This window comes from Lampetra planeri, chromosome 23 (assembly GCF_965212315.1).
Source record: "Lampetra planeri chromosome 23, kcLamPlan1.2.h2, whole genome shotgun sequence".
Lineage (NCBI taxonomy): Eukaryota > Metazoa > Chordata > Hyperoartia > Petromyzontiformes > Petromyzontidae > Lampetra > Lampetra planeri.
Window position 1 is genome coordinate 103693 of NC_136129.1, and position 72089 is coordinate 175781.

General features: G+C 47.6%; 1 long non-coding RNA gene across 1 annotated transcript; it reads right to left on the reverse strand.

Moving 5' to 3' along the window:
* Positions 1-30328: 30328 nt before the first annotated feature.
* Positions 30329-39583, reverse strand: LOC144726194 (uncharacterized). Its single transcript, XR_013587243.1, has 3 exons — positions 39136-39583; positions 37259-37349; positions 30329-32394 (listed from the first exon to the last, which is right to left on the reverse strand). It is a non-coding gene; the product is annotated as an uncharacterized LOC144726194 (long non-coding RNA).
* Between the last annotated feature and the right edge of the window lie 32506 nt (positions 39584-72089).

The window sequence follows — 72089 nt, forward strand, 5'->3', positions numbered from 1 at the left end:
ATCATGGAGATGACCATCCAGATGATCATGGAGATGACCATCAAGATGATCATGGAAATGACCATCGACATGATCATGGAGATGACTATCGAGATGACCATCGAAATGATCATGGAGATGACTATCGAGATGACCATCGAGATGGCCATCGAGCTGATCATGGAGATGATCATGGAGATGACCATCGAGATGATTATGGAGATTATTATGGACATGACCATCAAGATGACCAATAAGATGCCCATCAAGATGACCATAGAGATAATCATGGAAATGACCATGGAGATGACCATGGAGATGACCATCGAGATGACCATGAAGATCACTATCGAGATGACCATCGAGATGATTATGTAGATGACCATGGAGATGATCATTGATATGACCATCAAGATGACCATGGAGATGATCATCGATATCGTCATCGAGATGTTCATGGAGATGAGCATGGAGGTGACCATCGAGATGACCATCGATATGATCATGGAGATCATCATGGAGATAACCATCGAGATGATCATGGAGATGATCATGAAGATGACCTTCAAGATGATCATGGAGATGACCATCGAGATGATTATGGAGATGACCATCGAGATGACCATCGAGATGTTCATGGAGATGAGCATGGAGATGACCATCGAGGTGACCATCTAAATGATCATGGAGATGACCATCGAGATGACCATCGAGATGATTATGGAGATGACCATTGAGATGACCATCGAGATGACCATCGAGATGATCATGGAGATGACCATCGAGATGATTATGGAGATGACCATCGAGATGACCATCGAGATGATTATGGAGATGACCATCGAGATGATCATGGAGATGACTATCGAGATGACCATCGAGATGGCCATCGAGCTGATCATGGAGATGATCATGGAGATGACCATCGAGATGATTATGGAGATTATTATGTACATGACCATCAAGATGACCAATGAGATGCCCATCAAGATGACCATAGAGATAATCATGGAAATGACCATGGAGATGACCATGGAGATGACCATCGAGATGACCATGAAGATGACTATCGAGATGACCATCGAGATGATTATGTAGATGACCATGGAGATGATCATTGATATGACCATCAAGATAACCATGGAGATGATCATCGATATCATCATCGAGATGTTCATGGAGATGAGCATGGAGATGACCATCGAGATGACCATCGATATGATCATGGAGATGATCATGGAGATAACCATCGAAATGATCATGGAAATGATCATGAAGATGACCTTCAAGATGATCATGGAGATGACCATCGAGATGATTATGGAGATGACCATCGAGATGACCATCGAAATGTTCATGGAGATGAGCATGGAGATGACCATTGAGGTGACCATCGAAATGATCATGGAGATGACCATCGAGATGACCATCGAGATGATTATGGAGATGACCATCGAGATGACCATCGAGATGACCATCGAGATGATCATGGAGATGACCATCGAGATGATTATGGAGATGACCATCGAGATGACCATCGAGATGATCATGGAGATGACTATTGAGATGATCATCGAAATGATCATGGAGATGACCATCGAGATGATCATGGAAATGACCATCGACATGATCATGGAGATGACTATCGAGATGACCATCGAAATGATCATGGAGATGACTATCGAGATGACCATCGAGATGGCCATCGAGCTGATCATGGAGATGATCATGGAGATGACCATCGAGATGATTCTGGAGATTATTATGGAGATGACCATCAAGATGACCAATGAGATGCCCATCAAGATGACCAAAGATATAATCATGGAAATGACCATGGAGATGACCATGGAGATGACCATCGAGATGACCATGAAGATGACTATCGAGATGACCATCGAGATGATTATGTAGATGACCTTGGAGATGATCATTGATATGACCATCAAGATAACCATGGAGATGATCATCGATATCATCATCACGATGTTCATGGAGATGAGCATAGAGATGACCATCGAGATGACCATCAATATGATCATGGAGATGATCATGGAGATAACCATCGAGATGATCATGGAAATGATCATGAAGATGACCTTCAAGATGATCATGGAGATGACCATCGAGATGATTATGGAGATGACCATCGAGATGACCATCGAGATGTTCATGGAGATGACCATGAAGATGACCTTCAAGATGATCATGGAGATGACCATCGAGATGATTATGGAGATGACCATCGAGATGACCATCGAGATGACCATCGAGATGATCATGGAGATGACCATCAAGATGATTATGGAGATGACTATCAAGATGACCATCGAGATGATTATGGAGATGATCATGGAGATGACCATCGAGATGACCATGGAGATGACCATCGAGATGATCATAGAGATGACAATGGAAATTACCATCGAGATGACCATCGAGATGATCATGGAGGTGACCAACGAGATGATTATGGAGATGACCATCGAGATGACCATCGAAATGACCATCGAGATGATCATGGAGATGACCTTCGAGATGATTATGGAGATGACTATCGAGATGACCATCGAGATGATTATGGAGATGATCATGGAGATGACCATCGAGATGACCATGGAGATGACCATCGAGATGATCATAGAGATGACAATGGAAATTACCATCGAGATGACCATCGAGATAATCATGGAAATGACCATGGAGATGACCATGGAGATGACCATCGAGATGACCATGAAGATGACTATCGAGATGACCATCGAGATGATTATGTAGATGACCATGGAGATGATCAATGATATGACCATCAAGCTGGCCATGGAGATGATCATCGATATCATCATCGAGATGTTCATGGAGATGAGCATGGAGATGACCATCGAGATGACCATCGATATGATCATGGAGATGATCATGGAGATAACCATCGAGATGATCATGGAGATGATCATGAAGATGACCTTCAAGATGATCATGGAGATGACCATCGAGATGATTATGGAGATGACCATCGAGATGACCATCGAGATGTTCATGGAGATGAGCATGGAGATGACCATCGAGGTGACCATCGAAATGATCATGGAGATGACCATCAAGATGACCATCGAGATGATTATGGAGATGACCATCGAGATGATTATGGAGATGACCATCGAGATGATCATGGAGATGACCATCGAGATGATCATGGAAATGACCATCGACATGATCATGGAGATGACTATCGAGATGACCATCGAAATGATCATGGAGATGACTATCGAGATGACCATCGAGATGGCCATCGAGCTGATCATGGAGATGATCATGGAGATGACCATCGAGATGATTCTGGAGATTATTATGGAGATGACCATCAAGATGACCAATGAGATGCCCATCAAGATGACCAAAGATATAATCATGGAAATGACCATGGAGATGACCATGGTGATGACCATCGAGATGACCATGAAGATGACTATCGAGATGAACATCGAGATGATTATGTAGATGACCATGGAGATGATCATTGATATGACCATCAAGATGACCATGGAGATGATCATCGATATCATCATCGAGATGTTCATGGAGATGTGCATGGAGATGACCATCGAGATGACCATCGATATGATCATGGAGATGATCATGGAGATAACCATCGAGATGCTCATGGAGATGATCATGAAGATGACCTTCAAGATGATCATGGAGATAACCATCGAGATGACCATCGAGATGTTCATGGAGATGAGCATAGAGATGACCATCGAGGTGACCATCGAAATGATCATGGAGATGACTATCGAGATGACCATCGAGATGATCATGAAGATGATCATGAAGATGACCTTCAAGATGATCATAGAGATGACCATCGAGATGATTATGGAGATGAACATCGAGATGACCATCGAGATGACCATCGAGATGATCATGGAGATGACCATCGAGATGATTATGGAGATGATCATGGAGATGACCATCGAGATGACCATGGAGATGACCATCGAGATGACCATCGAGATGACCATCGAGATGATCATGGAGATGACCATCGAGATGATTATGGAGATGACTATCGAGATGACCATCGAGATGATTATGGAGATGACCATCGAGATGACCATCGAGATGACCATCAAGATGATCATGGAGATGACCATCGAGATGATTATGGAGATGACTATCGAGATGACCATCGAGATGATTATGGAGATGATCATGGAGATGACCATCGAGATGACCATGGAGATGACCATCGAGATGATCATAGAGATGACAATGGAAATTACCATCGAGATGACCATCGAGATGATCATGGAGGTGACCATCGAGATGATTATGGAGATGACCATCGAGATGACCATCGAAATGACCATCGAGATGATCATGGAGATGAGCTTCGAGATGATTATGGAGATGACTATCGAGATGACCATCGAGATGATTATGGAGATGATCATGGAGATGACCATCGAGATGACCATGGAGATGACCATCGAGATGATCATAGAGATGACAATGGAAATTACCATCGAGATGACCATCGAGATAATCATGGAAATGACCATGGAGATGACCATGGAGATGACCATCGAGATGACCATGAAGATGACTATCGAGATGACCATCGAGATGATTATGTAGATGACCATGGAGATGATCATTGATATGACCATCAAGCTGGCCATGGAGATGATCATCGATATCATCATCGATATGATCATGGAGATGATCATGGAGATAACCATCGAGATGATCATGGAGATGATCATGAAGATGACCTTCAAGATGATCATGGAGATGACCATCGAGATGATTATGGAGATGACCATCGAGATGACCATCGAGATGTTCATGGAGATGAGCATGGAGATGACCATCGAGGTGACCATCGAAATGATCATGGAGATGACCATCAAGATGACCATCGAGATGATTATGGAGAAGACCATCGAGATGATTATGGAGATGACCATCGAGATGATCATGGAGATGACCATCGAGATGATCATGGAAATGACCATCGACATGATCATGGAGATGACTATCGAGATAACCATCGAAATGATCATGGAGATGACTATCGAGATGACCATCGAGATGGCCATCGAGCTGATCATGGAGATGATCATGGAGATGACCATCGAGATGATTATGGAGATTATTATGGACATGACCATCAAGATGACCAATGAGATGCCCATCAAGATGACCATAGAGATAATCATGGAAATGACCATGGAGATGACCATGGAGATGACCATCGAGATGACCATGAAGATGACTATCGAGATGACCATCGAGATGATTATGTAGATGACCATGGAGATGATCATTGATATGACCATCAAGATGACCATGGAGATGATCATCGATATCATCATCGAGATGTTCATGGAGATGAGCATGCAGATGACCATGGAGATGACCATCGAGATGATTATGGAGATGAACATCGAGATGACCATCGAGATGTTCATGGAGATGAGCATGGAGATGACCATCGAGGTGACCATCGAAATGATCATGGAGATGACTATCGAGATGACCATCGAGATGATCATGAAGATGATCATGAAAATGACCTTCAAGATGATCATGGAGATGACCATCGAGATGATTATGGAGATGACCATCGAGATGACCATCGAGATGACCATCGAGATGATCATGGAGATGACCATCGAGATGATTATGGAGATGACTATCGAGATGACCATCGAGATGATTATGGAGATGATCATGGAGATGACCATCGAGATGACCATGGAGATGACCATCGAGATGATCATAGAGATGACAATGGAAATTACCATCGAGATGGCCATCGAGATGATCATGGAGATGACCATCGAGATGATCATGGAGATGACTATCGAGATGACCATCGAGATGACCATCGAGCTGACCATCGAGCTGATCATAGAGATGATCATGGAGATGACCATCGAGATGATTATGGAGATTATTATGGAGATGACCATCAAGATGACCAATGAGATGCCCATCAAGATGACCATAGAGATAATCATGGAAATGACCATGGAGATGACCATGGAGATGACGATGGAGATGATCATCGATATCATCATGGAGATGACCATGGAAATGACGATCGTGACCATCGAGATGATCATGGAGATGATAATGGAGATGATCATGGAGATAACTATCGAGATGTTCATGAAGATGAGCATGGAGATGACCATCGAGATGACCATCGATATGATCATGGAAATGATCATGGAGATGATCATGAAGATGACCTTCAAGATGACCAGGGAGATGATCATCGATATCATCATCGAGATGTTCATGGAGATGAGCATGGAGATGACCATCGAGATGACCAAAGATATAATCATGGAAATGACCATGGAGATGACCATGGAGATGACCATCGAGATGACCATGAAGATGACTATCGAGATGACCATCGAGATGATTATGTAGATGACCATGGAGATGATCATTGATATGACCATCAAGATAACCATGGAGATGATCATCGATATCATCATCGCGATGTTCATGGAGATGAGCATGGAGATGACCATCGAGATGACCATCAATATGATCATGGAGATGATCATGGAGATAACCATCGAGATGATCATGGAAATGATCATGAAGATGACCTTCAAGATGATCATGGAGATGACCATCGAGATGATTATGGAGATGACCATCGAGATGACCATCGAGATGTTCATGGAGATGAGCATGGAGATGACCATTGAGGTGACCATCGAAATGATCATGGAGATGACCATCGAGATGACCATCGAGATGATTATGGAGATGACCATCGAGATGACCATCGAGATGACCATCGAGATGATCATGGAGATGACCATCGAGATGATTATGGAGATGACCATCGAGATGACCATCGAGATGATTATGGAGATGACCATCGAGATGATCATGGAGATGACTATTGAGATGATCATCGAAATGATCATGGAGATGACCATCGAGATGATCATGGAAATGACCATCGACATGATCATGGAGATGACTATCAAGATGACCATCGAAATGATCATGGAGATGACTATCGAGATGACCATCGAGATGGCCATCGAGCTGATCATGGAGATGATCATGGAGATGACCATCGAGATGATTCTGGAGATGACCATGGAGATGACCATCGAGATGACCATGAAGATGACTATCGAGATGACCATCGAGATGATTATGTAGATGACCATGGAGATGATCATTGATATGACCATCAAGATGACCATGGAGATGATCATCGATATCATCATCGAGATGTTCATGGAGATGAGCATGGAGATGACCATCGAGATGACCATCGATATGATCATGGAGATGATCATGGAGATAACCATCGAGATGATCATGGAGATGATCATGAAGATGACCTTCAAGATGATCATGGAGATAACCATCGAGATGACCATCGAGATGTTCATGGAGATGAGCATGGAGATGACCATCGAGGTGACCATCGAAATGATCATGGAGATGACTATCGAGATGACCATCGAGATGATCATGAAGATGATCATGAAGATGACCTTCAAGATGATCATGGAGATGACCATCGAGATGATTATGGAGATGACCATCGAGATGACCATCGAGATGACCATCGAGATGATCATGGAGATGACCATCAAGATGATTATGGAGATGACTATCAAGATGACCATCGAGATGATTATGGAGATGATCATGGAGATGACCATCGAGATGACCATGGAGATGACCATCGAGATGATCATAGAGATGACAATGGAAATTACCATCGAGATGACCATCGAGATGATCATGGAGGTGACCAACGAGATGATTATGGAGATGACCATCGAGATGACCATCGAAATGACCATCGAGATGATCATGGAGATGACCTTCGAGATGATTATGGAGATGACTATCGAGATGACCATCGAGATGATTATGGAGATGATCATGGAGATGACCATCGAGATGACCATGGAGATGACCATCGAGATGATCATAGAGATGACAATGGAAATTACCATCGAGATGACCATCGAGATAATCATGGAAATGACCATGGAGATGACCATGGAGATGACCATCGAGATGACCATGAAGATGACTATCGAGATGACCATCGAGATGATTATGTAGATGACCATGGAGATGATCAATGATATGACCATCAAGCTGGCCATGGAGATGATCATCGATATCATCATCGAGATGTTCATGGAGATGAGCATGGAGATGACCATCGAGATGACCATCGATATGATCATGGAGATGATCATGGAGATAACCATCGAGATGATCATGGAGATGATCATGAAGATGACCTTCAAGATGATCATGGAGATGACCATCGAGATGATTATGGAGATGACCATCGAGATGACCATCGAGATGTTCATGGAGATGAGCATGGAGATGACCATCGAGGTGACCATCGAAATGATCATGGAGATGACCATCAAGATGACCATCGAGATGATTATGGAGATGACCATCGAGATGATTATGGAGATGACCATCGAGATGATCATGGAGATGACCATCGAGATGATCATGGAAATGACCATCGACATGATCATGGAGATGACTATCGAGATGACCATCGAAATGATCATGGAGATGACTATCGAGATGACCATCGAGATGGCCATCGAGCTGATCATGGAGATGATCATGGAGATGACCATCGAGATGATTCTGGAGATTATTATGGAGATGACCATCAAGATGACCAATGAGATGCCCATCAAGATGACCAAAGATATAATCATGGAAATGACCATGGAGATGACCATGGAGATGACCATCGAGATGACCATGAAGATGACTATCGAGATGACCATCGAGATGATTATGTAGATGACCATGGAGATGATCATTGATATGACCATCAAGATGACCATGGAGATGATCATCGATATCATCATCGAGATGTTCATGGAGATGAGCATGGAGATGACCATCGAGATGACCATCGATATGATCATGGAAATGATCATGGAGATAACCATCGAGATGATCATGGAGATGATCATGAAGATGACCTTCAAGATGATCATGGAGATAACCATCGAGATGACCATCGAGATGTTCATGGAGATGAGCATGGAGATGACCATAGAGGTGACCATCGAAATGATCATGGAGATGACTATCGAGATGACCATCGAGATGATCATGAAGATGATCATGAAGATGACCTTCAAGATGATCATGGAGATGACCATCGAGATGATTATGGAGATGAACATCGAGATGACCATCGAGATGACCATCGAGATGATCATGGAGATGACCATCGAGATGATTATGGAGATGACTATCGAGATGACCATCGAGATGATTATGGAGATGATCATGGAGATGACCATCGAGATGACCATGGAGATGACCATCGAGATGACCATCGAGATGACCATCGAGATGATCATGGAGATGACCATCGAGATGATTATGGAGATGACTATCGAGATGACCATCGAGATGATTATGGAGATGACCATCGAGATGACCATCGAGATGACCATCGAGATGATCATGGAGATGACCATCGAGATGATTATGGAGATGACTATCGAGATGACATTCGAGATGATTATGGAGATGATCATGGAGATGACCATCGAGATGACCATGGAGATGACCATCGAGATGATCATAGAGATGACAATGGAAATTACCATCGAGATGACCATCGAGATGATCATGGAGGTGACCATCGAGATGATTATGGAGATGACCATCGAGATGACCATCGAAATGACCATCGAGATGATCATGGAGATGAGCTTCGAGATGATTATGGAGATGACTATCGAGATGACCATCGAGATGATTATGGAGATGATCATGGAGATGACCATCGAGATGACCATGGAGATGACCATCGAGATGATCATAGAGATGACAATGGAAATTACCATCGAGATGACCATCGAGATAATCATGGAAATGACCATGGAGATGACCATGGAGATGACCATCGAGATGACCATGAAGATGACTATCGAGATGACCATCGAGATGATTATGTAGATGACCATGGAGATGATCATTGATATGACCATCAAGCTGGCCATGGAGATGATCATCGATATCATCATCGATATGATCATGGAGATGATCATGGAGATAACCATCGAGATGATCATGGAGATGATCATGAAGATGACCTTCAAGATGATCATGGAGATGACCATCGAGATGATTATGGAGATGACCATCGAGATGACCATCGAGATGTTCATGGAGATGAGCATGGAGATGACCATCGAGGTGACCATCGAAATGATCATGGAGATGACCATCAAGATGACCATCGAGATGATTATGGAGAAGACCATCGAGATGATTATGGAGATGACCATCGAGATGATCATGGAGATGACCATCGAGATGATCATGGAAATGACCATCGACATGATCATGGAGATGACTATCGAGATAACCATCGAAATGATCATGGAGATGACTATCGAGATGACCATCGAGATGGCCATCGAGCTGATCATGGAGATGATCATGGAGATGACCATCGAGATGATTATGGAGATTATTATGGACATGACCATCAAGATGACCAATGAGATGCCCATCAAGATGACCATAGAGATAATCATGGAAATGACCATGGAGATGACCATGGAGATGACCATCGAGATGACCATGAAGATGACTATCGAGATGACCATCAAGATGATTATGTAGATGACCATGGAGATGATCATTGATATGACCATCAAGATGACCATGGAGATGATCATCGATATCATCATCGAGATGTTCATGGAGATGAGCATGCAGATGACCATGGAGATGACCATCGAGATGATTATGGATATGAACATCGAGATGACCATCGAGATGTTCATGGAGATGAGCATGGAGATGACCATCGAGGTGACCATCGAAATGATCATGGAGATGACTATCGAGATGACCATCGAGATGATCATGAAGATGATCATGAAGATGACCTTCAAGATGATCATGGAGATGACCATCGAGATGATTATGGAGATGACCATCGAGATGACCATCGAGATGACCATCGAGATGATCATGGAGATGACCATCGAGATGATTATGGAGATGACTATCGAGATGACCATCGAGATGATTATGGAGATGATCATGGAGATGACCATCGAGATGACCATGGAGATGACCATCGAGATGATCATAGAGATGACAATGGAAATTACCATCGAGATGGCCATCGAGATGATCATGGAGATGACCATCAAGATGATCATGGAGATGACTATCGAGATGACCATCGAGATGACCATCGAGCTGACCATCGAGCTGATCATAGAGATGATCATGGAGATGACCATCGAGATGATTATGGAGATTATTATGGAGATGACCATCAAGATGACCAATGAGATGCCCATCAAGATGACCATAGAGATAATCATGGAAATGACCATGGAGATGACCATGGAGATGACCATGGAGATGATCATCGATATCATCATGGAGATGACCATGGAAATGACGATCGTGACCATCGAGATGATCATGGAGATGATAATGGAGATGATCATGGAGATAACTATCGAGATGTTCATGAAGATGAGCATGGAGATGACCATCGAGATGACCATCGATATGATCATGGAAATGATCATGGAGATGATCATGAAGATGACCTTCAAGATGACCAGGGAGATGATCATCGATATCATCATCGAGATGTTCATGGAGATGAGCATGGAGATGACCATCGAGATGACCATCGATATGATCATGGAGATGATCATGGAGATGACCATCGAGATGATTATGGAGATGACCATCGAGATGACCATCGAGATGTTCATGGAGATGAGCATGGAGATGACAATCGAGGTGACCATCGAAATGATCATGGAGATGACCATCGAGATGCCATCGAGATGATCATGGAGATGACCTTCAAGATGATCATGGAGATGACCATCGAGATGATTATGGAGATGACCATCGAGATGACTATCGAGATGACCATCGAGATGATCATGGAGATGACCATCGAGATGACCATGGAGATGACCATCGAGATGATCATAGAGATGACAATGGAAATGACCATCGAGATCACCATTGAGATCATCATGGAGATGACCATCGAGATGATCATGGAGATGACTATCGAGATGACCATCGAGATAACCATCGAGCTGATCATAAAGATGATCATGGAGATGACCATCGAGATGATTATGGAGATTATTATGGAGATGACCATCAAGATGACCAATGAGATGCCCATCAAGATGACCATAGAGATAATCATGGAAATGACCATGGAGATGAATATGGAGATGACCATGGAGATGATCATCGATATCATCATGGAGATGACCATGGAAATGACGATCGTGACCATCGAGATGATCATGGAGATAACCATCGAGATGTTCATGGAGATGAGCATGGAGATGACCATCGAGATGACCATCGATATGATTATGGTAATGATCATGGAGATGATTATGAAGATGACCTTCAAGATGATCATGGAGATGACCATCGATATGATTATGGAGATGACCATCGAGATGACCATCGAGATGATCATGGAGATGATCATGAAGATGACCTTCAAGATGATCATGGAGATGACCATCGATATGATTATGGAGATGACCATCGAGATGACCATCGAGATGATTATGGAGATGATCATGGAGATCACCATCGAGATGACCATGGAGATGACCATCGAGATGATCATAGAGATAACAATGGAAATGACCTTCGAGATGACCATCGAGATGATCATGAAGATGACCATCGAGATGATAATTGAGATGACCATCGAGATGATCATGGAGATGATCATCGAGATGATCATGGAAATGACCTTTGAGATGACCATCGAGATGATCATGGAGATGACCATCGAGATGATCATGGAGGTGACTATCGAGATGACCATCGAAATAATCATGGAGATGACTATCGAGATGACCATCGAGATGGCCATCGAGCTGATCATGCAGATGATCATGGAGATGACCATCGAGATTACCATGGAGATGACCATCGAGATGATCATAGAGATGACAATGGAAATGACCATCGAGATGACCATCGAGATGATCATGAAGATGACCATCGAGATGATCATGGAGATGACTATCGAGATGACCATCGAGATGACCATCGAGCTGATCATAGAGATGATCATGGTGATGACCATCGAGATGATCAATGAGATGCCTATCAAAATGACCATAGAGATAATCATGGAAATGACCATGGAGATGACCATGGAGATGACCATGGAGATGACCATCGAGATGACCATTGAGATGACCATCGAGCTGGTCATGGAGATAATCATGGAGATGACCATCGAGATGGCCATGGAGATGATCATCGATATCATCATGGAGATGACCATGGAAATAACGATCGTGACCATCGAGATCATCATGGAGATGATATTGGAGATCATCATGGAGATAACCATCGAGATGTTCATGGAGATGAGCATGGAGATGACCATCGAGATGACCATCGATATGATCATGGAGATGACCATCGAGATGACCATCGAGATAATCATGCAGATGATCATCGATATGATTATGGAGATGACCATCGAGATGACCATCGAGATGATTATGGAGATGATCATAGAGATCACCATCGAGATGACCATGGAGATGACCATCGAGATGATCATGGAGATGACCATTCAGATGATCATGGAGATGGCTATCGAGATGACCATCGAGATGATCATGGAGATGACCATCGAGATGATCACGGAGATGACTATCGAGATGACCATCGAGATGGCCATCGAGCTGATCATGGAGATGTTCATGGAGATGACCATCGAGATGATTATGGTGATTATTATGGAGATGACCATCAAGATGACCAATGAGATGCCCATCAAGATGTCCATAGAGATAATCATGGAAATGACCATGGAGATGACCATCGAGATGAACATCGAGATGACCATGGAGATGACTATCGAGATGACCATCGAGATGATTATGTAGATGATCATGGAGATGACCATCGGGATGACCATGGAGATGATCATGGATGTGACCATCGAGATGACCATGGATATGATCATCGATATCATCATGGAGATGACCATTTAGATGACGATCGAGATCACCATCGAGATGATCATGGAGATGATCATGGAGATAATCATGGAGATGACCATCGAGATGTTCATGGAGATGAGCATGGAGATGACCATCTAGATGACCATCGATATGATCAATCATGGATATAACCATCGAGATGTTCATGGAGATGAGCTTGGAGATGACCATCGAGGTGACCATCCATATGATCATGGAGATGACCATCGAGATGACCATCAAGATGATCATGGAGATGATCATGAAGATGACCTTCAAGATGATCATGGAGATGACCATCGAGATGATTATGGAGATGACCATCGAGATGACCATCGAGATGATTATGGAGATGATCATGGAGATGACCATCGAGATGACCATCGAGATGATCTCAGAGATGACAATTGAAATAACCTTCGAGATGACCATCGAGATGATCATGGAGATGACTATCGAGATGACCATCGAGATGACCATCGAGCTGATTATGGAGATTATTATGGAGATGACCATCAAGATGACCAATGAGATTCCCATCAAGATGACCATAGAGATAATCATGGAAATGACCATGGAGATGACCACGGAGATGACCATCGAGATGAACATCGAGATGACCATGGAGATGACTATCGAGATGACCATCGAGATGATTATGTAGATGATCAGGGAGATGTCCATAGAGATGACCATGGAGATGATCTTGGATATGACCATCGAGATGTCCATAGAGATGATCATCGATATCATCATGGAGATGACCATGGAGATGACGATCGAGATCACCATCGAGATGACCATGGAGATGATCATGGAGATGATCATGGAGATGACCATCGAGATATTCATGTAGATGAGCATGGAAATGACCATCAAGATGACCATCGATATGATCATGGAGATGATCATGAAGATGACCATCAAGATGAGCATGGAGATGACCATCAAGATGATCATGGAGATGACCATGGAGATGACCATCGAGATGATCATGAAAATGACCATGGAGATGCCCGTCGAGATGACCATCGAGATGATCATCGAAATGAAAATGGAAATGACCATGGAGATGATGGAGATATGATAATGGAGATAATCATAATTGAGATGATCATCGACATGATAATGGAGATGATCATAGATATGATAATGGAGATGATCATCGAGATGATCATGGAAATTACCATCGGGATATTCATGGATTTGACAATCATGGAGATGGCCCTCGAGATGACCGTGAAGATAATGGAGATGATCATAGACATGATCATCAAGATGGCTATCGAAATTATGACTGTGGAGGTGACCACAGATGATCAGAGCTGGCCTTCAATGAGATGACTATCGAGGTGATGACCACGGAGGTTTAGGCTCTCGGTTTCGCCCCTCCACCACCTCCGCCCCACCCCTCCTCCACACGTGGCCACGCGTGGCCGTGTATGTGCACGGGCGCGTGTGGCTGTGTGGCTCTGTACACGTGTGTTCGTGGCGGCATCGTCGTCCGTCATCTCAGCGCCGTGACCGTCGCCGCAGCCCGTCGCCGCTCTCGTGTCGTCTCGTGTTGTCCGTCCGTGCGTGCGTCTCTCGCGTTCTCCAAGCGCCTCTTTTTTTACACCACGATCACTCTCGCCTTCAATAATTACGAAACGCACGGGGCAGGGAGGTGGGTTTTATAGCGTCGATGCAAAACGTTTAGAGGGCGCGGTATCGTTTAGCTGTAGGAGCTTGTATGGGATGGGGGGTTGGTTTTTTAAATCGATTATGATGATGACGACGATGGTAACGATGATGGGTTTGTTACACGAAGGCTGCGTGCGCTCAGCACCAGAAATGGGGTTGGAGGGGGGTGTATAGTTATTTTTTTACAGACGGCACTTCCAAAAATAAGTGTGTTCTCTCGTCTGTGTTTTGTACATATTCTGTTTAGAATAAAAAGTACACACGCGTCCCGCAGAGTCTGTCGTCGTGGTGGTGGCTGACACGGTCGCATCGCAAGGCTCCTGTTGCTCACTCCTCCTTGATGGTCATTCCCAGGCGTGGCAGCATGCTGCTGTTTGGCCGTCACGAGTCGTGGAACCAATTCTGAATTCACGGGCAATTTATTTTTAATCCGCGAGAGAATGCCGCGTTCCTCACGTACCAGGGGTCAGCAACCAAAATAACATGACGGGCCATTGTTTTTGTCTAATTTGGTAAATTATATTTTTAAAAATCTATCTAAATTTCAAGAGCCAGCATGCCACGTGAATACAAGACGGTGGGTCCTTAATAAATAACGGCACGAAGCGGTCGCTTAAAGAGCTGCAAGTGGCTCCAGAGCCGCAGGTTTGCCCGATCCCTGACGTAGACGAATATGATCTCACAACTCCCTTGCATGGAATAAAACGAGAAATGCACGTTCCAAAAAAGGCTTTCAAGAAGGGGACACACGAATGTTGACGGCTAATCCCCCATTACAGGGGGGCAACATCGGAGACTTCTGCACGGTGTAGCCAACGCTCCCCTCACCAACATGCGGAGACAGGGAAGGGTTCCAGTCAATTGTTTCCACCTTCACCGTCACACACAGCTCCCTCCTTCACACACAACTCTCTCCTCTTCATCCACAGCTCTCTTCTTCATCCACAGCTCTATGCTGCCGATGTGCCCTCGTAATCGCCATGGCCTCCTCTCCCATTCCCTCCCTTTAAACGCACTGCTGTGACATTGGCATTTATCGCATGTTTCGGTGAAATGTATCCAAATGAAGTAAAAATCCTGATTCTAATATTTCATGGGTACAGTCAACCTCCTCGTGGCATCTCGAGCGGTGTGCCGCCGCAAAGTTGTGCTAATTAGCAGGATCGACTCTTTGGTTCGGTGCGCCGTGAAGATCGAGCAAGCTCGAAAGTCTCCCGTTGGAACGAAACGGGTTGAGAAATCGCTGCTATCGAGTACGTGGATGAACCTCGGATCGATCGGGGCTGTGGCTCTCGCACAGATCTGTAAGATCGCCGGCGAACGGAGGAACAGCACAGACGTGCGGAATGAACGCCTCGTTCGAGACCCAAGCATCAACCACCGCACACCACCTGGCATGGACAATCCTCTGCAAATACACCGCTGTCACCATGAACCGCACCAGAACATCAACGGAACGATTCTCACGTTTTAACGAATGGAACATTAGAGACGAGACACAACACGCAGCAGCAGTAGTGCGAATGTGGACATGCAACTCAAGCTGCGGACCGTAGAGCAAACCCACACACACGTTGTGATACATGGAGACTCGTAGAGACCCATACGAGACTCGCAGAGAGAGAGGTACATTAAAGACCAGCCACAGCGCAACTCAAGCTGTGGACCGTACAGTCAACCACCGTCGTCTCTTGCTCGAGGGAAAATGTGCTGACGTGACTGCAAGGCCACCTCGTGAGTCCTGTGTCTGTAGACAGACCACTGCCAGTGCAGTCGCATGCAGCTCAATACGAAGCAGTGCTGCTTGAGATTCTAAACTAAAATAAATATATATTTTTTACCAGGTAAGGCCCCACTGAGCTATGTAGATCTTTTTTTTCATCACCGACCTGGCTATCACAAATGATAGCTCAACGAAGTGGCTTATCACGGAGACATTTATGGCAGACACAAATACTCTAGACGCGTGTTTGTTAAATGTAGAGGGAAAACTCGGAGGACCTGGAGACAAATCCACGCGACCACGGGGAGAGAGACACCGTAAGCTCCAAATATACAACAGCAGGCGTCAGCATCGGAACCGAACCCACGACCTCCTGTATACCAGGCGAGGAAGTTAACATCTCGCCACCGTGGCACCCCACACAAGTGAACGCCTCGCCTGCCTCACAGTGGTAGGAGTTTATCGAATAGAAACAGATCAAGTGGCGTAGTGTCTTTCCTATCTGTCTCTCCGCATACACTACATACATCATGAGCTACACATCCACGGGACCAGTTGTGTTGCCGGTATCGACATGGCGATGTAGGCAGAAGAGAGGCGTTTTACCCGGCAATAACGCAGGAGGTGTCAAGACGCCCAAACACCAAATGGACTCACCGATTGCAAGGCGTCGAGTCTGCATTAGCCGCACATTCACGGATTGGTGTTTGCGTCGCCTCTGTGCTGCCGTTCGCCTCCTCATGTCGTTGTTCTCTGGCCTGACAACTGGTGGGTGGGTCAAGGCAATGAAGGAGGACGTCTCTGCTGGAGACCATTGTCGTGTCAGGGACAAGGCGTGCATCATCAGAGCACGTCGCGTTGGATGCTTGACCACAAGCGCGACGTGTGGTCAATGCAGACTCGATGCCCTGTAGTCGGGGTGTCTATTTGGTGTTTGCGCATCGTAACACCTCCTGCGTTATTGCCGGAAAGGATATGAAGACTTTTATATTTTAATCATCATCATGATAATCATTTAATTATATTGAAGCCGTTGAAGTAAACATTGGTTTAAAATAAAAGGGACCGTCTATGACATCCAAAATATCACTTCCAGGAGACATAAACACTGACACATTAACAAGGGGCGAAGTTTCTCCAATGAACACGTGAATGCACATTTGAGCACACTGCACAGAGTTACACACTTCTCCAAACCTTGCACGTTACACACAACAGAGAGCAGCATTATAAGATACAGAGCTACTATTGACCATGGTGAGAATAGTAATAAGAGTAATAATCAGAGGTACTCGCTGGCAGTTGAGACGATGGGGCCACGTGTATTCACTCTCCCTCCCGCCCCCGGCCGCCTCTGCCCACGCAGCAGCGCGCCAAGGCGCGGTGGGGTAAAGTGTGGGCACCCCCGCCTCTTCGAGTCGCTCTGGCCGTGGTGGGAGAGCCGGACAGAGACATCCCTCTAGAGGAGAGACTCTCAAGAGCTCGCTATAGGTGGAGGCCGGTCCGTCAACAGTGGAGCGAGCAAGCAATTGCAGGGCTGCGCCTGCAGCTGCTGCGTCATCGCACTCAACTTAGTCAACTATTTGTATTCCGCCAGGTAAGGCGCACTGAGCTGCGGAGCTCTTTTATCGGAAGCGACTTTGGCCATCACAAATGATAGCTCAACCAAGTGGCTTATCATCGTGTGGATATTTATAGCAGCCATATATTTTGTACTCTACTTTGATTCAACGGGTATCGTACAGACAACACCGCACTATGGGGATAATCCGAATCCTGTATGAACAGATGGTCAAATATTCAGCAGGAAGATTGTTGCAACATCAGCTGTGATAGAAACGTAAATCAAACACCCAACGCACACACACAGATGCACACACGGACACCTGCATTACGCACCCCATACATTGACATCTACGCGGCTTGTTCAATCCACTGCTAGATGAACGCCTCTCACGCACCGTGTTGGTGTGGCTGTGTGACCAAACCTCGTCACGCCGGCCACGCGTGGATGAATCAACTGCTGTATGAGGGCCTACCCCGAAACCGTCGGCGCTCTCTCACAATAAAAATGAAAAAAAGAGAGTAAAATAAACTGTAGTAAAAAAATGTAAATCAATTGAAAATAATAAAAGTTAAAAACCCACGACGTTTCGATCGCAAAACAAGCCGTCTTCATCAAGCGATGAGGCGATGAAGACCACTTGTGTTGCGATGGAAACGTCGTGGGTTTTTTGCTTTTATTATTTCCATTCATTTTATATTTTACTATTTTTAATTTTATTGGGGATTTTTTGCTATCATTATTTTCAATGTATAATTGTATTATAAAATGTTTAATATACATTTTTATTTATTGATTTTTTTTCTTATTTTTTTAAATCTACGTGACATTACCGAAAGAACCAAGAACATGAAGATGTGCATAATGATGTTGATGATGTGGACCATGATGATGTGGATGATGTGGATAATTATGATGTGGATGATGATGTAGATGATGCAGATGATCATGTGGATGGTGATGATGATGTGGATGAAGTTGATGATGTAGATTATGATATGGATGAAGATGATGTGGATGATGATGTGGGCGAAGATTATGTGGATGATGATCATGTGGATGATGATGATGTCCTCACCCTGCGCGTGTTCCCCACTCCACGTCTTCTTCCCCTTCTGCCGCTCAGAGTCTCACCCCAAGCTCGCCTCGCTCTCCCCCTCGCTTCTTCTTCACTCTCGAGGCCTCTCGTTCCACCCTCGCCACGCATCCCCTGAGCCTCCGATCCACGTCGATTTGGGTCGCAGCTGCTGAGTGGAGAGGCCCAAAACGCCGAGCGGCCAACAACTCAGAGCACTGCTCAAGATCGCTCTGCGTGCGTGTGGTTTTGTTCTGCCAAGTGGTCGTTATAGGCCGTGATTCGTGTCGGGGTGAAGCGGTCGCGTTGACCACCGTCACTCACGGGGTAGTGGACCCCCCGTGAGTGACCAACCGTCACTCACGGGGAGGCGGGGGGGGGGGAGATGGCACGAGCCCCCCCCCCCCCTCGTGCTCCCCACGAGCCCCTCCCCGTGCCCCCCACGTGCCTCTCGCGTCTCCAACGTTGTAACGATGACGAGGGACCACGTGCCGAGTTTGAATGTCGCCATGTTGATGATCGTGGTCGTTGTCAAGGGATACGACGGTCACGTGAGGCCGGTAACGGTCACAGAACTCCAGCACGGTGAGAAGACCAGACGTGTTTGTGTGATTCTGCGTCGTCCCTGCTCTCTTGAACGTGAACAGCGGCGACACTTTCAACAACCTGAGAATCCCATCGACCGATTATGCCACGACAGCTTCCCCAAGGTGAGCATCGGACTTTTAAAGGGAAATTATCAACATTTTTACCCCAAAAATGTAAATTTCTCCTCTGCACACGCGCACACGCACGACACATACGAGACAGGCAGCATAGTAGATTAAGCTCAATGTTTAATTATATTCTACATTTGAAATTTTCGTGACTGCAGGGATCCACACTCTTTGGTTCTTTCGGTAAAGTCACGGACTTCAGCAATTGTTTCTTGCTGTGGTTGTCCCACCTGATGACGGACACTTGTGTTGCGCCCGAAACGTCGTGATTTAATTTATTAAAATGTATACCTACGTGACTTTAATTATATTGTACTAGATCTAGAATTAATATTGTACTAGCTTTACTACCCGGCTTCGCCCGGGACTTGGATTATTATCTTCGATTAATACACGGAGGGTGGGGGGGTGCGTGACGTCAGTATGCACACTGCGTGACGTCACTAGGAATACTGCGTGACGTCACCGCTCCCTGGCCGTGCAAAATGTATCCATTAATGTACCCCCTCCCCCAAATACAAAAGTCTATTTTTATATTTTTTCCATTGCGTACTGTCTGGAAGTTACCCACATTCCAAATATCAAGTTTGTTGCATGTTGGGAAGTATGTTAAACATTTCGAACAGACACATTCAATAATGTACCGTTTTTGTATATAGATGAGGTAAAACGATCGTTAAAGTATTTATTCGTCCATATTTGGTCAAAAGACGACGTGAAAATAAATCGACACCACGTCAACAGCACTGCTGGGAAGGGAAACAGATACAATAGATGGGGCTGTTGAAGTCGGGCCATGACCCACGTCCACCTGCACCTATGGAGGCCGCAGTGTCGCTATCGACACGGATCGTGCTGAGTGGTTGTGTTCTGGTCCAACCTGTTCACCACTGCCGACGCAGCAGCAGCACCACCCGTATGGTTTAAATGCGTGATTGGTCGCTTTAAATAACCAATCTCGCGATGAATAGTCACTCAAAAGGCCCGAAACGCCGAGCGGCCAGCAACCAGCAGCAACTTCTAGAGATCGCTCTGCGTGTGGAGGTTTGGGGTTGGGTCAAGTGGTCGTTGAGAGTGAGTGTGAGAGTGTCGGGGTTCAAGCGGTCGCGTTGACCACCATCACTCACGGGGTAGTGGAGCCCCCCGTGAGCGACCAACCGTCACTCACGGGGGGGGGCAGGGGGGGGGGGGCAATGGGGGGGGGGCAAGGGACCACCCGTGAGTTACCAACCTTCACTCACCAATTCAAAATCATGAACTTTATTAATCGTGGATAAATCCGATGAGCTATAAAGCTCTTTTAAACGGGTTCAGAAAATTACACCAATAACAACAAGTGAAAAGTATGAGAAAGTATGTCTGTCTACAGTGGGAAATGTAGAGCCGTGTGTTTGTCCGCAGTGTAAAATGTGATCGCTGTGCTTCTTCTCCTTCTTGCAGTTGACGACCCCCGCGAGGGATCCCGCGGGGCTGTGCCCGGGACCCCCTCCCCGGATGAAGCCCGAGGCACGGCGCGGGTCGCCGTGCCGGAGCTGACGGGAGCCGCGCAGGCGGCGGCGGGGCCGTGTCTGAGGGCGGAGCCTCAGGTGAGAGGGAGCAGCCCTGGGTGGCGGGCGGGGCGGGGCCCGCTGGCGCCACTCAGCCAATCACAACGCTGGGAATGCACGAGTGGGGGAAATTGTTATTATATGACCATGATTGGCGCCGTATCGGGCAATGGTCCTTGTGCAGAGCACGTCAACAGTTGTTAGACCCTTTCATAACGTGGCCTATAGAGGGTGGCCCAAAAGTCAGGACACGCAAAGTTATTGTATTTATCTTAACAAATCACAAAGGGTCATTGAGTTTAATTTCAACAAATGTTAAAACTGATATCCATTACCATTTTGAAATGCATTTAGCACCTTTTTAAATTACAGCTACCTTTTTTGCATGCATAACAACGAATTGAACTCGTTCGTCTTTAGTCAATGGCCTCTTCTTTGAATATTTTGTCAGTTTGAGGTTCCTCTAAAAATCTATCGTCTATATATATTTCAGAGACATTTTATGCAGATCACTTATCGGTTCATGGACTACATTTGATAAATTTTGGAGATAATTCATTCCCACGTGTGTTGGGATGCCAGTCCGGATGGGAGGATTAATTGTGGATGTGTTGACTGTGTTGCTGTGGCAGGGCCCAACCATGACTGTGGCAGCTGGAGCAGAGGGCACCTCGTTCGGCAACGACCTCACGGTCTTGGCCCCCACCTCGTCCAACGAGGTGCTGGTGGCGGCCGACGAGAGGCTCTGTATGCAACCCAGCTGCCTTCCCCATGGCCGGCCAGAACACTCCCTGGTGTCAGCCACAGCACGCGAGAACATCAGCGTGTCTGTGCTGCCTGCACCCCAAGGTGAGCGTGCGACCTCGTGACCTCTCGTTAGGGTGGCAGCCACCAACAGAAGGGCCGCTTTGGAGCCACTGCTGTTGCCCTTCATGAGCAACAGGGGGAGCTCAAAATACCCAGCGCCAACGTGACAGGCACATCACATTTGTCGCTAACTTGAGCCTTACACCTCAATGTGGGGTAAAATATTTCTGGTTAAGAGTAGCAGCACGGGTGCTGGATGGGGCCATTGAATTCAGTGCCATGTTTATCTACAGCATGGGTGGAAAAAACCCGATTTTTCCAGCGGCAGGCATCGGGTTTTTTCTTTAATACAATTAAACCCGATTTCGGGGAATTAAAACCTGGTTTAATGAATAGGAAACTCTGATAGGCTTAGGCTGCTTCCTCCCTCATCGGTGCTGCTATCGTACTCGGGGCCTTCGGGCACGGGGTAGTCGTAGAATGCGGCGGGCAGGTTGGTCTTGATGAACACGAGCTTCTCCACAATCGTGGACGCCAGTGAGTTCCTTAGCTTGGAATGGATGAAGCCCATCGTTGATAAGTGCGGTTCTGCAATTAAAACCAATGAAACCGGATTTCTCCCAATCTCAGATGATCGGGTTTAATAAAAAAAGACAATTAAACTCGATTGTAAAAAACTCCACTGTGCCACCCTTGATCTACAGTGTGAAATGTAGAGCCGTGTGTTTATCCGTAGTACGAAATGTGATCACTGTGCTTCTTTTTTTGCAGTTGACGACCCTCGCGAGGGATCCCGCGGGGCTGTGCCCGGGACCCCCTCCCCGGATGAAGCCCGAGGCACGGCGCGGGTCGCCGTGCCGGAGCTGACGGGAGCCGCGCAGGCGGCGGCGGGGCCGCGTCTGAGGGCGGAGCCTCAGGTGAGGGGGAGGAGCCCCGGGTGGCGGGCGGGGCGGGGCCCGCTGGCGCCACTCAGCCAATCACAACGCTGGGAGTGCACGAATGGGGGGAAATTGTTATTGGATCATGATCAGCGCCGTTTCGGGCAATGGTCCTTGTGCAGAGCACGTCAACAGTTGTTAGACCCTTTCATAACGTGGCCTGTAGAGGGTGGCCCAAAATTCAGGACACGCAAAGTTATTGTATTTATCTTAACAAATCACAAAGGGTCATTGAGTTTAATTTTAACAAATGTTAAAACTGATATCCATTACCATTTTGAAATGCATTTAGCACCTTTTTTAAATTAAAGCTACCGTTTTTGCATGCATAACAACGAACTGAACGAGTTCAACTTTAGTCATTGGCCTCTTCTTTGAATATTTTGTCAGTTTGGGGTTCCTCTAAAAATCAATTGTCTATATATATTTCTGAGACATTTTATGTAGATCACTTATCGGTTCATGGACTACATTTGATACATTTTGGAGATAATTCATTCCCATGTGTGTTGGGATGCCAGTCCGGATGGGAGGATTAATTGTGGATGTGTTGACTGTGTTGCTGTGGCAGGGCCCAACCATGACTGTGGCAGCTGGAGCAGAGGGCACCTCGTTCGGTAACGACCTCACGGTCTTGGCCCCCACCTCGTCCAACGAGGTGCTGGTGGCGGCCGACGAGAGGCTCTGCATGCAACCCAGCTGCCTTCACCATGTCCGGCCAGAACACTCCCTGGTGTCAGCCACAGCACGCAAAAACATCAGCGTGTCTGTGCTGCCTGCACCCCAAGGTGAGCGTGCGACCTCGTGACCTCTCGTTAGGGTGGCAGCCACCAACAGAAGGGCCGCTTTGGAGCCACTGCTGTTGCCCTTCATGAGCAACAGGGGGAGCTCAAAATACCCAGCGCCAACGTGACAGGCACATCACATTTGTCGCTAACTTGAGCCTTACACTTCAATGTGGGGTAAAATATTTCTGGTTAAGAGTAGCAGCACGGGTGCTGGATGGGGCCATTGAATCCAGTGCCATGTTTATCTACAGCATGGGTGGAAAAACCCCGATTTTTCCAGCGGCAGGCATCGGGTTTTTTCTTTAATACAATTAAACCCGATTTCGGGGAATTAAAACCTGGTTTAATGAATACGAAACTCTGATAGGCTTAGGCTGCTTCCTCCCTCATCGGTGCTGCTATCGTACTCGGGGCCGTCGGGCACGGGGTAGCCGTAGAATGCGGCGGGCAGGTTGGTTTTGATGAACACGAGCTTCTCCACAATCGTGGACGCCAGTGAGTTCCTTAGCTTGGAATGGATGAAGCCCATCGTTGATAAGTGCGGTTCTGCAATTAAAACCAATGAAACCGGATTTCTCCCAATCTCAGATGATCGGGTTTAATAAAAAAAGACAATTAAACCCGATTGTAAAAAACTCGACTGTGCCACCCTTGATCTACAGTGTGAAATGTAGAGCCGTGTGTTTATCCGTAGTACGAAATGTGATCACTGTGCTTCTTTTTTTTGCAGTTGACGACCCCCGCGAGGGATCCCTCGGGGCTGTGCCCGGGACTCCCTCCCCGGATGAAGCCCGAGGCACGGCGCGGGTCGCCGTGCCGGAGCTGACGGGAGCCGCGCAAGCGACGGCGGGGCCGCATCTGAGGGCGGAGCCTCAGGTGAGGGGGAGGAGCCCCGGGTGGCGGGTGGGGCGGGGCCCGCTGGCGCCACTCAGCCAATCACAACGCTGGGAGTGCACGGGGGGTGGGGGAATTGTTACAGTAAAATGATAGGCGACGTTTCAGACAATGGCCCTTCTGCAGAGCACATCACAAATCTTTTTTTTTCATTTACATAACGTCGCCTATAGAACGTTGCCCCAAAAGTCAGGACACAGAGTTACCGTATGTAAATTTCGATTTAAAGCTTTCGTGACTGCAGGAATTCATCTTCTTGGTTTTTTCGGTAAAGTCACTTCCCTTCTACGTGACTTTACCGAAAAAAACAAGAAGATGAATTACCGTATGTATTTGAACCAGTCACAGAGGATGTTATCAATATTAATGATAGGTAAATTGTTTACTTTAAAAATAAATTATTAGAACGGTGTAATGTCAGTGTTAAGATAAATTAAATAACCGTGTCTTAACTTTGGGGCCAACCTGTATTTTGCACTCCTATTATGTGTGTGTTGTTCGTTGTTGTAACATTCTTACCCGCCCCGACTGGACATGTGAAAAAGAGCTTTATAGCTCATCGGATTCCTCCCGTATAAATATTCTGACTTTGATAATAACGTGTATTACATATATAAAGTATTCTTAAATATATAAAAGCGACATTTCAGTCAATGCCCCTTTTTCAGAGCACATCACAGTTGGCCCTTCATGACGTCGTTTGTAAGAGGGTGGCCGAAAAATCAGGATACATTGGGTTATTGTATTTATTTGAACAAATCACGGAGGATTATTTAATTTAATTTTAACAAATGTTAAAAATGAATTTGATTAACATTAATGTTAGATTTATCTTCTGAAATGCATTTATGACCTCTTTTAAACTACAGCTGCCTTCTCTCTCGCATGCATAACAAATTGAATTAGTTCATCTTTAGTCAATGGCCGTTCTTCATATAATATTTTACGAGTTAAAGTGAGTTTGAGGTTACTTTAAAAATATAATGTAAATATAAATTTACTTCTGAGACATTTTATGCAGATCGCCCATAGGTTCATGGACTAAAATTGTATTTCTTTTGGTGATAAAACAGTCCCACGTGTGTTGGGATCCCAGTCGAGATGGGAGGAGTAATTGTGGATGTGTTGACTGCGTTGCTGTGGCAGGACCCAACCACGACTGTGGCGTGTGGAGCAGAGGGCACCTCATCCGGCAACGACCTCACGGTCTTGGCCCCCACCTCGTCCAACGAGGTGCTGGCGGCGGCCGACGAGTGGCTCTGCACGCAACCCTGCTGCCTTCCCCATGGCCGGCCGGAACCCTCCCCTGTACCAGCCACAGAGAACATCAGCGTGTCTGTGCCTGCACCCCAAGGTGAGTGTGCAATCACGCGACGTCGTGGCATCTCATTAGGGTGGCAGCCACCAACGCAAGGGCCGCTTTGGAGCCACTGCTGTTGCCGTTCATGAGTAACACAGGGAGCTGAAAACACCCAGCAGCCAACGCGACAGGCAAATCCTATTTCCCGCGAACTTGAACCTGAAAATTAAATGTGGAGCAAAATCTTCATGGTTCAGAGTAGCAGCACGGGTGATAGCTGGGGCCACTGAATATCCACGCCAGCCCCATCGGCAGAGCAGCGCCCTGCGATGACACCGGCTTCCGCCACCACCGTACCCTTTGTGCAGAGGAGGACGATGGCATTCCGGCGGCACGGCTCTCGCTGTTTGCACCCGAGCGGCTGAACCTCAGGTGGGAGAGCGACGTCTGCAAGGGTGCCGGCCTGCGCAACCTGGGGAACACCTGCTTCCTCAACGCCACGCTGCAGTGCCTCGCCTACACGCCGCCGCTCGCCAACTACCTGCTGCTGCAAGAGCACTGCAGCACCTGTAAGTACCCTCCCCCCTGGCACTCTCGTTACCCATGGGCTACGTTATTGTGTCAGTTATTTTGCTGCGATACATTTCCCACGTGATAAGCCACTTCGTTAAGCCATCATTTGTGGTCCAGGTCGCTTCTGAAGAAGCTAATTGATCAGTGGGCTTTATCTGGTAAGATGAAAAAATAAGTTTAGTTTTATTTGTAGATTTTTAAAAGGTGATTTGTTTACCTTACCAATACTTTGTACTCTTATCGTTTTTTGTATTGTTTGGTGTTGTAATGTTCTGACCCAGTGCCCCTACTCGACATTTTTTAAACAAAACCTCTTAGCTTATCGGATTCCTCCAGTATAAATATTCAGATTTTGATAAACACGAGCACATGTGGCGATAATTTTTAATAGGTCGGACAAATGTTGCTTTGGCTTGTAAATCATCTTGTGATGCAATTGGTACTTAGACGCAACATTCATCGCGATTGTTGCTGGTGCCAGGATTCTAGCCTTTCTTGTTACTCCCCAGCTGGGCTGAGTGCGAGTGACGTGCGCTGACGGATTGTGCCACCTGTGCCCTCGTTCGCAGGTCAACAGAGCGACTTTTGCCTGATGTGTGTCATGGAGCATCACGTTGTCAGCACGTTCAACAACTCGCAGAGAGTGCTGACACCCAAGGTCATCACTAAGAACATCACGCGTGAGTCCCACAACTACGTTCACACTTGCACTCTGAGAAGTTATCCCCCGCGATCTTTCTCCATCTGTGTTCCAAGTCCTTTGCACCACTCCTTTTGCCATATCTGTTGGGGAGCTCTTTAAGGATGTCATCAGATCCTGTACCTGTCACTTTGTCCCCATGTCCATTTCTCTGCAGGCATCGCCAAACACCTGCGCATTGGGAGACAGGAAGATGCCCACGAGTTTCTGCGATACGTGGTAGATGGCATGCAAGCCTCATGCCTCTATGGCCACAGCGAGTGAGTACTGCGCGCCAGTCAACATGCGGCAGTCGTTCTGCAGTTTGGTACCTCACGGCTTCCTCTTGGTTTTCTGCACGATTGTACTTCAACGTCTGTGAAAAGCTACTCACACTTTTGTGTGAAAACCTGGGAGATGCAGAGGACCGACCCTGCTGGCACCACGGTTCTTTCACCTTGGCCCTGACGTGGGCCATCTTTTGTTTGCGCATTTCACGTTGCCGATAAATATCGGAAAATCGATGTCTCAATGTGCGGTGGCCCCGTGACGACATTCCTCGTGTTGACGAGCGGCACGTGGCACGCCGAGCACAACAAAACTACCGGGCAACAGCACCGCGTGATGGCTGCCAGCGTGCCCCCAGCTCTGTGGCTGTGCCGTGAAGGTGGCTGCCCTGTGCAGACACTACCACGTTTGGTTGCTACAGAGCACGCGTTGCAGTGCTGAAGGGAAAGAGTGAATCAACAGCTCGGGCAATGGTGTAACTCCCACACACGCGTGTGCATACGGTAAAGGTGCTACTACTGCTGCTGTAACCACCGTGTGGTGTCGTTCTCTGTGACGTGGCAGGCTGGACAGATACACGGAGGCTACCACCCTCATTTACCAGATCTTCGGGGGTTACCTTCGATCACGTGGTGAGTTGTGCGCACTCCTCTAGAAACTTGTTAACCGCGAGCAGCAAGCGCACCATCACAGTGTAGACGCGCTCGCGTCGCAGCGTTTGCACACTCTCACGCACGTGCTACATAGAATAACCTTTTACCAGTTGGTGAAAACTACCAATTACCAATGTCAGTGGGGAGCGTGCATTTAGTTTTACTAAGTAACATGTGACGTCCCTTCCTAATGCATGTGTGCTTGTGTATTGCAGTGGAGTGCATGCAGTGCTGCAACCACTCCGACACCTTTGACACGTGCCTGGACATTGCACTCCATATTAATGTAAGCAATGACGAAGCCATCGCTTAACAGTTATAGATCTATGTACGGTGCGAAATAAGTTAAACGTGCATACATCACATACGTGAACAACCCCCATTCTCCACTAAGTGGCGGTGATGTCACCACGGTGCTTGTGCCAACCTGAGTGCACTTTAAGGCCACATGAAGTGTCGAACGCCCGCTGGCAGGTCACGGGACAGACCCAAGTGCCATGGGTTGACCGAGATGACTGGCCGATGCACCACCTGTGCTCCCTGCTGTGCCAACATCCACCACACACACGCATACATGAATCAGCCACTTAACATCCAAACACACTGCCGGTAGCGTACGTGATCTCTTTTCTTTGTCGTACGATTTCATACAAGATGCGGGTTTTCAGAGTTGCCGTCACAATAACATTCTGCAGATGTTCATGGAATGCTTCTTAGAGTCCTCATTTGCGTTTCACTCTGTCGGCCAACAGAACTCATCAGATCTTGTAGAGGCTTTTGAGGAGTTTTTTACCAAGGAGACGTTGGACGAATACACCTGCGGAATGTGAGTGGGCATCGTGTGTTGACACCCTGGAATCATTTGTAGCTTCAAAAGTCTGCAGATTAAATCAAATTATAATAAAATATATTAATAAACATATTATATAAATACATTGAAAATAACTTACAATATATAATAAAAGTAACAATTTTTTATTTTAAGAAATGAATAAAAAATAACGAACAACAAAAAGTGAGTAGACTTATTGTTTAAAAGTTTGGGAACACGTGCGATGGCTGGCGTTGTTGTTGTCGTGCAGGTGCTGCTGCAAAGGGGAAGCGACGAAGACGATGGCTCTCCACCGCCTGCCCAACGTCCTCACCGTCTCCATCAAGCGGTACAACCTCTACGGCGTCAAGATCAACCGGGTAACGATTCTGCCCCCCCACATCGTTCTAATTAAATTATTTGACAGCCCTTTGTCAGGTCAATGCTGGAGAAAATGCCTCTCCATGTTGGAATAGGTCCGACAGATAGACTCGCCCCCCGTCATGTGACTGTAGAATTTCCACCACTTGCTCAGGGCTATAAACAGGAGATGAGCACCGTCTTCAACGCTCAAATGAGCGAGACATCACGTCATCACTTTGACGTGTAACTGAGATGGTGCCTATCTCTGCTGCCCACCCCACCACCCCTGCCGTTTCCTCTCCTAACGTTCGTCTCTGCCGCGCTGCCTCCCCCTCCTGTGCGCTGCCTGTAGAACATCACCTACCCGGAGCACCTGGACATGCAACGCTTCACCTCAACGTCTCAGGGCGAGCCCGTGATCTACTCCCTGTACTCGGTGCTGGTGCACAAGGGAGCTGACTCCAACAGGGGTCATTATTATTGCTACAATAAGGTAATTCCATTTGTTACCATCAAACAAAAACATCGCACATCTGCAATGAGCCTATAATCTTACCAATGTCCGATAGAGAAGAATAATTAAAAGTCTTGCGTCTGTTCTTGCGTCTTGATGTACTCCAATCGGTGTTGTATTGTAGTGTTGTTGTTGTAACTTTCTGACCCGCCCCTACTGGACATCTGTTTAAAAGAGCTTCGTAGACCATCGAATTCTTTCAGTACAAATAAAGATTCTGATTCTGATGAAATTGGTCCAAGGTCATCCATGCAGAAATATGTTCAGGCAGATCGTTTCGTAACTTCAGCACCATCACAGCAACCGTAACACGCTCTGCAGCTCTGACGATGGGGTGATGCTCTTTACGAACTTGTTGTCTAGAGTGTGTATTGTGTGTTGTTATTACATGTACGGAGGAATCTGGGTGCAGTTGTGTAAACATTGTAACCAAGTGTAGCTGTGCTTTGACTGTGCGCAGATCAGCGATGGACAATGGTGCTGCATGAACGACTCCATCGTGCGGCACGTCGACACCAAGGCAGTTATGAACGAGCAGGCCTACATGCTCTTCTATATTCGGTAAGTCACCTTCTCTCCCCTTCACTTTAACCTGCACTTACAACCGTCCCCCAGACCAGCTCACTGGAAAGATATTGCCTTATGCGAGCAGCAGTGTCTCCTTTAAAGGCAGGTGTTAACGGTTTGCGACGCGTTGGTGCGTGCATGCAGGTCCCCAGAATTGAACGCGCCGCCAGCGGACAGCTACTGCCCGCTGGAGCACGTCAAGGCGACGTCCCGGTCGTGCCTCAAACGGTGCCACTCGGCGAAGGTAGACCCCGGACCCAGTCTCCGGACAGCAGCTCTCCTCACCGGCGCGCAAGGTAAAGGATGGATTTGAAACGTCGCCCAGTGTGCGTGGAAATGCCCAGGGAGAATGTACACCCTGACAGCGCATCATTTTATGTTAAGGGAATGGTGAAGTACAACGATCTTCTTGTTTATACTTTAGACCGGTTTTGTTTCATTCTCCCAATGTCGAGCGGTTTGGACTTTAGCGCCATCATCTTCTTTATCTCCAGAAACCCAAGATGTCGGACCGCCCCAACGGGGACAACTGCCGGAGCCACTGCAAGTGCGACAGCAGGAACAGCAGCAGCTACCGGGAACACCAGAAACGCAACAGCCGTTGCCGCTAGTCCCAGAGCAGCCACCACCACCACCCCGATCTCACAGCAGCCGCTGCCATTCCACCAGCAACCACCGCCAGTCCTGCAGCAGCCACCACCACCACCGCCGCCGGTCTCATAGAAGCTGCCGTCAGCACCACAGCAGCTGCTGCCACCGCGTGTCCCACAGCAGCCAGTCCAACAGCAGCCAGTCCAACAGCAGCCACCGCCACCAGTCCCACCACAGCCACCGCCACTCTGGTCGCACAGCAGCCACCACTGGTGTAACAACTGGCACTCGCCCCACCAAGAGAAGTCGCTGGTTAAAATCCATGATCACGTGTCTAACCTCTTGCTTCCTCTCAAGATCAAACTAATTTTGAGAGACATTTTACGAAGGCACCAGGCAGAGGCTCACCATGGCGTCGCCCGCCCCCCAAAATGTACTCATCGCCGGCTCCACCACCAGCCTCTGAAATCACTTGAACATCATTGGAATCACCTTGGACTCGACATTCTCACTCCACGACCACATTCTCAACACAATAAAGAGCTGCAATCACTAGCTCAGGGCCTCATGGCACGCCCGTCCAATGATGACCGCCGTCCGACGAGATAGAAAACATTTAAAGCAACTCTGACCTCACAATCCACGAAGAAAGAAAATATTTTGAAGTTCACTAGGTTAGTTTTCTACCTGATGACGAATGCTTGTGTTGCAATCGAAACGTCGTATTCTATTATTTTATTTATTTATTTTCTACGTGACTTTACCAAAAGAACCAAAGAGTATTTACACTATGAGACCTCCTTTACCAGTGGCAAAGGAGGTCTCATAGTGTAAATGCTTACCCCGAGCACTCAATACTCTGATAGTGCGCTGTTTTTGAGTTGTATGCCTTTTGGCATCTTCTGGTCCAACACCAATGGAGACTAGGCTCGAAGAAAAGCTGTCTCGGGTGTGGACCAATCAACTTCAAGGACAGTGCATATCATTATCAGAGTGGTTTCTTTTGTTTGCATTTTGACTGCTTGTGTTGTGGTTATTGCAAACATGATGCCTTATATAAAGGTGTCAGTTTTGTACCAGTTTAAAGGGTAAAAACCTACTACTATATTTTGCCACTGGTAAAGGAGGTCTCATAGTGTAAATGCTTACCCCGAGCTCTCAATACTCTGATAGTGCGCTGTTTTTGAGTTGTACGCCTTTTGGCATCTTCTGGTCCAACACCAATGGAGACTAGGCTCTAAGAAAAGCTGTCTCGGGTGTGGACCAATCAACTTCAAGGACAGTGCATATCATTATCAGAGTTGTTTCTTTTTGTTTGCATTTTGACTGCTTGTGTTATGGTTATTGCAAACATGATGCCTTGTATAAAGGTGTCAGTTTTGTACCAGTTTAAAGGGTAAAAACCTACTACTATATTTTGCCACTGGTAAAGGAGGTCTCATAGTGTAAATGCTTACCCCGAGCTCTCAATACTCTGATAGTGCGCTGTTTTTGAGTTGTACGCCTTTTGGCATCTTCTGGTCCAACACCAATGGAGACTAGGCTCTAAGAAAAGCTGTCTCGGGTGTGGACCAATCAACTTCAAGGACAGTGCATATCATTATCAGAGTTGTTTCTTTTTGTTTGCATTTTGACTGCTTGTGTTATGGTTATTGCAAACATGATGCCTTGTATAAAGGTGTCAGTTTTGTACCAGTTTAAAGGGTAAAATCCTACTACTATATTTTGCCACTGGTAAAGGAGGTCTCATAGTGTAAATGCTTACCCCGAGCTCTCAATACTCAGATAGTGCGCTGTTTTTGAGTTGTACGCCTTTTGGCGTCTTCTGGTCCAACACCAATGGAGACTAGGCTCTAAGAAAAGCTATCTCGGGTGTGGACCAATCAACTTCAAGGACAGTGCATATCATTATCAGAGTTGTTTCTTTTTGTTTGCATTTTGACTGCTTGTGTTATGGTTATTGCAAACATGATGCCTTGTATAAAGGTGTCAGTTTTGTACCAGTTTAAAGGGTAAAAACCTACTACAATATTTTGCCACTGGTAAAGGTGGTCTCATAGTGGAAATGCTTACCCCGAGCTCTCAATACTCTGATAGTGCGCTGTTTTTGAGTTGTACGCCTTTTGGCGTCTTCTGGTCCAACACCAATGGAGACTAGGCTCTAAGAAAAGCTGTCTCGGGTGTGGACCAATCAGCTTCAAGGACAGTGCACATCATTATCAGAGTTGTTTCTTTTTGTTTGCATTTTGACTGCTTGTGTTGTGGTTATTGCAAACATGATGCCTTGTATAAAGGTGTCAGTTTTGTACCAGTTTAAAGGGTAAAATCCTACTACTATATTTTGCCACTGGTAAAGGAGGTCTCATAGTGTAAATGCTTACCCCGAGCTCTCAATACTCTGATAGTGCGCTGTTTTTGAGTTGTACGCCTTTTGGCGTCTTCTGGTCCACCAATGGAGACTAGGCTCTAAGAAAAGCTGTCTCGGGTGTGGACCAATCAACTTCAAGGACAGTGCACATCATTATCAGAGTTGTTTCTTTTTGTTTGCATGTTGACTGCTTGTGTTGTGGTTATTGCAAACATGATGCCTTGTATAAATGTGTCAGTTTTGTACCAGTTTAAAGGGTAAAAACCTACTACTATATTTTGCCACTGGTAAAGGAGGTCTCATAGTGTAAATGCTTACCCCGAGCTCTCAATACTCTGATAGTGCGCTGTTTTTGAGTTGTACGCCTTTTGGCATCTTCTGGTCCAACACCAATGGAGACTAGGCTCTAAGAAAAGCTGTCTCGGGTGTGGACCAATCAACTTCAAGGACAGTGCATATCATTATCAGAGTTGTTTCTTTTTGTTTGCATTTTGACTGCTTGTGTTATGGTTATTGCAAACATGATGCCTTGTATAAAGGTGTCAGTTTTGTACCAGTTTAAAGGGTAAAAACCTACTACAATATTTTGCCACTGGTAAAGGTGGTCTCATAGTGGAAATGCTTACCCCGAGCTCTCAATACTCTGATAGTGCGCTGTTTTTGAGTTGTACGCCTTTTGGCGTCTTCTGGTCCAACACCAATGGAGACTAGGCTCTAAGAAAAGCTGTCTCGGGTGTGGACCAATCAGCTTCAAGGACAGTGCACATCATTATCAGAGTTGTTTCTTTTTGTTTGCATTTTGACTGCTTGTGTTGTATAAAGGTGTCAGTTTTGTACCAGTTTAAAGGGTAAAACCCTACTACTATAACCAAAGAGTAATTCCTGAAGTCATGAAAGCTTCAAATCAAGTTTTAATCCAAGAAGACTTGAAAAACCCAGCACGAAAGTGCTTAAAATCACGCCACCCATTCTGGGAAACAGGAGCCGAGATCCATGCAGGCAGCACCAACCCATTATGTCTTGGGGTTGCTGTTTATTCCCTGGCCAATCGTCAAGCGAGTTGGCACCAGGAACGTTATTGTGATGGTGACCGCAAAATGAACTGTCCCATAACAAATGAAGACAGAGGTTGCATCCTCCGCAACGCGAGGCCGGAGTGCGGTCTCAGTGAGGTCGTGCAAGGTATTCCCGTACGGTTCTTGTCTCTGTTCATTTAAAATGCGGGGCTTTTATTTCGTGTTCTCTCGGGGATTTAAAAAGTCACCGCTGTTGCAAAGTATTTATTTATTTATTGAACTGTGAATACGTCGGCATTTTTTAAACTACATATCTGTTACTCTTCTTTTACATACGTGGCGTGCACATTTCAATGGACACGCTAACCGTAGCGCCAAGCCGTTACCACGTGAAATATACGGATAAATGATGAACTTCGCCAAGCACTTTATTTCCATCGTCCATGATACCTCCAGAAACAGCAGTTTCTGAAATCGTGAATGTAGATCGGTGACACTTCGGTCTCCTCGGGGTTTTTATCGTTTGTACAAAAGCAGCTCAAAGTGTGGGAAGGGAAAGCGAGATTAATGTTTTCCAGAGATTTTGTCTACCTCGTTTTGTATTTGCACTTGACATCAATATATACTTGTCGTGACAAAACTGGTCTCGTTCCCATTTCTTACTTTGCCATCGCAGTGTGTGTGTGTATGTGTCTTTGTGTGTGGGTGTATGTGTGTGTATGGGTGTGGATGTGTGTGTATGTGTCTGGTTATGTGTGTGTGTATGTGTTTATGTGTGTATTTATGTGTGTATATATGTGCGTGTGCTCGCTAACAGCACTTGCCCCAACAGCCTGATTGTCTATACGGGGGATCTTTGTCTTTGTATGTCTGTGTGCACGTGTTTGTGTGTGTGTGTTTATGTTTACCTTCTTTAGCACCGTACACAGCCAACAGTGCTAATCTGAGGTATGGGGGAACGACAACAAACTAAACACAAAATGCAGAAGTGGCGTGCAACTAGCACAGGAGTACACTTGTGTACACGTGCACTTGCTGTACTTGTCAGAAATGTTTGTGGGTAAGAGGTCAAAACCGCGTTTCTGACCTAATTAAATGTTGAATATAAAAAGTGGATAAAAGGTAAAGGTACAGCCCCTGCGGTTGTTCACGCCACTGCCGGCAAATGGGGCCTCCACGAGAGGGAGCTGCAGAGAGCCCCTGTGAGGGTAATTGGTACTACTCCTCCACACTGGTCAGGACGTCTTGGAAGATGAGGTCGTCAAATATAAAGTTAGATATACCTGCCGCTTACAACATTTGACCGTAACGCGTTCGGTGGCGATGCGTTTCTTGCTGGGCCCAAATCCAAGGCGGCGTGTGAAGAAAAACGGGGCCCAGAGAATGTTGACTCCAGCACTGGGGGGGTGCCGGTACACTGGGACAACTGCTGTGGGTGCGGTTTCTCAATCGCCCAGCCACGTGGAGGAGTCGCCACTGATATGAAACGCAACGTCATCGTCTCATCTAATCAACCCGTTCACCCGTGAAGCGGTGGCCTGGCCGTTAGCGCACACTGACCACTGCCAGCTAAGTTCGATTCCCGGCCACGGCTAACGTCAGTGCTGAGTGACATCTGAACAGATCTTTGGGCTGCCTCACCTTCACACCAACTCATACTGACCAGCGTGGTGAAGTATGACCAAACACCCCCCCCCCATTTACTGACACAGAGTGGGGGGCTCTTACCTCCGCTGTGGATTGACAGAGGGCCGCCATCTATGCTGAGCCCACGCCAGTATAATCGCAGCATCCCTCTGCAATTGCTCTGCTGTGACACCTGAAGGCACACAAACACACAAGTGGGTGGCCAGGTGCAGGGAGGGTGACGTCTCATTCAATGAATAAAAAATGAAAGGGAACCCGCCACGGATATTCACCAAGCGGCAATGAGAGCGTCGTGGTGATGCTGCAGCTGTCAGAAACCCGCCACACTATGCAGTGCGGGCACGAGTTGACAATTTAAACCCCACACATCCACTACTTTCCTTGTCAACACCCTCAGCATTAAATTAACATTGCAGAATTTTATAGTTCAAACATTCAATGATCGTCCTACACTAAGTGGTCATTTAATTATCGTTTTACGAGTCATACGATTTAACAACGCAAACATTTAAAAGATCGTTACTCAAACGCTACAGCTATTGAGAGAGCTACTGTGGAATTCTGCTAAATCCAAGAAAAGTAACTTAATGGAAAATTCTGCATTTTTATAGTAATGGTTTGAAAAGGATTTCGCACAGTTAATGATGCAACTACTGGCTCAGGGCAACCGCAGCTCAAGTGTGAACGCCTTCACTATGAGAGGGGTGACCCTGCAGGGTTGAGTAGAGATCTCTATCCCACCCTGTATAGAGCAGTCAACGCGTGTTTAATACTGAGAACTACTCAGCGCACACGGCGGCAAGAGCGCACTTTATGAATGGAATCGGTCATCATTGACGAATGTTGGAGTCTTTTTCGATTTAAAGCTTTCGTGACTGCAGGGATTCATATTCTTGGTTCTTTCGGTAAAGTCACGTAGAAGGGAAATAATAAAATAATAAAAACAAACAATACAATTCTCACGACGTTTCGATTGCAACACAAGCAATCATCATCAGGTGTGAAACCCACAGCAAGAAAATTGAGGTTTTCACACCTGATGATGATTGCTTGTGTTGCAATCGAAACGTCGTGAGAATTTAATTGTTTTATTTTTATTACTTTATTATTCTTAGGTTTTTTCGGTACCGAAAAACCTAAGAATATGATTCCTTGCAGTCACGAAAGCTTCAAATCTAGAATTATTACTTTATTATTTTCCTTCTACGTGACTTTACCGAAAGAACCAATAATATGAATCCCTGCAGTCACAAATGCTTTAAATCGAAATTGTTGCGTTTTAGCAAATAGCCCCAGGGTCATCCAGTTCCACTCGATATTCAGCTCGAGTTGGACCGAACATTCGGGTCAGACGGCCAGTCGAGAGGGTCGCACGCATCTTCAATGGAGCCTCCATCAAGGCATTGTTGTATTTCCCGATGGGCCAGAGCAGCAACTGATGCCACCCAAAGGTGACGAAACCTTTTAACGTAGCGGCCGTCACGTAATTCACTTTCATCGACCATATCGAGATGAGCACTGCAGTCAGGATCACGGCAGATGTTCTGTGTACGTGGAGTGGTGGTGCTGTTATTTTTACTGTTATTTTATTTCAACCACGTAAGTCCCACTGAGCTACAAAGCGCTTTTATAAGAAGCGACCTAGCCACAGATGATAGCTCAACAAAGTGGCTTCTCGTGTGGACATTTAGAGCAGCCACATATTCTCAACACGTCGATTCTAAATGTGGATGGGAACACCGCAGCACCGGGAGAGAAATCCACGCGACCAGGTGGAGAGAGACACCGCAGACTCCAAATCTACAGCAGCAGCAGCAGGCGTCGGGGTCGAACCCACGACCTCCTGCACACCGGGCGAGGTAGTTAACATCTCCTAGCCACCGTGGCGACCCGAAGCCTTCATCCAGCAGTGGACTGCCAACACGGCATGGGGCATCACTGCGGGTCTACAAAGGTACCTGGTTGGAGGATGTGGAGCTGAGTGGACTTGCCGATGAGCGGTTCCGGCGGTGTCAAGATCGGCCTATGTGGAGGAGGAGGAGGCTCGTGAGGGACGCTCACAACAACGAGCGGAGAGGCGGGCGGATAAAACGCGGCGAGCGGCTAAAACGCGGCGAGTTGGCACAGCTGGTGGCGTCTGCAGCCATCTCGAGTCGGTCAACCCCATGGCACCTGCAGGGTTCTGTCCCGTGACCTCCTGTCAGCGAGCCTTCGACACTTCGCGTGGCCTAAGAGTGCACCTAGCCTGGCACCAACGCCGCGGGGACGTCACCGCCACTTAGTGGCGAATGGTGACGGCTGCTGCTGTTGTTGTTGATGCCGCTTGTGTGGACTGTCCTACTGTACGTTGACTTCGATGATTTTCCGTGGGGGAGGTGGGACCAGCGATGGACGAGTCCATGTTGGGAGTTGGTGTAGGGGGGGGGGGATTTGTTGTTCCCTTGCCCACGTGACCTCGTGGTGTGAATGCCCCTCCCTCTCTTTCTCTGTCTCCACGTGGCATGGGGCGGAGGAGGAGAGGGAGGCCGGGCACGTGACAGCTGCAGCGACGAGGCTGTCCGCCTGTGGGTGGCTGCTGCAGCGCGCCAGCTGCTGTGCCCCCTCTGCCTGGAGAAGTCCTCTAAGCCCGTGGTCATCCTGCCCTGCCACCTGTATACTCGCCCGCACTCTCACCTGTACTCAGCTGCACGCACACTCACCTGTATACTCACCTGTGCGTTGACTCGCCTGCACGCTCACATGTACATTCACCTGCACTCACGCCTGTACATTCACCTGCACTCACGCCTGTACACTCACCTGCATTCTCACATGGACACTCAACTGCACTCTCGCCTGTAGACTCGCCTCCACGCTCACTCACATGTACACTCACCTGCACAGTTAACGTGCAGGTGAGAGTACAGGCGAGCATGCAGGTGAGTATACATGTGAGTGAGCGTGCAGGTAAGTGTACATGTGAGTGAGCGAGGAGGCGAGTGTATATGTGCATGAGCGTGCAGGTGAGTGTCCAGGCGAGAGTGCAGGCGAGTGTACAGGTGAGTGTACATGTGACATTCACCTGCACGCTCACCTGTACACTGAACTGCACTCTCACCTGTACACTCACCTCCACGCTCACTCACATGTACACTCACCTACACTCTCACTTGTACACTCACCTGCAATATTTTCTTAGCGATGGCGCACAAACATATCTTAACACGCGGGACTTTTCACCGTCCGTCTGTTCGGGGGTATTTTGACGCAGTTTTTTGTGTTCGTTTGACGGGACATGGGGAGGGGGGGATAGGTGGGGTGGGGTGGTTGTGGTTAAAGTTCACAAAACTCGTGCATGTTCTTCACAACTTTGCTTCAGTGTCGGGGTCAACTCGACTGCGCACCGTGTATTTAAAAGCTTGTACTCTTTAACACAATTACGCTCGGATGCTACTGTATATTGGACAAGGCGTAACTTTGATGGTGATGATGATTATTTAAACAATCTCTTTATTTTTCAGTTATTGGAAGAAAAAACATAAGGGATGTACACCGGCTGCTAATTTTGAAGACGCACGTGACTACGATTCCATTCTGAGATCATGGAGATCATCATTGAGATGATCATGGAGATCACCATCGAGATGATCATGGAGATGACTATCGAGATGACCATCGAAATGATATTGGAGATGACTATCGAGATGACCAGCGAGATGGCCATCGAGCTGATCATGGAGATGATCATGGAGATGACCATCGAGATGATTATAGAGATTATTATGGAGATGACCATCAAGATGACCAATGATATGCCCATCAAGATGACCATAGAGATAATCATGGAAATGACCATGGAGATGACCATCGAGATGAGCATCGATATGATCATGGAGATGATAATGGAGATAACCATCGAGATGTTCATGGAGATGAGCATGGAGATGACTATCGAGGTGACCATCGAGATGATTATGGAGATGACCATCGAGATGACCATCGAGATGATCATGGAGATGATAATGGAGATGATCATGGTAATAACCATCGAGATGTTCATGGAGATGAGCATTGAGATGACCATCGAGATGACCATCGATATGATCATAGAGATGACCATCGAGCTGATCATGGAGATGATCATGGAGATGACCATCGATATGATCATGGAGATGACCATCGAGCTGATCATGGAGATGATCATGGAGATGACCATCGAGATGATTATGGAGATGACAATGGAAATGACCTTCGAGATGACCATCGAGAAGATCATAGAAATGACCATCGAGATGCTCATGGAGATGACTATCGAGATGACCATCGAGATGATCATGGAGATGACCATCGAGATGATCATGGAAATAACCTTCGAGATGACCATAGAGATGATCATGGAGATGACCATCGAGATGACCATCGAGATGATCATGGAGATGACCATCGAGATGATCATGGAGATGACTATCGAGATGACCATCGAAATGATCATGGAGATGACTATCGAGATTACCATCGAGATGGCCATCGAGCTGATCATGGAAATAATCATGGAGATGACCATCGAGATGATTATGGAGATTATTATGGAGATGACCATCAAGATGACCAATGAGATGCCCATCAAGATGACCATAGAGATAATCATGGAAATGACCATGGAGATGACCATGGAGATGACCATCGAGATGATTATGTAGATGATCATGAAAATGACCATCGAGATGACCATGGAGATGATCATGGATATGACCATCGAGATGACCATGGAGATGATCATCAACATCATCGTGGAGATGACCATGGAGATGACGATCGAGATCACCATCGAGATGATCATGGAGATGATCATGCAGATGATCATGGAGATGTTCATGGAGATGAGCATAGAGATGACCATCGAGATGACCATCGATATGATCATGGAGATGATCATGGAGATAACCATCGAGATATTCATGGAGATGAGCATGGAGATGACTATCGAGGTGACCATCGAGATGATTATGGAGATGACCATCGAGATGACCATCGAGATGATTATGGAGATGATCATGGAGATGACCATCGAGATGACCATGGAGATGACCATCGAGATGATCATGGAGATGACTATCGAGATGACCATCGAGATGACCATCGAGCTGATCATAGAGATGATCATGGAGACGACCATCGAGATGTTCATGGAGATGAGCATGGAGATGACCATCGAGATGACCATCGAGCTGATCATAGAGATGATCATGGAGATGACCATCGATATGTTCATGGAGATGAGCATGGAGATGACCATCGATATGATCATAGAGATGATCATGGAGATAACCATCGAGATGTTCATGGAGATGAGCATGGAGATGACCATCGAGATGACCATCGAGCTGATCATAGAGATGATCATGGAGATGACCATCGAGATGTTCATGGAGATGAGCATGGAGATGACCATCGAGATGACCATCGATATGATCATGAAGATGTCCATCGAGATGACCATCGAGAAGATCATGGTTATGATCTTGAAGATGACCTTCAAGATGATCATGGAGATGAACATCGAGATGATTGTGGAGATGACCATCGAGATGACCATCGAGCTGATTATGGAGATGATCATGGAGATGACCATCGAGATGACCATGGAGATGACCATCGAGATGATCATAGAGATGACAATGGAAATGACCTTCGAGATGACCATCGAGATGATCATGGAGATGACCATCGAGATGATCATGGAGATGACTATCGAGATGACCATCGATATGATCATGGAGATGACTATCGAGATGACCATCGAGATGACCATCGAGCTGATCATGGAGATGATAATGGAGATGATCATGGTAATAACCATCGAGATGTTCATGGAGATGAGCATTGAGATGACCATCGAGATGACCATCGATATGATCATAGAGATGACCATCGAGCTGATCATGGAGATGATCATGGAGATGACCATCGATATGATCATGGAGATGACCATCGAGCTGATCATGGAGATGATCATGGAGATGACCATCGAGATGATTATGGAGATGACAATGGAAATGACCTTCGAGATGACCATCGAGAAGATCATAGAAATGACCATCGAGATGCTCATGGAGATGACTATCGAGATGACCATCGAGATGATCATGGAGATGACCATCGAGATGATCATGGAAATAACCTTCGAGATGACCATAGAGATGATCATGGAGATGACCATCGAGATGACCATCGAGATGATCATGGAGATGACCATCGAGATGATCATGGAGATGACTATCGAGATGACCATCGAAATGATCATGGAGATGACTATCGAGATTACCATCGAGATGGCCATCGAGCTGATCATGGAAATAATCATGGAGATGACCATCGAGATGATTATGGAGATTATTATGGAGATGACCATCAAGATGACCAATGAGATGCCCATCAAGATGACCATAGAGATAATCATGGAAATGACCATGGAGATGACCATGGAGATGACCATCGAGATGATTATGTAGATGATCATGAAAATGACCATCGAGATGACCATGGAGATGATCATGGATATGACCATCGAGATGACCATGGAGATGATCATCAACATCATCGTGGAGATGACCATGGAGATGACGATCGAGATCACCATCGAGATGATCATGGAGATGATCATGCAGATGATCATGGAGATGTTCATGGAGATGAGCATAGAGATGACCATCGAGATGACCATCGATATGATCATGGAGATGATCATGGAGATAACCATCGAGATATTCATGGAGATGAGCATGGAGATGACTATCGAGGTGACCATCGAGATGATTATGGAGATGACCATCGAGATGACCATCGAGATGATTATGGAGATGATCATGGAGATGACCATCGAGATGACCATGGAGATGACCATCGAGATGATCATGGAGATGACTATCGAGATGACCATCGAGATGACCATCGAGCTGATCATAGAGATGATCATGGAGACGACCATCGAGATGTTCATGGAGATGAGCATGGAGATGACCATCGAGATGACCATCGAGCTGATCATAGAGATGATCATGGAGATGACCATCGATATGTTCATGGAGATGAGCATGGAGATGACCATCGATATGATCATAGAGATGATCATGGAGATAACCATCGAGATGTTCATGGAGATGAGCATGGAGATGACCATCGAGATGACCATCGAGCTGATCATAGAGATGATCATGGAGATGACCATCGAGATGTTCATGGAGATGAGCATGGAGATGACCATCGAGATGACCATCGATATGATCATGAAGATGTCCATCGAGATGACCATCGAGAAGATCATGGTTATGATCTTGAAGATGACCTTCAAGATGATCATGGAGATGAACATCGAGATGATTGTGGAGATGACCATCGAGATGACCATCGAGCTGATTATGGAGATGATCATGGAGATGACCATCGAGATGACCATGGAGATGACCATCGAGATGATCATAGAGATGACAATGGAAATGACCTTCGAGATGACCATCGAGATGATCATGGAGATGACCATCGAGATGATCATGGAGATGACTATCGAGATGACCATCGATATGATCATGGAGATGACTATCGAGATGACCATCGAGATGACCATCGAGCTGATCATGGAGATGATAATGGAGATGATCATGGTAATAACCATCGAGATGTTCATGGAGATGAGCATTGAGATGACCATCGAGATGACCATCGATATGATCATAGAGATGACCATCGAGCTGATCATGGAGATGATCATGGAGATGACCATCGATATGATCATGGAGATGACCATCGAGCTGATCATGGAGATGATCATGGAGATGACCATCGAGATGATTATGGAGATGACAATGGAAATGACCTTCGAGATGACCATCGAGAAGATCATAGAAATGACCATCGAGATGCTCATGGAGATGACTATCGAGATGACCATCGAGATGATCATGGAGATGACCATCGAGATGATCATGGAAATAACCTTCGAGATGACCATAGAGATGATCATGGAGATGACCATCGAGATGACCATCGAGATGATCATGGAGATGACCATCGAGATGATCATGGAGATGACTATCGAGATGACCATCGAAATGATCATGGAGATGACTATCGAGATTACCATCGAGATGGCCATCGAGCTGATCATGGAAATAATCATGGAGATGACCATCGAGATGATTATGGAGATTATTATGGAGATGACCATCAAGATGACCAATGAGATGCCCATCAAGATGACCATAGAGATAATCATGGAAATGACCATGGAGATGACCATGGAGATGACCATCGAGATGATTATGTAGATGATCATGAAAATGACCATCGAGATGACCATGGAGATGATCATGGATATGACCATCGAGATGACCATGGAGATGATCATCAACATCATCGTGGAGATGACCATGGAGATGACGATCGAGATCACCATCGAGATGATCATGGAGATGATCATGCAGATGATCATGGAGATGTTCATGGAGATGAGCATAGAGATGACCATCGAGATGACCATCGATATGATCATGGAGATGATCATGGAGATAACCATCGAGATATTCATGGAGATGAGCATGGAGATGACTATCGAGGTGACCATCGAGATGATTATGGAGATGACCATCGAGATGACCATCGAGATGATTATGGAGATGATCATGGAGATGACCATCGAGATGACCATGGAGATGACCATCGAGATGATCATGGAGATGACTATCGAGATGACCATCGAGATGACCATCGAGCTGATCATAGAGATGATCATGGAGACGACCATCGAGATGTTCATGGAGATGAGCATGGAGATGACCATCGAGATGACCATCGAGCTGATCATAGAGATGATCATGGAGATGACCATCGATATGTTCATGGAGATGAGCATGGAGATGACCATCGATATGATCATAGAGATGATCATGGAGATAACCATCGAGATGTTCATGGAGATGAGCATGGAGATGACCATCGAGATGACCATCGAGCTGATCATAGAGATGATCATGGAGATGACCATCGAGATGTTCATGGAGATGAGCATGGAGATGACCATCGAGATGACCATCGATATGATCATGAAGATGTCCATCGAGATGACCATCGAGAAGATCATGGTTATGATCTTGAAGATGACCTTCAAGATGATCATGGAGATGAACATCGAGATGATTGTGGAGATGACCATCGAGATGACCATCGAGCTGATTATGGAGATGATCATGGAGATGACCATCGAGATGACCATGGAGATGACCATCGAGATGATCATAGAGATGACAATGGAAATGACCTTCGAGATGACCATCGAGATGATCATGGAGATGACCATCGAGATGATCATGGAGATGACTATCGAGATGACCATCGATATGATCATGGAGATGACTATCGAGATGACCATCGAGATGACCATCGAGCTGATCATGGAGATGATAATGGAGATGACTATCGAGTTGATTATGGAGATTATTATGGAGATGACCATCAAGATGACCAATGAGATTCCCATCAAGATGACCATAGAGATAATCATGGAAATGACCATGGAGATGACCATGGAGATGACCATCGAGATGACCATCGAGATGACCATGGAGATGACTATCGAGATGACCATCGAGATGATTATGTAGATGATCATGGAGATGACCATCGAGATGACCATGGAGATGATCATGGATATGACCATCAAGATGACCATGGAGATGACGATCGAGATCACCATCGAGATGATCATGGAGATGATCATGGAGATGATCATGGAGATGACCATCGATATGATCATGGAGATGATCATGGAGATGACCATCAAGATGATCATGGAGATGACCATGGAGATGACCATCGAGATGATCATGAAAATGACCATGGAGATGCCCATCGAGATGACCATCGAGATGATCGATATGAAAATGGAAATGACCATGGAGATGATGATGGAGATATGATAATGGAGATAATCATAATTGAGATGATCATCGACATGATAATGGAGATGATCATAGATTTGATAATGGAGATGATCATCGAGATGATCATGGAAATTACCATCGGGATATTCATGGATTTGACAATCGCGATCATGAAAATGACCATGGAGATCATGGAGATGGCCCTCGAGATGACCGTGAAGATAATGGAGATGATCATAGACATGATCAACAAGATGGCTATCAAAATGATGACCGTGGAGGTGACCACAGATGATCAGAGGTGGCCTTCAATGAGATGACTATCGAGGTGATGACCACGGAGGTTTAGGCTCTCGGTATCGCCCCTCCACCACCTCCGCCCCGCCCCCCTCCACACGTGGCCACGCGTGGCAGTGTATGCGCACGGGCGCGTGTGGCTGTGTGGCTCTGTACACGTGTGTTCGTGGCGGCATCGTCGTCCGTCATCTCAGCGCTGTGACCGTCGCCGTAGCCCGTCGCCGCTCTCGTGCCGTCTCGTGTTGTCCGTCCGTGCGTGCGTCTCTCACGTTCTCCAAGCGCCTCTTTTTTTACACCACGATCGCTCTCGCCTTCAAAAATTACGAAACGCACGGGGTGGGGAGGTGGGTTTTATAGCGTCGATTCAAAACGTTTAGAAGGCGCGGTATCGTTTAGCTATAGGAGCTTGGGTGGGATGGGGGGTTGTTTTTTTAAATCGATTATGATGATGACGACGATGGTAACGATGATGGGCTTTGTTACACGAAGTCTGCGTGCGCTCAGCACCAGAAATGGGGTGTATATGTAATGCGGGCGTAAGCGACCTTCCGGATGTGACGTCACGGGGGGTGGAGTCATGTGACGTGGGGGGAAGGTTCGGGTCCTTAAGCGGGTAAACCGGAAGGGGAAGGCAGTCGGGGTGTGAGCGGAAAAGAGTGAGGCCACGCGGGCGAGTGTGGAGAGGGGGGGCGCCGACGGCCATCGGGAGCCAACCCCGAAGATAAGAGGAAGCTGCGGAGTGGTGTGCAGCTGCAGAGGAGACAGCCAGGAGGGCTGCGTGTTAGAGGCAGCGGTGTGGCTGCCAGGAGGAGCTGCGGAGAGAGAGAGAGAGGGGGCTGCTTGTGAGAGGCAGCGGTGTGGCTGCCAGGAGGAGCTGCGGAGAGAGAGAGAGAGAGCAAGAAGCTGTCAGAGCTGCGGAGGGAGAAGAGCAGCAGCGAGTACAGCCAAGGGGGGCTGTGTGAGAAAAACAGCAGCGGAGCTGCTGTTGTGGATCGGGCCGACATTGGAGTCAGCACCGTGGAGAAGCTACAGAGTAAAGACAGCCGTGTGGGTGTACAGCACGAACCGAATAATAAAGGACACTGAGCCAGACATCGTGGTCCAGTCGTTTATTACACTGGTGTCGGAAGTGCAACGGCATGTCGAAACAAGTGAGGAAGAAAGTTAATCCGGCGCCTGCATCGGCTTCTTCGTCCGACGACGACGAACTCCCTCCAACCACGGATCCTGTTGGGTTGGTGGAGGAGAGCCCGGCTGAGGCGACCACGGGAACGGGAGTGGAGGATGTTGGCGCGGTGGCGGGTCCGTCGACATCATCAGACGCGGATCAACGATGGCAAGCGATGGCGGTACAACTGGAGGCACTTAAGGACGTCCTGGCGCATCTATGCCATCTCGTCGCGCCAGGGACGATGGATGATGCAAGTGGTGCTCCGCGGGCCGCCACGTTGCCTGTCCTGCCGCCGCCATTGCCCACGCGGCAAGAGGCCGCCATTTTGCGCGCTCCGTGGCGCCAAACCGCCATCTTGGCCACGCCGCGGGCCGACGCCATTTTGAAATTGCCATCACAACCACCACCATTGGAAGACGGCGGGAAGAGGAGTCGGAGTCGCCACCTTACAACGGTTAAAGAATTTTCCGTCGGTGGGGACTGGAGCGCGTTCGCCTGCCGCTTCTTGGCGGCGGTACGCACAGCAAGATGGACCGATGCGGAGGCTTTGGAGGTGTTGCCGACTCTCCTGGACGACGAATCTGTCCGATTCTTCCGTTCCATAACGACCGATAAGAAGGCAACTTTATGTGGTGTTTTTCAAGAAATGGCCGATGCTTATGAGCCACCAGATGATGCGCATCGGCGATTCGCTCAACGACAACGAGCACCAGAGGAGTCGCCCGTGGCGTTCAGGGGTGCGGTGCTGGAGCTGGCCATGGCAGCTTATCCTGAGACGCCACAGGACCTGCTCGAGCCTCTCATATTAGGGAAAATGTTGGAGCTGTCTCGGGATCTAGGGATCCCCATGCCTGTGTGTGGGCATGAGAAGCTAACTTCCCGGACGGCTGCTAAGTGTCTCGATGCGCAATTCAACCTCCGTCGCTGGAAACAAGTGACGGCGTGGACGGGGGGGCCCGTCAAAGAAGGGGATGCGCTGGGGTGGAACCCTGCGCAGGCCGTCTATGTTCCGGATGACCGGGGCCCTCAACAACTGACGGCCGCCTCCGCTCCATGGACGGGACGCGGCGGGCCGAGACCGCGCGCGGTGCTACCAGAACGGGGCCGTCAGGAGGCGAGGCCTGCGCTTCGGCGCAACGAGGCCGAATGTTTCCGCTGCGGGCGTAGGGGCCACTACGCCAGAGACTGCTGGGCCCGCTTCCCGGCTCCGCCGCAGCAGGAGGCCTCGGCACCGGTCAAGTCGGCTAAAGATCCTCCGAAACAGGCATGTCGGCACGCACCAGACACTCGGCAAGGCTTTCCACCTCACCCACCACCTGTGTTGCGCGATCCTATTGTTGTTGTTAAAGAAAGGCCATCGACGGGGCCTTGTCATTCAGTTACGCAGTGGCGCAAATTGGCACGGAGAGTTGTCGCGGCCGCTACGGGTTCGTCCACTGTACCGGGGTCCATACAAGGTGTGGACGTGCGCATTTTGGTCGACTCGGGGGCGTCTGCGACTATTATATCGGATGTCATTTTCCATCTGTTGGGCATTCCGTCGGGGGCTGTGCGTCCGGTTTATGGGTCGTGCGTCGCTGCGAACGGGGGTAGCATGGGTATCGTGGGTCAGGTGGATGCTAAGATATCTATTGGGGATGTGTCGGCCTCGGGTGTTGTGTTGATATCGAGATCTTTGGCGGTTCCTTGTTTGTTAGGCACCGATTTTTTGGCTAAGATGCCCATTTTGATCAAAATCAATGAGAATTGTATTGAACTGCCGGGGGGCCGTCAAATCTCGTTTCTGCCGTCGCCCTGGGGGCGACCTGCTTCGGCCGTACAAGTGCAGGCGCTGTCCGTCGCATCTGTGGACATCCCACCTGGTACACAGATGCTTATACCCTTGCGGTATCGGAAGCCCCTGCCTGATCGGCTAGGAGCAGTAGGGGTCTTGTTGTCACCGTCCGCCACGATAACAACCGGGTTGGCGTTAGTGGGGGCACAGACCATCGTCCGGCCGGATCAATTACCGTTTTTACAGGTGCTTAATGCGGGGGGAGAAAACGTCCGTGTCCCGGCCGGTACGGTTGTGGCACATGCCACTACGGCGTTTGCGACCCATGATTGTCCACATAGCCGGGGAGTTGTTGCTGGGGTTTCCGAGCCAAGGAGTTCGGATGATCGTTGGGTTGCTCATTTATGTGACGAAAATTCTTCCCTGTCCATGGAGCAACGTGGTGCGCTGCGTAAATTGTTGTTGACATATTCCGATGTGTTCAGCTCCGATGATTTGGATTTGGGCCGCACTTCCTTGCTTTACCATCACATTGAGACGGGCGATGCTGCCCCTATTCGATTAAATTCGCATCGGATGAGTCCTGCGGAGCGAGAACACGTACGGGGGGCAGTGGAAGACATGTTGGCTGCGGACATTATATCGCCATCTAACAGCCCATGGGGCGCTCCAGTCGTCTTGGTTAAGAAGAAGGATGGCAAATTGCGATTTTGTGTTGATTTCCGCAAATTGAATAAGATATCGGTGGCAGATGCGTACCCCCTGCCGCGTATGGATGACTCCCTCGACGCATTGTCGGGGGCTAAGTTCTTTTCCACACTGGACCTCTCTTCGGGATTTTGGCAGCTTCCCCTTGACGAGTCCTCACGGGAGAAAACCGCATTCCGTACGCCGCAGGGGTTATTTCAATTCAACTGTCTCCCGATGGGATTGAATGCGGCCCCTGCTACATTTCAAAGATTGATGGAGCTCGTTTTGACGGGGTTGCAGTGGGAGACATGTCTTATATATTTGGACGATATCATTGTCTTCAGCCGCACATTCGATGAACATTTGACGCGGCTGGAGACAGTGTTCACGAGGATGCGTTCTGCCAAATTGAAATTCAAACCAAAGAAATGTCACCTACTGCAACGGTCCGTCCGCTATTTGGGGCACATTGTGAGCGCTGAGGGAGTGTCCACGGATCCGGAGAAGACGGCGTGCGTCCGGGATTGGCCGACTCCGGCCACCGTGGGGGATGTTCGGCGGTTTTTGGGATTTGCCTCGTATTACCGAAGATTCGTGCCGGGTTTTGCGACGATTGCGAGGCCTTTGCATCTCCTTACGGGTAAAGGACGGAAGTTTGTTTGGGGACAGCCGGAGGAGGCGGCCTTTCGGAGTCTGCGTGATCTATTGGCCACGGCCCCAACATTGGATTATCCCGATTTCGATCACCCATTCATTCTTGATACGGACGCGAGTGACACAGGTATTGGGGCGGTGTTATCACAGTCTAAAGGGGGTGTAGAGCGTGTCGTGGCGTATGGTAGCCGAGTCTTGTCTCCTGCGGAAACCCGCTACTGTGTCACTCGCAGAGAACTATTGGCGGTTGTTTTTTTCCTACGGCAATTTCGACCATACCTCTACGGTCGTTCTTTTATTGTGCGTACGGATCATGCGGCCTTGCAATATGCCCTTAAAATTGACCAGCCATCCGGACAGTTGGCACGTTGGTTGGACACGCTACAGGAATTTTCCTTCCAAATTCAACATCGGAAGGGAGTGCGCCATGCGAACGCTGACGCACTTTCCAGATTACCGCGGCGCGCCCCTTGTAAATGTGAGTCGGGGACGCATAGGTGTTCGCCGATTCCAAACCCCCCTCAGCCGCTCACGTTGGCCGTCGAGAAGTCGGACACTCCGATGGAACCGGGACCGGCTGACGGGGTTTTGAATCTGCCGCGGTCTGTCTGGATCCGGGAACAGATGATGGATGAGTCATTGGTGTCCTTGCGGAAGCGGTCTGCTAAGGACAATGGGAGTCCGAGTACGGCTGTGGGGCCGCAAACCGCTCTCCGAGATGGTCTGCTTATGTGGCGGGAGGGGTTCCAGGAACGTTGGCGCCTGGTGGTACCAACGTCCTTGCGGTTCGAGTTGATTAGAACCCTCCATTGTGACACTCTCTTACATTTAGGGGTGCAGAAGACCTTGTTGACGTTGCAACGTCATTATTTTTGGCACGGCATGGCGACAGATGTCATAGGGCACGTGCGCGCGTGCCCTGCGTGTGCACAACGTAAGCCGCCGAAACATCCTTACGTGCCGCCTCTCCAGTCGATTCAGGTGTCTCGAGTCAATGAATTGGTGGCACTGGACATATTGGGACCTTTTCCACCATCGGCGAGGGGTAATAAATATTTGCTGGTAGGGGTTGAGTACCTTTCCCGTTGGCCGATGGCCTGGCCGTTGCCCGATCAGTCGGCCGCGGCCATTACCGACGCCTTTTTGTTTGGGTATATTATGGATAAGGGGGCGCCTGAGAGACTCCTCACGGACCAGGGCAGGAATTTCTCTTCTAAATTATTGGCGGAAGTGTGCGCGGGCCTTGGGACTAAGAAAGTACGGACATCCCCATACCATCCGCAGACGGATGGTATGGTTGAACGGCTGAACAGGACATTGTCTGCCATGCTTTGCCATACCGTGAGTGAACAACAATCAGATTGGGATCTGCACATCCCCGGGGTGCTTTCGGCGTACAGGATGACGCCTCATGCGGCTACAGGATATTCGCCGTTTTACCTTATGTATGGTCGGGAAAACGTGCCGCCGGTGGATGTGCAATTGGGAACTGGGGTGAAGGGACCTCGGAAACCACTTCCTGAATACATTCAGGACACGGTTCGCCGAGTCACGGAGGCGCGGGAGAATGCCCGCGTGGCTACGGCCAAAGCCCAGGCCCGGAACGAGCGATATGCGCGACGGTCTGAGGGGGAGTGCCCTTGGAAGGTTGGGGACCTAGCCTGGCTTCATTGTCCACAGGTACGTCCGGGGACCTCGCCGAAATTGCACAAACCCTGGCATGGTCCCGTACGCCTCATTGCGGTTCCCAACCCACAGTCAGCACGCGTCCAGATTGGGTCTCGTCGCTGGGTTGTGCATACGTCGCGCTTGAAACCATATGTTGCTCCCTTACATGATGCGTCATCCCCCAATGTTGCCTTGCCGGGGTCTGTTGCTGCTGACTCTCCCCTGCCTGCGTCCATTGATCTGGCTGGAGCGCCTGTCGTACCTGTTCCAGACAGGCCGGCCGTGACATTGCGGGGGACGAGGGGCCCTGCTCGGAGGACGCCTGCCGGGTCTGCGGGACCTTCGAGCCCTGCAGCCCTTCCGACCCAGCTGCGGGCACGGTCACAGGACAAGCCCAAGACTAACTCTTTAGGGACACGGGACGGCGATGGACTTCCAGCTGCGACAGGGGGATTACCCCCTGTCATTCCTCGACTTTCATCGCGTTCCCGTTCTGCGAGTGGGCCGCCGACCGTCCGGGACGGGCCGGCGACCCGCACACGTTCCAAATCGCTTACGTTTCGTTGATTGTTGTTGTCTTGTTATTTTTTTCTTACAGTTGTATTTATTGCATGCTTTTTGTACGTTCGTTGATGTTAATTGCGTTGTTGTTGTTGTTCTTGCTGTTACATTGTATGCTTAGTGTCCTTTAGGGGGGGAAGCTCGGTTCGCCGCATTACGATTTGCTATTGGTCAGCCGAGGTCGGCTGGGATTTTTCTACGGGGGAGGGTGGTGTAATGCGGGCGTAAGCGACCTTCCGGATGTGACGTCACGGGGGGTGGAGTCATGTGACGTGGGGGGAAGGTTCGGGTCCTTAAGCGGGTAAACCGGAAGGGGAAGGCAGTCGGGGTGTGAGCGGAAAAGAGTGAGGCCACGCGGGCGAGTGTGGAGAGGGGGGGCGCCGACGGCCATCGGGAGCCAACCCCGAAGATAAGAGGAAGCTGCGGAGTGGTGTGCAGCTGCAGAGGAGACAGCCAGGAGGGCTGCGTGTTAGAGGCAGCGGTGTGGCTGCCAGGAGGAGCTGCGGAGAGAGAGAGAGAGGGGGCTGCTTGTGAGAGGCAGCGGTGTGGCTGCCAGGAGGAGCTGCGGAGAGAGAGAGAGAGAGCAAGAAGCTGTCAGAGCTGCGGAGGGAGAAGAGCAGCAGCGAGTACAGCCAAGGGGGGCTGTGTGAGAGAAACAGCAGCGGAGCTGCTGTTGTGGATCGGGCCGACATTGGAGTCAGCACCGTGGAGAAGCTACAGAGTAAAGACAGCCGTGTGGGTGTACAGCACGAACCGAATAATAAAGGACACTGAGCCAGACATCGTGGTCCAGTCGTTTATTACATATAGTTCATTTTTAAAGACGGCGCTTCCAAAAATAGCGTGTTCTCTCGTCTGTGTTTTGTACATATTCTGTTTAGAATAAAAAGTACACACGCGTCCCGCAGAGTCTGTCGTCGTGGTGGTGGCTGACACAGTCGCATCGCAAGGTTCCTGTTGCTCAATCCTCCTTGATGGTCATTCCCAGGCGTGGCAGCACGCTGCTGTCTGGCCGTCACGAGTCGTGGAACCAATTCTGAATTCACGGGCAATTTATTTTAACACGCGACAGGACGCCGCTTTCCGCACGGGCGGGCCGTTATTTTTTTCTAATTTGGTAAATTATAGTAAGAAATATCTATCTAAATTTCAAGAGCCACCATGCCACGTTAATACAAGACAGTGGGTCCTTAATAAATAACGGCACGAAGCGGTCGCTTAAAGAGCCGCATGCGGCTCCAGAGCCGCAGGTTTGCCCGATCCCTGACGTAGACGAATATGACCTCACAACTCCCTTGCATGGAATAAAACGAGAAATACACGTTCCCAAAAAGGCTTTCAAGAGGGGGACACACGAATGTTGACGGCTAATCCCCCATTACAGGGGGGCAACATCGGAGACTTCTGCACGGTGTAGTCAACGCTCCCCTCGCCAACATGCGGAGACAGGGAAGGGTTCCAGTCAATTGTTTCCACCTTCACCGTCACACACAGCTCCCTCCTTCACACACAACTCTCTCCTTTTCATCCACAGTTCTCTTCTTCATCCACAGCTCTATGCTGCCGATGTGCCCTCGTAATCCCCATGGCCTCCTCTCCCATTCCCTCCCTTCAAACGCACTGCTGCGACATTGGCGTTTATCGCATGTTTCGGTGAAATGTATCCAAATGAAGTAAAAATCCTGATTCTAATATGTATACACACATTTGATGGGTGCAGTCATTGTTAGCTGGGCCAAAGCCATCCACTCGTTAAACTCGAGAACCCGGTTCAATCACAGGCAGTGGCTGCAGCCCTCACTCCAACCCAGGGTGTCATTGGCGCCGACTCGGCGCTAGGACCTCTGAGCTGCCCCAACCTCCTCGTGGCATCTCGAGCGGTGTGCCGCCGCAAAGTTGTGCTAATTAGCAGGACCGACTCTTTGGTTCGGTGCGCCGTGAAGATCGAGCGAGCTCGAAAGTGTCCCGTTCGAACGAAAGGGGTTGAGTAATCGCTGCTATCGAGTACGTGGATAAACCTCGGATCGATCGGGGCTGTGGCTCTCGCACAGATCTGGAAGATCGCCAGCGAACGGTGGAACAGTGCGGACGTCCGGAATGAACACCTCGTTCGAGACCCAAGCATCAACCACCGCACACCTCCTGGCATGGACAATCCTCTGCAAATACACCGCTGTCACCATGAACCGCACCAGAACATCAACGGAACGATGCGCACGTTTTAACGAATGGAACATTAGAAACGAGACACAACACGCAGCAGCAGTAATGCGACTGTGGTCATGCAACTCAAGCTGTGGACCGTAGAGCAAACCGACACACACATTGTGATACATGGAGACTCGTAGACACCCATAAGAGACTCGCAGAGAGAGAGGTACATTAAAGACCAGCCACAGTGCGACTCAAGCTGTGGACCGTAGAGCAAACCCACACACACGTTGTGATACATGGAGACTCGTAGAGACCCATACGAGACTCGCAGAGAGAGAGGTACATTAAAGACCAGCCACAGTGCAACTCAAGCTGTGGACCGTACAGTCAACCACCGTCGTCTCTTGCTCGAGGGAAAATGAGCTGACGTGACTACAAGGCCACCTCGTGAGTCCTGTGTCTGTAGACAGCCTGTGCAGTCGCATGCAGCTCAATGCGAAGCAGTGCTGGTTGAGATTACAAACTAAACTAAAATATTTAAAATTACCAGGTAAGGCCCCACTGAGCTATGTAGATTTTTTTTCAGCAGCGACCTGGCTATCACAAATGATAGTTCAACGAAGTGGCTTATCACTTGTGTTTGTTAAATGTAGAGGGAAAACGCGGAGGACCTGGAGACAAATCCACGCGACCACGGGGAGAAAGACACCGTAAACTCCAAATATACAGCAGCAGGCGTCAGAATCGGAAGCGAACCCACGACCTCCTGTATACCAGGCGAGGAAGTTAACATCTCGCCACCGTGGCACCCCACAGAAGTGAACGCCTCGACTGCCTCACAGTGGTAGGAGCTTATCGAATAGAAACAGATCAAGTGGCGTAGTCTCTTTCATATCTGTCTCTCCGCATACACTACATACATCACGAGCTACACATCTACGGGACCAGTTGTGTTGCCGGTATCGACATGGCGATGTCGGCAGAAGAGAGGAGTTTTACCCTTTTTCGGCAACAACGCAGGAGGTGTCAAGACGCCCAAACACCAAATGGACTCACCGATTGCAAGGCGTCGAGTCTGCATTAGCCGCACATTCACGGATTGGTGTTTGCATCGCCTCTGTGCTGCCGTTCGCCTCCTCGTGTCGTTGTTCTCTGTCCTGACAACTGGTGGGTGGGTCAAGGCCATGTAGGAAGACGTCTCTGCTGGAGGCCATTGTCGTGTCAGGGACAAGGCGTGCATCATCAGAGCACGTCGCTTTGGATGCTTGACCACAAGCGCGACGTGTGGTCAATGCAGACTCGATGCCCTGCAGTCGGGGTGTCTATTTGGTGTTTGCGCATTGTAACACCTCCTACGTTATTGCCGGAAAGGGTATGAAGACTTTTATATTTTAATCATCATCATGATAATCATTACATTATATTGAAGCCGTTGAAGTAAACATTGGTTTAAAATAAAAGGGACCGTCTATGACATCCAAAATATCACTTCCAGGAGACATAAACACTGACACATTAACAAGGGGCGAAGTTTCTCCAATGAACACGTGAATGCACATTTGAGAACACTGCACAGAGTTACACACTTCTGCAAACCTTGCACGTTACACACAATAGAAAGCAGCATTATAGGATACAGAGCTACTATTGACCACGGATAGAATAGTAATAAGAATAATAATCAGAGGTACTCGCTGACAGTCGAGACGATGGGGCCACGTGTATTCACTCTCCCTCCCGCCCCCGGCCACCTCTGCCCACCCAGCAGCGCGCCAAGGCGCGGTGGGGTAACGTGTGGGCACCCCCGCCTCTTCGAGTCGCTCTGGCCGTGGTGGGAGAGCCGGACAGAGACATCCCTCTAGAGGAGAGACTCTCGAGAGCTCGCTGTAGGTGGAGGCCGGTCCGTCAACAGTGGAGCGAGCAAGCAATTGCAGGGCTGCGCCTGCAGTTGCTGCGTCATCGCACTCAACTTAGTCAACTATTTTTATTCCGCCAGGTAAGGCGCACTGAGCTGTGGAGCTCGTTTATCGGAAGCGACTTTGGCCATCACAAATGATAGCTCAACCAAGTGGCTTATCATCGTGTGGACATTTATAGCAGCCAAATACTTTGTACTTTACTTTGATTCAACAGGTATCGTACAGACAACACCGTACGATCGGGATAATCCGAATCCCGTATGACCACATGGTCAAATTTTCATCAGGAAGATTGTTGCAATATCAGCTGTGAGAGAAACGTCAATCAAACTCCAACGCACACACTCAGATGCACACACGGACACCTGCATTACGCACCCCATACATTGACATCTATGCGGCTTGTTCAATCCACTGCTGGATGAACGCCTCTCACGCACCGTGTGGGTGTGGCTGTGACCAAACCTCGTCACGCCGGCCACGCGTGGATGAATCAACTGCTGGATGAGGGCCTACCCCTAAACCGTCGGCGCTCACTCACAATAAAAATGGAAAAAAAGAGTAAAATAATTTTTTTATTTTATATAATGTAATTTAATTTAAAATAATAAAAGCAAAAAACCCACGACGTTTCGATCGCAACACAAGCCGTCTTCATCAAGCGATGAAGACCACTTGTGTTTCGATGGAACCGTCGTGGGTTTTTTGCTTTTATTATTTTCCATTCATTTTTTATTTTACTATTTTAAATTTTTATTTTGGATTTTTCGCTATTATTTTCAATGTATAATTTTATTATGAAATGTTTAATTACATTTTTATTCGTATTTTTTTTCTTATTTTTTTTTATCTACGTGACATTACCGTAAGAACCACGAACATGAAGATGTGGAAAATAATGTTGATGATGTGGACCATCATGATGTGGATGATGATGTCGATCATGCAGATGATAATGTGGATGGTGATGATGATGTGGATGAAGTTGATGTGGATGATGATGTGGACGAAGATTATGTGGATGATGATGTGGATGATGATCATGTGGATGATGATGATGTCCTCACCCTGAGCGTGTTCCCCACTCCACGTCTTCTTCGCCTTCTGCCGCTCAGAGTCTCTCCCCAAGCTCGCCTCGCTATCCCCCTCGCTTCTTCTTCATTCTCGAGGCCTCTCGTTCCACCCTCGCCACGCGTCCCCCGAGCCCCCGATCCACGTCGATTTGGGTCGCAGCTGCTGAGTGGAGAGGCCCAAAACGCCGAGCGGCCAACAACTCAGAGCACTGCTCAAGATCCCTCTGCGTGCGTGTGGTTTTGTTCTGCCAAGTGGTCGTTGTAGGCCGTGATTCGTGTCGGGGTGAAGCGGTCGCGTTGACCACCGTCACTCACGGGGTAGTGGACCCCCCGTGAGTGACGGTTGGTCACTCACGGGGGGGGGGGGGGGAGATGGCACGAGCCCCCCCCGCCTCGTGCTCCCCACGAGCCCCTCCCCTCCCCGTGCCCCCCACGTGCCTCTCGCGTCTCCAACGTTGTAACGATGACGAGGGACCACGTGCCGAGTTTGAATGTCGCCATGTTGATGATCGTGGTCGTTGCCAAGGGACACGACGGTCACGTGAGGCCCGTAACGGTCACAGAACTCCAGCACGGCGAGAAGACCAGACGTGTTTGTGTGATTCTGCGTCGTCCCTGCTCTCTTGAACGTGAACAGCGGCGACACTTTCAACTTCCTGAGAATTCCATCGACCGATAATGCCACGAGAGCTTTCCCAAGGTGAGCATCGGACTTTTAAAGGGAAATTATCAACATTTTTACCCCAAAAATGTCAATTTCTCCCCTGCACACGCACACACGCACGACACATACGAGACAGGCAGCACAGTAGAATAAGCTCAATGCTTAATTATATTCTAGATTTGAAATTTTCGTGACTGCAGGGATCCACACTCTTTGGTTCTTTCGGTAAAGTCACGGACTTCAGCAATTGTTTCTTGCTGTGGTTGTCCCACCTGATGACGGACACTTGTGTTGCGCCCGAAACGTCGTGATTTAATTTATTAAAATGTATACCTACGTGACTTTAATTATATTGTACTAGATCTAGAATTAATATTGTACTAGCTTTACTACCCGGCTTCGCCCGGGACTTGGATTATTATCTTCGATTAATACACGGAGGGTGGGGGGGGGGGTGCGTGACGTCAGTATGCACACTGCGTGACGTCACTAGGCACACTGCGTGACATCACCGCTCACTGGCCGTGCAAAATGTATCCATTATTGTGCCCCCCCCCCCAAATACAAAAGTCTATTTTCATATTTTTTCCATTGCGTACTGTCTGGAACTTACCCACATGCCAAATTTCAAGTTTGTTGCATGTCGGTAAGTATGTTAAACATTTCGAACAGACACACATTCACAAATGTCCCTTTGAGGTAAAACGATCGTTAAAGTATTTATTCGTCCATATTTGGTCAGAAGACGACGTGAAAATAAATCGACACCACGTCAACAGCACTGCTGGGAAGGGAAACAGATACATTAGATGGGGCTGTTGAAGTCGGGCCATGACCCACGTCCACCTGCACCTATGGAGGCCGCAGTGTCGCTATCGACACGGATCGTGCTGAGTGGTTGTGTTCTGGTCCAACCTGTTCACCACTGCCGACGCAGCAGCAGCACCACCACCCGTACGGTTTAATTGCGTGATTGGTCGCTTTAAATAACCAATCTCGCGATAAATAGTCACTCAAAAGGCCCGAAACGTCGAGCGGCCAGCAACCAGCAGCAACTTCTAAAGATCGCTCTGCGTGTGGAGGTTTGGGGTTGGGCCAAGTGGTCGTTGTAGGCCGTGATTCGTGTCGGGGTTCAAGCGGTCGCGTTGACCCCCGTCGCTCACGGGGTCGTGGAGCCCCCCGTGAGTGACGGTTGAGGGGGGGGGGGGTGACGGTTGAGGGGGGGGGGGTGACGGTTGAGGGGGGGGGGGGTGACGGTTGAGGGGGGGGGGGCAACGGACCCCCCATGAGTTACCAACCTTCACTCACAAAAAATCGTGGATAAATCCGATGAGCTATGAAGCTTTTAAACGGGTTCAGAAAATTACACCAATAACAAGTTAAAAGTATGAGAAAAGTAAGCTAATCCCGAAAACGAAATGAGCTCCACTCTTTTCTATTAAACCAGGTGAAGCCCACTGGGCTATTTAGTTCTTCAGAAGCGATCGACAGGCCCATGTCTGTCTACAGTGGGAAATGTAGAGCCGTGTGTTTGTCCGCAGTGTGAAATGTGATCGCTGTGCTTCTCCTTCTTGCAGTTGACGACCCCCGCGAGGGATCCCGCGGGGCTGTGCCCGGGACCCCCTCCCCGGATGAAGCCCGAGGCACGGCGCGGGTCGCCGTGCCGGAGCTGACGGGAGCCGCGCAGGCGGCGGCGGGGCCGCGTCTGAGGGCGGAGCCTCAGGTGAGGGGGAGGATCCCCGGGTGGCGGGTGGGGCGGGGCCCGTTGGCGCCACTCAGCCAATCACAACGCTGGGAATGCACGAGTGGCTGGAAATTGTTATAATATGATCATGATTGTCGCCGTTTCGGGCAATGGTCCTTGTGCAGAGCTCGTCAACAGTTGTTAGACCCTTTCATAACGTGGCCTGTAGAGGGTGGCCCAAAAGTCAGGACACGCAAAGTTATTGTATTTATCTTAACAAATCACAAAGGGTCATTGAGTTTAATTTTAACAAATGTTAAAACTGATATCCATTACCATTTTGAAATGCATTTAGCACCTTTTTCAAATTACAGCTACCTTTTTTGCATACAACAGGTCCCTGCGGGGTTGGCTGTTAGGAACGAATAACCAAAGAATATAAACATAAAGTATTATTACACTTGTTTAGCCAGGAAAGCCTCACTGAGTGTAAAGGTTTTGTAGGGTCCTGTCAAGTGTTAGCAGTAGGGGGCGATGTTGCTACACCTAATCGGACGATACTAAGGGAGAGTTTGAGGCCTAGTTCTAGGCTTTAGGCCTAGCTGTAGGCTTTAGGCCGCTGTGAGTTAATTTTTAATTTAAATGTTTTAATTAAAAGCTATCTCAGGGAATTCTAAGGGAATGTTACACTTGTTTAGCCAGGAAAGCGTCACTGAGTCTAAAGGTTTTTGTAGGGTCCTGCCAAGTGTTTTCAGTAGGGGGCAATGTTGCTACACCTAATCGGACATCGGACGGACGGACGGACGATATAATCTATTGTAGGCTGGTTCACTTAGTTCCTACCAGTATAACAACGAACTGAACGCGTTCTACTTTAGTCAATGGCCTTTTCTTTGAATATTTTGTCAGTTTGGGGTTCCTCCAAAAATCAATCGTATATATATATTTCTGAGACATTTAATGCAGATCACTTATCGGTTCATGGACTACATTTGATACATTTTGGAGATAATTCATTCCCACGTGTGTTGGGATGCCAGCCCGGAGGGGAGGATTAATTGCGGATGTGTTGACTGTGTTGCTGTGGCAGGGCCCAACCATGACTTTGTCAGCTGGAGCAGAGGGCACCTCGTCCGGTAAAGACCTCACGGTCTTGGCCCCCACCTCGTCCAACGAGGTGCTGGTGGCGGCCGACGAGAGGCCCTACATGCAACCCAGCTGCCTTCCCCATGGCCGGCCTGAACCCTCCCTGGTGCCAGCCACAGCACGCGAGAACATCAGCGTGTCTGTGCTGCCTGCACCCCAAGGTGAGTGTGCGACCACGCGACCTCGTGACCTCTCGTTAGGGTGGCAGCCACCAACAGAAGGGCCACTTTGGAGCCACTGCTGTTGCCCATCATGAGTAACACGGAGAGCTTAAAACACCTATCAGACAACGTGACAGGCACATCACATTATTCTCGAATTTGATCTTCATACTTCAATGTGGAGCAAAATCTTTCTGGTTAATGGTGGCACCACGGGTGCTGGCTGGGGCCATGTTTTATCTATAATGGGAAATGTAGACCCAGAAGTACAAAATGTGATCGCCGTGCTTCTTCTCCTTCTTGCAGATGGCGACACCCCCGAGGGATCCCGCGGGGCTGTGCCCGGGACCCCCTCCCCGGATGAAGCCCGAGGCACGGCGCGGGTCGCCGTGCCGGAGCTGACGGGAGCCGCGCAGGCGGCGGCGGGGCCGCTAAACCAACCACAACGCTGGGAGTACACTGGGGTGGGTATTGGATAATGATAGGTGACGTTTCAGGCAATGGTCCGTCTGCAGAGCACATCACAGTTGTTTGCCCTTTCATACCGTCGCCGATAGAGGGTGGCCCACAAGTTAGGACACACAGATCTTAATGATTTATTTAAACAAATCACAGAGGATTGTTTTGTTATGGTATTAATAATAATAACAAACAAAAAAGTTAACTTTTAGACTAAATAATTAAAACGTCGAAATTTCAGTGGCACGATGAATGAAACTTTTGGGCCAACCTGTATTTTGCACTCCTATCATGTGTTGATATTGTTCGTTGTTGTAACATTCTTACCTGCCCCAACTGGACACCTATACGAAAGAGCTTTATAACTCATCGGATTCCTCCAGTCTAAATATCTATTCTGATTCCGATAATAATGCGTAATAAATATATAATGTGTGGTTAGATATAAAAAGCGACGTTTCAGGCAATGGCCTTTCTGCAAAGCACATCACAATTGGCCCTTCATAACGTCACCTAAAGAGGGTAGCCCAAAAGTCATGCCACATAGTGTCATCATTTTTATTTTAACAGGTAACAAAGCATTATTTTGTTTGTTTTAACAAATGTTAAAACTGACTTCTGTTTACATTGATGCACGATGCACGAATGAGCAATCACAGCTGCCTTCTTTTGCATACGAATGACAATCAAACTCGTTCGTCTCTGGTCAATTTCCTGTCCATTTTTTCAATGTCATCTGAAAATGAAGAAGAAAAATAGATATTAATAATAACATCAAGTTCAAGTTCATTTATTAGGTATAGCCCTGTGAGCCATTCGGCTCTTGAATCGGGTGCAACCACAACAAACAAAAAAACATGAACAAGAAAACATCTTAAAGTGACTATGTGACTATTTTCAAACAGAAAATCCAAGAAAAGACGGCAAAACATTGCAGAAAAAGCACCGTACACCAACGCTGTGTGCAAAAATCCCAGTGGGATGCAAGTCAAACAACAACAACAACAACAAGACAACTTAGATTAAGGCCATCAGTCTAATTCCGTACTACAACAAACAAACAAGGTCAAACCAAAAAACGTTTCGAAATTACCAAAACAAAGCCATAAAAGCAATGAAACAGTGATCATAGGAACTGTGACTGAATTTTCACAATAAACGACAAACAACATGTACTTCCAAACCCTGCAGCCATAGCTGGCTGCATGAGTCACTCCATAACAGCAGGAGCATCAGTCGGAGTATCAAAAATTTTCAGTGCACCTTTAAGATCAGCACACTAAATCAAACCACAGGTCATACTTTGCAGCGATCATCCGGAGCGAAACATTTTATTTTAGGCCACTAAATAGCAGTGGCAGCTAGGGGTGTACATCTCCTCTAGAGCAGTTTTGAGTGAAGATATCATAGGTAGTGATTCAAGTTGCAGTTTATTGGCAATAGCATTCCAGACCCTGGGGGCATCAATAGAAAAGGCCCTTCCTCCAGTATTTGTACGGCAATAGGGAATCTGAAGTTGGTAAATGAGCGAAGATATTAGGTCAAATTTGTTCTTTGAAACTGAGAGGAGATCCCGCAGATAATCTGCGGATTTTTTTGTAAGTACATTATGAATAAAAAAGATCTGGTGCACAAGCCGTCGAACATTAAGAGATGTTAAGTTTGACCCAATGTAGAGATCACAGTGGTGAGTCCTATATGGGCAGTTCAGTGCAAATCTTAAGGCCGGGTGATACATTGAGTCAAGCTTCTTCAGTGCAGTACTTGGGGCTGATTTATACACGATGTCACAGTAATCAAGTAGTGACAGTATGGTAGCTTTTATCAATTCCAAACAGAACATAGGGGGGAAGCAGTGCTTGTGTCGATACAGAAAACCTATTTTTGTCTTTTTACCAATATAATCAATGTGATCTTCAAAATTCAGTTTTGAATCAAGGATGAACCCAAGATACGTATAGATCTTGACTTGCTCTATTTGATCATTATTTAAGGAATGTAATTGGGGAAAAATAACTTCCCGCTTTAGTTCTGGTGAGGAGCATCGCGTAATTGCCCGTCACGTGACGGGTATTTTCACGTCGTAAACGATCCACTGTGTTGTGACTTTGTCGATGATGCCATCTCTGCCGTCTTCCTCCGTTTAATCGACGTCTTCTTTCGTCTGCGACTCTTCTGGATTCATCTGACTGAACTCAAAATTACGGAATGTGACGTACCGAATGTAATTTTCTCTTCTCTGAGAGTAATGTATAACAAACCTGCAAATAAAGAATGAAAAATTGTAAATCACCTTCATCATTCTAATAGCTGTTGGAGTTTCCTTTCTGTCGGGCAGAAAGTAAACGAAAAGTTTCAATCGAAAATTAGTTTTGCAAACTTTTATTTTTTGCTCACCTGTGAGAGTGAATGAAACAATGTAAACACGCGGTTCTTGACTTATGTTTGTTGCAAATGCGCAATTGTTGTGGTAAAAAAAGTATTGACTTACTGGATTCCCTATTGATGTGAATACTAAAAAAAAGCTGTTTATAACCCGGAAGGACGCGTCGATGTGTTCACCAATTTTCGCTCAAAACGTGAGCAGAAAATCGCTTTTACCAAAATTAATTTGCACTCAGTGAGAGGAGCGGCCCTAGAGCAGCTGCTGCCAGCAACTGGCAACGCCCTCGGCCAACCACCCAATGGGCGCCCCCACCCACAAACCCCAAGGGCAGATCCAGGCTGAGGTTTCTGGTAAACTGGGAAACATTTTGCCCCAATTTTAGGTATGATGATAACTTAATGTTTTAAGCGGATTTTTTTAAAACAGAGGAATAATGATTCGGTCTGTCCGTTCGCCCGTCTGTCCAACCAATACATTCTCAGGAATGTTGAGAAGTGAATTATAATTCATATTCCCGCTGTATGCGCACAGGAATTGAAATAATGACATCGTCGTTATTTTATTTGTATTTTTACTGGTAGTAACCTCCTGGTTATACCAGCCCACAGGGGATTATTTTGTCCGTCTGTCGTGCAGGGAGGAGCTGGGTGGGGCTGGGTAGGGAGGGCGGGGGGTGGGAGGGGTGGGGCTGGGTGGGGAGGGGCTGCTCACCCCATGGTGCCCTTAACACGTTCCTTCGGAGTGGGCAGGTAGGAACTTGGTTGGACAGCGCGCCGTTCAGGGGGGGGGGGGGCAGTTGGATGAGTGGGCATGTTTACCCTTCCCCCCCACCCTCCCCGACATCGCCAACCAATCGCGGCGTAGCTCGGTGTTCCGTGGGGAGTAGGCCTCAGCAAGGTAAGGTAATTTACCCTTTTTACCGGGTAAAAGGGTAAAGGTGTCAACATGCCAAGGGGTAAGGTCAAGGGTAGGGTAAAGGTAGCTCGGAAGAATTACCCGGTAGGGTAAAGGTAGCGCGAAGTATTACCCGGTAAATACGGTACCTTGTTTACCGCTAAAAGCTCAGTGGCGCAGTCCATGGCCTCCATTTAATAAGTAATATTAAAAATATTTTTTTAAACACGCTTTCATTAAATGTACGAGTAATAACAGAACTCCACGACTCCAGACTCCAGGAAGTGGCCCCGAAGCTTGCCATAACGTAAGGGACCGTGGTGATTTACAGCCAACGTCAGTTGAGCGTGGACAATTAGACCCAAGCCGAAACATAACATATAAAAAATCATGTAAAACATTTTTTTATGATAGAATATAGTATTGTCATCAGTATGCCATAAGTATACCAAGTGTGCAGTTGATACCACATTAGGAAGTGGGTTAAAATTGAGTTACAAGATTTGAGGATACGACAGCGATGACAACGACGACAACGACAACAATGACAAGCGTGTAAAATTGGAATCATCGAGAGTACTCTATATGAATAAAGCGCGCTATCTAGCATTTACCGTTATAAACCTTTTTCATGTGTAGTACCCTAGTAATTACCCTGTAATCGGGTAATTTGTATGGGGTAAGGGTAAAAGGTAGGCTCGTTGCTTTTTACCTTACCTGCTAAAGGGTAAAAGGTAAGGGTAAAGTGATGGTATTGTGGTAAGGTAAAAGGTAGGGTAAAGGTAGGCTCGTTGTTTTTACTTTTTAACTTTTACCTTACCTTGCCGAGGCCTAGGGGAGGTGCATGGGTGGGCAGAATTCCGGATATGCACGACAGACAGACAAATAATCCCTGGTGGGCAGTGTGGAACCTGTTGTTCCTACCTGTATAACACTCTAGGTAACTAAGACTCACACACACATACACTCACTCTCACACTCTCAGACTCACACACACTCACTCTCAGACTCACACACACACTCTCACACTCTCAGACTCACACACACTCACTCTCACAGTCTCAGACTCACACACACATACACTCACGCTCAGACGCACACAGACACTGACATATCACACTCTCAGACTCTCACACTCTCAGACTCACACACACACACTCACCCTTACACTCTCAGACTCACTCTCACACTCTCAGACTCACACACACATACACTCACTCTCACATCAGACTAACACACACACACTCACTCTCACACTCTCAAGACTCAAACACACACTTACTTTCACACTCTCAGACTCACACACACATACACTCACTTTCACACTTTCAGACTCACACACACACTCTCACACTCTCAGACTCACACACACACACTCTCACACTCTCAGACTCACACACTCAGCGCGGCGTTCGGGGGGGGGGGGGAAGTTGGATGATTGGGCGTGTTTACCCTTCCCCCCACCCTCCCCGACATCCTCAACCAATCGTGGCCTTGCTCGGCGGTCGGTGGGGGGGGTGCATGGGTGGGCTGCATTTTGATGCACGACAGACAAATAATCCCTGGTGGGCAGTGTGGAACCTGTTGTTCCAACCTGTATCAACGTTTAACCTACTTACGCCAGCTTGTGCCTGCCCTCACAGTCGGGCATATTTGCGAAATACACCACGCCGCCGTTGACCCTGGCCATTAACCGAGCAACCCAACGTTACTACCAGCTCCCTCCGCAGGGATGTGTTTTGCTCGAATTTTTGGCGCCTCACTTAACTTGGGGCCCCAGGCGACCGCCTCGTTCGCCTTCATGGACGGGTGGACGCCCCTGTTCAGTTACAATAACTTACTGGATTCTGAATGGATGTGAATTTTAAAAAAGTGAATATTCATTATTAATCGCAAGGGGAAAGGTCGGTGTTCACTCATTTTAACAAATGTTCACCGTAAGTGCGAGAAAAAGTCATCAAAGTGAAACTGCACTAAGTTCAAATTCAAAGCAGATTTTGCTCCTTTATTTCAATTTTTATTCAAAGTAAAAAAAAACTATTATCACGCACAAATTAACTGAATAGTTTATTTATTATTCAGTAATATTGGTGTCAAAACGTAAAGATAAAGTACAAACACAGGGGATATTTTGGGAGAACATTGATTTTTCTTCTCACAACAAACGAATGATTAGTCACAATTTTAATCTAAGCCTTCGAAGAAAAACAAAAAAGAATCTTGAGAATTGCATGGAACTCCACCTAGCCTAGTCAGTGTTACACGCAGCATGCAGAGTGTCAGGCGTTAGGCACATATCACCAAAACTTTGAGAATAAAGTTAACTTTTAAAATAAATAATGAAAACGTTGTAATGTAAGTGCCAAGATAAATTAAATAACTCCGTGTCTTAACTTTTGGGCCAACCTGTATAATAATGTGTAATTAATGTATACTGTATGATTAAATATATAACAGGTGACGTTTCAGGCACTGACCCTGCTTCAGAGCACGTCACAGTTAGTCCTTCATGACGTCGCTAATAAGAGGCTGGCCCAAAAATCAGGACACATCGGGTTATAATTGTGTTAACAAATAACAGATTGTTATTTAGTTCAAGATTAATGCACGAATTCTCTTTTGAAATTAAGTTAATATCTTTAAAAAGTTTACAGCTGCCTTCTTTTGCATACGTAACGACGAACTGAACTCGTTCGTCTTTAGTCAATGGCCTTTTCTTCATAGACTATTTGGCGAGTTAAAGTGAGTTTGGGGTTCCTTTAAAAATAGATTATGTTTATATATTTGAGACATTTGATGCAGGTTGCCCATCGGGTCGTGGACTAAAATAGTATTTCTTTTGGTGATAAAATAGTCCCACGTGTGTTGGGATCCAAGTCAATATGGGAGGAGCAATTGTCGATGTGTTGACTACGTTGTGTGGCAGGACCCAACCACGACTGCGGCGTGTGGAGCAGAGGGCACCTCGTCCGGCAACGACCTCACGGTCTTGGCCCCCACCTCGTCCAACGAGGTGCTGGCGGCGGCCGACGAGAGGCTCTGCTCCCAACCCAGCTGCCTTCCCCATAGCCTGCCGGAACCCTCCCCGGTGCCAGCCACAGCACGAGAAAACATCAGCGTGTCTGTGCTGCCTGCACCCCAAGGTGAGCGTGCGACCACGCGACCTCGTGACCTCTCGTTAGGGTGGCGGCCACCAACAGAAGGGCCGCTTTTGAGCCACTGCTGTTGCCGTTCACGAGTAACACGAGGAGCTCAAAACACCTATCAGTCAACGTGACAGGCGCATCACATTTTTCGCTACCTTGAGATTTAAACTTAAATGTGGAGCAACATCTTTCTGGTTAAGAGTAGCAGCATGGGTGCTGCTGGCTGGGGCTACTGAACACAGTGCCATGTTAAACTTTCGTGGGAAATGTAGAGCCGTGTGTTTGTCCGAAGTACGAAATGTGATCGCTGTGCTTCTCCTTCTTCTTCTTGCAGTTGACGACCCCCGCGAGGGATCCCGCGGGGCTGTGCCCGGGACCCCCTCCCCGGATGAAGCCCGAGGCACGGCGCGGGTCGCCGTGCCGGAGCTGACGGGAGCCGCGCAGGCGGCGGCGGGGCCGCGTCTGAGGGCGGAGCCTCAGGTGAGGGGGAGGAGCCCCGGGTGGCGGGCGGGGCGGGGCCCGCTGGCGCCACTCAGCCAATCACAACGCTGGGAATGCACGGGGGGGGGGGGGATTCTTACAGAATAATGATAGGCGACGTTTCAGGCAATTGCCATTTTGTAGAGCACATTAATAGCTGTTTTCCCTTTCATAACGTCGCCTATAGAGGCTGGCCGACAAGTTAGGACACATGGAGTTATTATGTTCATTTGAACAAATAACAGGATTATTTTGTTATAGATAGTAATAATGATAATAGATACACTTTTTACTTCAAGAATACAAAATTAAAACGTTGTAATGTCAGTTGCACGATACAGGAAATATCCCTCTGTCCTAACATTTGGGCCACCGTGTATAATAAAGTGAAATAAATATAGAATGCATGATTAAATATATAACAGGCACCGTTTCAGGCCATGGCCCATCTGCAGAGCACATCAACAGTTGTTGGTCCCTTTGATAGCGTGGCCTACAGAGGGTGGCCCACAAGTCAGGACACGCAATTATTATATTTATCTTAACAGATAACGGAGAGATATTTCGTTTAATTTTAACAAATGTTAAAACTTACTCCCATTACCATTTTGAAATATATTTAGGACCTTGTTTTACTGACTTCTTCTATTGCCTTCTTTAGCATACATAACAACGAACTGAACTCGTTCGTCTTTAGTCAATGGCCCCTTCTTCATAAGTGAGTTTGGGGTTCCTTTAAAAATAGATTGTGTATGTATATATTTCTGAGACATTTGATGCAGATTGCCCATCAGTTCATGGACTAAAATTGGATTTCTTTTGGTGATAAAACAGTCCCACGTGTGTTGGGATCCCAGTCCGGATGGGAGGAGTAATTGTGGATGTGTTGACTGCGTTGCTGTGGCAGGACCCAACCACGACTGTGGCGTGCGGAGCAGAGGGCACCTCGTCCGGCAACGACCTCACGGTCTTGGCCCCCACCTCGTCCAACGAGGTGCTGGCGGCGGCCGACGAGAGGCTCGGCACAGATCCCAGCTGTCTTCCCCATGGCCGGCTGGAACCCTCCCCGGTGCCAGTCACAAAACGCCAAAACATCAGCGTGTCTGTGCTGCCTGCACCCCAAGGTGAGCGTGCGATTACACAACCTCGTGGCATCTTGTTAGGGTGGTAGCCACCAAAGCAAGGCCGCTTTGCAACCACAACTTTTGCCATTCAAGAGTAACACGAGGAGCTCAAAACACCTATCAGTCAACGTGACAGGCGCATCACATTTTTCGCGAACTTTAGCCTGACGCGTAAATGTGGATAAAAATATTTCTGGTTAAGAGTAGCAGCACGGGTGCTGGCTGGGACCACTGGATATCCACGCCAGCCCCATCGGCAGTGCAGCGCTCTGCGATGACGCCAGCTTTCGCCACCACCCTACCCTTTGTGCAGAGGACGACGACGGCATTCCGGCGGCACGGCTCTCGCTGTTTGCGCCGGAGCACCTGAACCTCAGGTGGGAGAGCGACGTGGGCAAGGGTGCCGGCCTGCGCAACCTGGGGAACACCTGCTTCCTCAACGCCACGCTGCAGTGCCTTGCCTACACGCCGCCGCTCGCCAACTACCTGCTGCTGCAAGAGCACTGCAGCACCTGTAAGTACCTTCCCCCCTGGCACTCTCGTTTACCCTTCGGCTACGTTATTATCACGGTTATTTTGGCTGATATGAATTTCACACTTGATAAGCTACTTCGTTGAGCTATCATTCGTGGTCAGATAATTTTGAAGAAGCTAATAGCTCAGTCGGCTTTACCTGGTAAAATAAAAACATAGTTTAATTTGTGTATGTTTTTAAGTGGTTTGTTTGCCTTTCCTATATTTTGCACTCCTATCGTGTTTTTGTATTTTTGTTGTTGTAACCTTCTCACCCCGTACCATTATTGGACATCTGCAAAAAAAGAGCTCCATAGCTCATCGGATTCCTCCAGTATAAATCAGTATTGTGTTTTTGATAAACACGTGCACACGTGGCG